Source organism: Apium graveolens, chromosome 7 (genome assembly GCF_009905375.1).
Source record: "Apium graveolens cultivar Ventura chromosome 7, ASM990537v1, whole genome shotgun sequence".
Taxonomy (NCBI): Eukaryota; Viridiplantae; Streptophyta; class Magnoliopsida; order Apiales; family Apiaceae; genus Apium; species Apium graveolens.
This window is the reverse complement of record NC_133653.1, coordinates 96,166,804-96,238,892: the sequence shown is the minus strand read 5'-3', so window position 1 is coordinate 96,238,892 and position 72,089 is coordinate 96,166,804.

The following is a 72,089-nucleotide window of genomic DNA, read 5'->3' as shown; positions in this document are numbered from 1 at the left end:
CATCTTTCTCGAGCAAGTTACACAACGGCTTAGATATCTTAGAGAAGTCCTTGATGAAATGCCGATAAAAACCCGTATGACCAAGAAAACTACTGATTCCTTTCACAGAAATAGGTGGCGGAAGATTTTCAATGACTCCCACCTTGGCATTATCCACCTCAAGACCTTGACTAGAGACTTTATGCCCAAGAATGATGCCTTGTTGCATCATAAAGTGACATTTTTCCCAATTGAGCACCAAATTAGTTTCCACACACCTTTTGAGCACTGAACGGAGATTATTCAAACATTCATCAAACGAATGTCCAAAGATGGAGAAGTCGTCAATGAACACTTCGATATTATTTCCAATCATATCAGAGAATATTGCCATCATGCATCTCTGAAAAGTGGCAGGTGCACCACATAAGCCAAAAGAAACTCTGCGAAAAGCAAACATGCCAAATGGACAACTGAAAGTAGTCTTTTCTTGATCTTCTGGTGCAATGCAAATCTGATTGTAACCCGAATAGCCATCCAGAAGATAATAATACTCATGACCAGCCAACCTGTCAAGCATCTGATCAATAAATGGAAGAGGGAAGTGATCCTTCCTTGTGGCTTTATTCAATTTTCTGTAGTCCATGCATACCCTCCATCCTATGACTATTCGAGTGGGGATGAGCTCGTTCTTCTCATTTGCTACCACAGCAATACCTCCTTTCTTAGGTACACATTATACAGGGCTCACCCAAGAACTATCAGAAATAGGATATATGATTCCTGCATCCAGCCACTTTAGAATTTCCTTTTTCACCACTTCTTTCATGATAGGATTTCGTCTTCGCTATTTCTCAACAGTTGGCTTGCTACCTTCCTCTAGCAAAATTTTATGCATACAATACGAAGGGATGATCCCTTTTATATTTGCTATAGTCCATCCGATGGCCGATTTGAATTCTCTCAAGATCCTCAAGAGCTTGTCCTCCTCACTACTTGAAAGGTCAGATGCAATAATAACAGGCAAAGTAGATGCATCACCTAAAAAACCATACCTCAAGTGTTCAGGCAATGGTTTAAGCTCCGAAGTATGTGCTTCCTCAATAGATGGTTTGAGCTTTCCCTTAGCATTCTTGAGATCAGTATTACCAAGAGATTCAAATGGTATGTCTAGCTTTCACTTCTAAGAAGAAGCATTTAGATATTCTAGTTGCTCATTGCCTTCCTCATCTTCACTGTCAAATTCCCCCAATAAGGCCTTTTCTAAGGCATCAGACCTTAGCACAAGATCAATTTCTGAAGTTACCGCAGAATCAATCAAATCCACCTTGAAGCACTCCTCATCTTCTGTAGAGAATTTCATCGTATTGAATACATTGAATGTTACATCCTGATCTTGCACCCGCATAGTAAGTTCGCCTTTTTGTACATCTATCAAGGTACGGCCTGTAGCCAAGAAAGGTCTTCCCAAGATTATGGGAATCTTCTTATCTTCCTCAAAATCCAGAATGACAAAGTCTGCAGGAAAGATGAGCTTATCCACCTTTACTAACACGTCATCCACGATGCCTCGTGGATATGCAATAGAACGATCAGCCAATTGTAGAGACATATAGGTGGGCTTTGGATCAGGCAAATTCAGCTTTTTGAAGATAGACAACGGCATCAGATTGATGCTTGCTCCCAAATTGTAAAGGCACTTGTCGAATGACAACTTGCCAATGGTGCAAGGAATGGTGAAGCTACCTGGATCTTTAAGCTTTGGAGGTAATTTTTATTGCAGCACATCACTACACTCTTCCATTAGAGCAACTGTATCAAGATAGTCCAGTTTCACCTTCCTTGAAAGAATACCTTTCATGAATTTCGCATAGCTAGGCATTTGCTCCAGAGCCTCAGCGAAAGGTATGTTGATGTGAAGTTTCTTGAACACCTCCAGAAACTTACCAAATTGCTTATCCAGCTTTTGTTTTTACAATCGCTTAGGAAAAGGTGGTGGAGGATAGAGCTGTTTCTCCCCTGTATTACCCTCAGGCAGAGTGTGTTCAACAGTAGTCTTCCTTGGTTCCGCCTCTTTCTCCTTTTGCTTCTCTTCTCCATATTCAACTTCAGCTTCTCCATCTTTTGCTTTTTCAGCTTCAGCAACTTTTCCAGACCTTAAGGTAATAACTTTGACTTGCTCTTTAGCTTCCTTCCTGCCTGGCACTTCAGTATCGCTGGGAAGTGTGCCAGGTTGACGATTGAGCATGGCATTGGCTATTTGACCGATTTGATTCTCCAAGATCTTGATAGAAACAGCCTGACTTTTGCACAATAGCTTTAGCTCCTCGAAATCAGCACTAGAAGGTGGAGCAACACCTCTTTATTGAGGATATGATTGCCTTTGAGCATATTGCTGAGGTTGCTGGAATCCAGGTGGATTAAAATGTTTACTTATAGCTTGCTGATATGGTTGCTGAACAACATTCTAATTGTTGCTCCAACTGAAATTGGGATGATTTCTGTTATTAGGATGATAAGTAGCTGGCGCAGGCTGCTGCGGTTACTGATAATTATCCACATACTGAAGAGATTCATTAACAAGAGAACACTGATCCGTAGCATGAGAGCCTGCACAAAGCTCAAAGATAATAGCTATCTGATTGACTATATAGTTGGCTAAAGAATCGACGTTCATAGACAGCGATTGGAGTTGCGCTGCAATAGCTGTAGCTGCATCAACTTCCCGAATGCCTGCTATCTTCCCAGGCATCATCCTTTGAGTTGGGTTTTGATGCTCGTTTGCAGCCATTGTTTTAATAAGATTATAGGCCTCATTATAGCTTTTGGCCCACAAGGCGCCTCCAGCTGCTGTATCGAGCATGGGCCGAGATTAGGCCCCCAAACCATTGTAGAACCCAGTGATCACCATCCAGTCAGGCATACCATGATGTGGACACTTTCTCAACATCTTCTTTTAGTGCTCCCAAGCTTCGCACATAGATTCTGTTGGTTGCTGCGCAAACTGAGTAAGAGCACTCCTTATAGCTGCAGTCTTGGCCATTGAATAGAACTTCACCAGAAACTTTTGCGCAGGATCTTCCCAAGTAGTGATGGACCCAGCTGGTAAAGAATGTAACCAGTCCTTAGCTTTATCCCTCAGAGAGAATGGGAAAAGCCTCAGCTTTATAGCCTTATCAGTAACACCATTATATTTGAAAGTACTAGAGATCTCGACAAAATCCCTGATATGCATGTTGGGATCTTCAGTCGCAGCACCTCCGACACCATCTGAATAGTGCCCGACTTGATTTTGAAAGTGTTAGCCTGAATAGCCGGATGAATGATGCTTGACTGAATGTCATCAATTTTAGGCTGAGAAAAGTCCATTAGAGCTGGATCTGCTGGAACTATACGATCTTCGATGATTACCGGTTCTTTCTTTTCACTCTCTTTATCCGAATCTTCAAAATCTATCTTCTCCGGAATATCAAGAACTAAATCTGTCTCCTCAGCCGTATCTAGAGTCCTCTTGCGAGTGCGAGAACTTGTTTGCATAAACACTCGCTAGAGTACCTGAAACACAACCGGAAATAATAAGTAACAAGTCTTAATCAATGAGTCCTAATGACCACTGATGGAAAGTACATAAACTAAACAAATTAACATCGAAGTCCCCGGTAGCGGCGCCAAAAACTTGTTAGGCACAAAGCATGCGCTAATAATTCATGCAAGTATATGCGTTCGCAAGTAATATAGAATAATTTCTAGTTCGTTCCCACAGAGACTCAGACTAATTATGTCTAATTAACACTTACTCACCAACGTATGATTACTTCTCAATGTCAAGACAATAACACTTAAGGTTGATTAGATAATTAATAACTACGATTAACTACGAGAATTGAACACTTAAATAACACTTAAATTAATAATATTAAACACACATGAGATCATAACTTCATTACTACTTCCTTCAATAGTCATTACTGTTACCCCTAGCATGTAACAGTGATGATATTAATCGAACAACACGAAACTGATAAAAGCCAACTTTCGTTGCAAAAATACCATTCTACCAAGCATCCACAATTAACATAACGATTTAAGCGCAAGTTATTCATTATGATTACACAAGGCAAGTAAAACGGTTAGAGTTATCCACTAATCATGCATACAATACATGAACCATGCTAGCATGACAAGTTCTAAATCTCAAGATTCACTTTCGCTTCACAAGAGATTAACAGGCTATCTTATATGTTCGTGATGCACATAAGACGAATAAGCACAACCTATACTAGATATCATACAACCCTCACATACCAAGGTATTAAACAATTAACTAAAGAAATCCATAGTAAATCCGCTACGACCCCATGATCACGATTATCCCATGATAGAACTCATCGTCACCATGGGTTCATCTGAAAACATGATAATAACACGACAATATAAACTAATAAAATACTTATTAAAACCAGAGTACGTCACAAGAGTATTAAGGTTCAAAGTAAATAAAACTAGCATCCACTGTTACAACGAATAAAAGAATCACAAGATAATGTATGCTTCCTCTTCTTCGTTGCGGTGTGCTAAAACGATCTTCTAATTCTTCTCTCCTTGCTCCTTGCGTGATTGATACTTGATCCTTGTTGCTTGTTATTATGAAACGTCTCTCAAGTAGGTTTATATAAGAGTCCATAAGAAACATCACCGTCAAAAACCCAGTAGAATACGAATTAAAATACAGAATTAATTTTCTTGACCCTAAGTGGCCGCCCCAGGTTCCAAGCGGGCACCTGCACCTCCAGGCGGTCGCCCCACATCCCAGGCGGACGCCTAGACAGTTTCTGGAAAAATCAACTTTTTGCTCCTGATTTTGCTGATTTCTTCGTACAACTCCCCGCAACTGATTCCAAGTACTTCCCTAGGCTTATTTTGATGAAATCCCCCTAAATTCGCAAGTTATACCCTGAAATGCAAAGACACTAGAAAAGCGCATCAAATACATAAAATACTTGATTTCAAGACATCAATTCAAGCCATTATAAGACGTTCTAAGCGGTATAAAATGCCACTTATCTGTTATTCTCTTAGTGACAAAATAACATGGATTTTTATAATTAGAGTAAATTATTGGATATCAATGCTAGTTGTGGCTAGGAGTCAAATGGCTAGTAGCCGGCTCATATTTATATGAGTAGTCTAGGGTTGAGCGAGATGGAGCGAAATGCACTCGTACAGAACATGAGAAAAAAAATAAAAGAAAACAAAAAAGAAAAAAAATATGTGTTATGCATAGTTGATCACGAGTGGGCTATTTAATACTCGAGTTATTAAGTTCTAGGGGAGTCTGTGCCTAGTGACCTAAGGCTTTTATTGTCTGGGATCCGCTAACCTAACGCTCGCTACATGGGTATTATTGCATAAATCATTTATGGACCTCGCTCATTGCACGATCAAATAAGCATGTTTATGTTTTTTATGTGTTATCAATAAAAGCTTGAATCCTTGTATAACTCTGATAAAATTGAAGTGTTGTCAGTCATTTTGTGTTTATCGTTTATTCTGTTTATAACCTTCTGATTGTCTTGACGAGAAGTGAGTAATGATTATTGATCTAGTTTCAAGAGTATATCTTTCAAGCAATTGCACACACGCACGTTTTTGGCTTGTGAGTCGATTTATGGGATTTGATTTAACTTTGTGAGAATAATTGCATTCTTTGAGATGTTGCTCATTGGTTGGTTAAGTTATTCTAAGGGGATAGTTGATTTCATGTTAGTTGCATTCATGCATTTTTGTTTTATTCTTTGAGTCTGTTTATGCTTGAGGACAAACATTGATTCAAGTTTGGGGGTGTTATAATTGGAAATTATATCCACTTAGAACGCTTCATAAAGACTCGAATTGGTGATTTGTACTCAAGTTATTTGTGTTTTTGATGTGTTTTTGTAGTGTTTTGCATTTCAGGGTATATTTGGAAGAAGGAATAGATTTTACATTATTTATATACTAAAAGGGTGTTAGGATGGAGCCTCGAGAGTTAGCACGAAAGAAACCAGCAATTGAAGTCAGGGAAACAAGAAAAATCGGAATTTCCAAAAGGTCAGGGCGACCGCGCTAGTCTAGGGAGCGGCCGCGCCCATTTGTCGAAAAGCGAGCACACCCGTGCTGGTATGCGGGGCGGCCGTGATGGGTCGGGATTGTAGAATCTTGATTACAATATAATAATGATTTTTAAGACTCCAGATCGTATCGGGATTATATATAAATCCTTTTGCAGATTTTTTTGAGAACAAGGAGAATAAGGAGAGAGCAGTAAGAAGACCTAATAGCACAATAAAATGAAGGAGAAGAAGATCTTGTTTTTACTTGTGATTCTTTGATTAAGTTATAACGTTGGATGCTTGTTTTATTATTCGTTTGAACCTTGCACTCTTGTTAACATACTTTTGATTATTATTCAGTTTATAAAGATCTAGTTTTTATACCAAGCTTTTATTGGAACCCATGGTGACGATGAGCTCAGTTATGAACTAATCGTTAGGGGTTCTAACGGAATTACTTATGGATTTCTATAGTTAATTTGTTTCAATATATTGGTGTGTGGTGATTGATTGATATCCTATTATTGGTTATGCTTATTCATCTTATGTGTGTAGCTAACATATAAGATAATGTGTTAATCTCTATTGAAGGGAAAGTGAACATAAAGGTTTAGAACATGCCATGCTAGCATAGGTCCATGTATAATTGTTATGCATGATTCGTAGCTAATTTTAACCATCTTACTTGCCCTATATAATCACGATAGATAATTTACGCATTAAACCATTATGTTTTCAAATTCTATAGACATATAGGGTCTAAGTATAATTGGTGTCTACTTAGCTTCTATCTTTTTTGTGGATGTCTAGTAGTAGGGTATTCATGCAACAAAAGTTGGCATTTACTAGTTTCGTATTATCTGATTAGTTGTCATCACCATTGCATGCTAAGGTTAAGAACAATGACTTTGAATAAAGTATTTAATGAAGTTAGAATCTCATATTTATCTCATATAGTTAATTTAATCACTTTTTATCTTAGTTAATTGCATGTTAGTTTAATCTTAGTTATAAACATCTCAACTTGTTATTGTCCTAGCATTGAGCGATAGCCATACCATTGTTGCATAGGTGCATAATCTTAAGTTAACTAAAAAGAGTCTCTGTGGGTAAGAATCTGATTAATATCTTATACTACTTGCGAACGCGTATACTTGCATGTAATTTTAGCGCATGTTTTTGCCCTAACAATAGCCTCTCACCAACTAATTGTGGGTCTTGGTGGTGAGCACAATTTCTAGAACCATGTCACTTGATGTTGGAACACTTGAGAATTTGATTCAAGTGTTTGATTAAAGGATGAAGAAATTTTAGAAATCAGACTTGAATCTCAGATTGGAGTATTGGCAGCTCCCCCTGAATAGAATAGGGAGCTTCAAGTGATATGTGGCACCCTCCAAACCCGGGTCAGAAGTTTGGGGTCCACAACACAAACACAATATATTAACCTGTATATGTAATATTAATTGCAATGACCCTACTCTATATAACCACGGATCGCAACAGGTTAAAGTATGAAAACAAGCCACACCCTTAAATTTTATTACAACGTACCGAATCACAACTAATTTAACTTACAACTGATAATGAACTTATTCTTACAATTTTTACTATCTCACTACCGCAATCAACTCCAGCTAGCTCGATCCAACTCAATCTGGGATCCTAGATCGTACATTAAACTGGGAAACCTCGCTATCAACCGTAACTTTCTTAACTGTAGAATACATAAAAAGATTCGCAAGAGTGAGCTAACTAGCTCAGCAAGTCACAATGACAATAATTGAGGTTAATCAATGATCAAACGAGATGATTCAGAGGAATCAAGTTTATTGCTGAACAATCATTAGAATTGGATATTCATTTTAAGTTTTAAACCAAGGTTAGGCTGCTGATCAGTCACGCACTAACCCCGAGCAAAGCACACAACACTGCTCTAATTACTGGATCCAAGGCACACATTGGCCTATAATTGACCACGAATCTGGTCTAACCACAAATCTGGTCCATATTTAGAAAATTATCCAATTTTAAAACAATTCAGTGTAATAAACAATGTAATTCAATAAGCAAGATCATAATCAACATTGATAAAGCACTTGTATAAAAGCGTAATGCGATTCATGAGTATCACAAGGGTATATCAAGGTATGTATGAGAAACGGTTTTCAGCCTGTAAAAGGGCCAGGTATTAGACAAATAATGATTTTTCAAGGTATAGTTCTTTGATGTTATAAAGGATGGTTGGGATATAAAAGTTTCTGTGTTTTCAAACAAATTTCTTCCAGTGTTTGGTGTTTGGTAGTTATACATTTGGGGAGCAGTATCATATTTGGGTGGTTTGGTATCTGAAAATCAATAAAGGATAGTTTACAAAGAGTAAGGCTTATTGCTCAAGATCAAGAGAAATCAAGGTTCAAGGTTAAATAGTTTAAAACACTTGCAATATAAAACAGGAGTTATTTTGAATAATAGCGACATATTATGAAACAGTTCGAAAATATTTGCAATATATTTTGAAGAAAATTCCAGAAGTACTTACCTTATCGGGCTTTACTACTGTTACTGATCAATTCTGAGCCTACTCTGTCACTCAGGCTTTAACGTCCAATCACTAGATCACATTAGATTCGACTTCGACACTCAGGTTTTTCTGTTGAAACTCTACTGAGCTCGTCGACTGACTATTAGGTCATCTTTAGTCCAACGTCCACTTTTGGTTTCCCGACTAGAACCTACAGGGGCGAAATACTCTATGTTAGACACTTAGTTATGCTTGACATATCCTCGCTAACCACCTACCCATACGATAGCATCTTCCGACTCGTAATCATTCATATTATAATAACACAAACAACAATTAGGGTTCACGTTCTCGAAATCGGTTCAGTGTTCGTTTTCAGAAAATCGGTATACTCGTCATTTTACGAAATTAGGGTTACTGAGTTTTGGACAGAACATTCACCACAATATACAATCAAGTTCGTATAAAGTATAAGTATATATATTCTCTCGACGTCCCGATAATTATCGGATACGCTCCCGCATTTCCATAGTTGATTTCCTGGAAATCGGGCAGCGTCTCCTTTGTTTATCGGACTACCCGTCGAAACATCAATCGACGTCAAATCCCAAACATAACCATCGTAACAATTATCCAATCACATTTCAATTCCATAAATCCCAACCACTGATTTAAACCAACTAATTATTATTCGCGTTTTTACATTTATTTCTTTTAAAATATTAGGACTCAGATATATATCATCATCGTCCACCGTCCCCTCGTCGAAATTCATCGCGGACGGTGGTAAATTCTGCGGGTACTCGATTAATTCGGATTTCCAACACGAACTCCACCGATAAACTTTTATAATTCTTGCACGAGATTTATTTTTATTTCACGAGAAGCACTCAACAAATTTTCCTGCAGAGAAGATTTAATAATTAAACAAACAAAAGAAACTCAACACAGTCGCACAACATCACAATACTGCCGGAAAAATATAGGAGCCGCCGGCAATAACCGGAAAATAAATGAACACGGACATACACACACTTCACATATGGACTGACACACACTTAAACACCTATACACATTCAAGTATATAGATACACGCACATATATACGCCGAAAAAATAAAACAGGGCGGTAAATACCATGGAAAAAAATGGATTCGTGAACACTGAGAGAGAAAGGCGTCAGAGCAGGAAGGAGAAATAAGGGGAAATAAGCAACAGAGGGGGAGAAGAGAGAACAGATTCAAGAAGGAGAGTGGAGAAGTTGTGAGTAATCAACAGGAACGAGAGGAAGGAGATAAACAGGGATGAGATTGCTGTTCTGTACATTTTTTTTCTCTTTTTATTATTATTATTTCTCCCATACCACAGTAACGCAATAAACTTTTGCCACGTGTCTGGGAGATAGCCAAACTCTTGCCACGCGTCATTTTTTCCTTTTCTGGAAGCCTTATTTGATCCCGTTTTTGCAATATAACGAACCATTGCGCGAATAAAAATAATCCCGAAAAATTCTAAATTAATTTTAAAATATCAAAAATAATTCAAAGTAATTAAAAATAAATTTTCCATAATTTTTAAAGTATATTTGAAACGTAACTCGTACCCGTATTTATCAATTAACGATCCGAGCTGCAGTTAAGACAAATTCAGAAAATTACGAAAATAGTCTTAAAATGTTACAAATATCCCGAAGTTTATAAAAACATGAATTTCGTAATTTTAAAATAATTTCTGAAATACAATTTATACCCGCTTTTAACAAATAAATGAATCAACGCGCGGGTGAAATAAATCCCGAAAATTTCCAAAATAATCTTAAAATTCTCAAAATATTCCAAACTTAAAAAAAATGAGTTTCATAATTTTTGAATAATTCTGGAATTAAATACAGATTTTATAAATAAATGTAATCAGAAAATCATACAGGGTTAAATAATTGATAAAATATTGATTTCTAAATTTTGTAAAATCCCAAAAATAATTATTGAAATTATAAAATCATAAAAATAATTTTAGAGATAATCCAAATATTTAGGGATTTAAAATTGTAATAAACATCACCTTTAAAAATAAAACAGAACAATATAACTCAGTTTTTAACTACACATTCCAATCTTTTACACCAATAAATCATAGACAAATAGTATATATCAACACACTGCTGCCAAAATCAAAACACATATTTTATTTAAGTAATACTTCCATAATTACATATTTAAATAATTTAAAAATACACGAGTCGCTATATCCTTCCCCCCTTAAAAAGATTTTGTCCTCAGAATCTGGTCTAACTAAAATAAGTGAGGATATTTGTCAAGCATATCTGACTCTAGTTTCCAAGTGGACTCTTCTACTCGAGGATTTCAAACGTATTCACTATAGATATACACTCATTTTCAAGGACTCGCCTTTAACGATCAAAAATTTGGATTGATCACTATATGTAAAACAAACTTGGACGAGAGCCCATTGGCTCCTAATCAATCACTTAATCCAAATCAGATACTTATCGCTTTAATATTGACACGTAGAACACATTATATGTACATGCTGGTGTGATGGCAACATCAATTCAAGAACAACTTTATCTATATATATCAATATCTCGAATGATTTACTAAATTTAGGACTTAACTTGTCCCCTTCTACTCAAACTTATCCAATCTCTTTTAAGACGACACTTTTACTAACACTACTGGTCTTATTTCTATATTCATACTCTCCCTCGATACAATTCCGCTTCTTTCTTTGTCTACTCTGAGCTGCTTCAATCAATATCGTTACGCCCTTGGTGTGCTGGATTAACTTAGAATTTGACAACTTCCTTTTTCCTACTTTATCTTAATAAATTAGGGACCTATACTCGCGTCCAAATAAGGCTTGGTAAAGTGGCATTCTAAAGCTGACATCGATAATAAATGATCATTCCAGTGTTTCTTTAAAACTCAACCTTTCAACATATATTATACTTCCTGAATGACTTCCTTACTTTGATTTTCCGTTTAAGGATGATAGGCGGTGCTCATTTTCAACTTTAGCTTCCAAACATTTAAACATCTCATATTCGTTTCTATCAGTTAAGGCTGAAAAGTAATCTCATATATTCACTTATTATCACCTTTAGGTATTTGAATTTTATATTCCACTCTTTCCAATTCGTTTATATCCAATCCTTTCTTTCTGCACAAGGCATCTGTTATCATATGGCTTTGTTTAGGTAGTTGTTAGTGGATTAATCAGAATCTTTTGTTAACCTCGGTCAAAATTTCATACTTGAAGACTCAACGTATAGTTGCTTTCCTTCTAATCTTTGGAGGAAAATCTTTGGGCATTCCACACAGACTTTCTTATTCTCCGAATAGCTGAAGATGTTATCATTAAATACCATTCATTTATCCGAGTACTCCTTATACACCACATTCCTTAATTCTTTATAGTCACCTGATGCATTTGTTATTTCGTATGATATCACCAGAGCTTGCAATGCTCTTAACTAATTTTAATCATAATCTTTGTTATATTCTCAGGTCGGATCTTCAGTTCATCCTCGAGACATAACACACTTCTTGAATTAAGTCTCATAAGTAATCAATTCTTTATAGGGTCTCACTTCTTCTTATTCGTTATTTTATTAAACTCCCGATAATCAGTACATACTCTCATAATTTCATTCCTTTTTCTCCCTTATCATCACTGGTACACTTCACGATTCACTTCTTGTAAAATCACTTCCTGGGTCTGCCTTATCCATTAGGCTTCCAATACTTCACCTTAATTCTTTGACATGTCCAACACTTCCTAATCCATTTTAAAATTTCCTTCTTATACCTGGTTATCACTATTTTTCTTTAAATCTCCGTATATCTTGGCATTTCTTCAATAAATTAAATACTTTATACCGTGAATTCCCGGTAAGATCTCATTTCTTAATTCTTTTACTTGTAGCATCTAAGTGCTGGAAGAAAACCTAGGAATATCGTGATCGTTCTTCTGGGTGCATAATCTTCCTCTTACTAACTGTTAACATCGCGATCCATTATCTTCCTTTGACATCTCCTTATCTTTTCTTAACAATTTTGACTGAAAGGTCATACTACCCATCCTTGTTTCTTTGGGATTATATATCTGACTTTCAACTCCAACTTCTAAATTTCCATAGATAATTCTTCTGGTACCGTTTCTATGTTCGTTCTCTCCTTTTTTTTATCGCTTGCCTCTACATTTGCTTTTCCTCGTGAGTACATACTTCAAACTTTTATGGTCCGTATAGATCTTACACTTTTCTCCATACATATCATGTTTCCCAATCTTTTAAAACAAATATTATTACTGTTAGTCCCAATTATGAGTAGGATACTTCTGCGCATATGGTTTCGGTTGTCTGGGTGCATATACAATAACTTTATTATGCTGCATCAACACACATCCTACTCCCTTATGAGAAGCATCACTATAAACTACCAAATCTCCTTGATACCTTCAAAGTGATAAAGCAGGTGATATAACCATTCTTTCATTTAACTCCGCAAAACTTTCTTCACACTTCTCCATTTCATATAAACTTCTTGCTTTTCCTGATTAGCTTCATCAAAGGTATTGCAACTTTCAAGAAATCTTGCACAAATTTTCAGTAATAATCGGTCCATGGTAAAACTTCTTACTTTTGTTGGTGCTTTTGGCCTTTCTTTATTCATAGTAACTTTAATTTCTACTGGATCTCATTTGGTCTCCTCCTCACTGATTACTTATGCTTTCTACCATCAAAACTTTCACCTTGCAAACTTTACATACAACTTCTTTCAGCTCCGACTCCTCAGTTGTCATTAAATGCTTCGCATGGTCCTCCGTTGACTTTAAGTAACACAAATACAACTCATTCAGATATTCCTTAAAGATTCTGTCCATCAAGTTTAAATATTATTAGTATATTGGTTAATTCAAATGACATCACTAGAACTTTATAGCAACAGTATTCTGGAAATTATCCTTGATATGTCCATAGGTTCAATCTCCAATTGGTAACGCCCAAATCTTAAATCAATTTTAGAAAATACTTTGCTTCTTCTGTTTGATCAAATAAATTAGGAGTTCAAGGTAATAGATACTTACTCTTGATAGTAAGCTTGTTGAGCTTTCTTTAGTCGTCGCATACTCTCATACTTCCATTTTCTTATTAACAATTAGTACCGATGCACCTGATGGGATACACTGGGTCTAATCGCTTCTTCTTCTAGCATCTCTTGCCTCTGCTTTGCTAACTTCCTCATTTTAACTGGTGCCATTTTGTGTAAGGCCTTGGTCACTAGCTTCGTCTCAGGTGCTAAGTCAATCGCGAGCTTCATTTCTTTATCTGGAGGTAATGTTGATAACTCATCTGGAAACATATCTTGAAACTCATTAATTACTATAAAACCTTCAAATTTTATTTACTATTTACTCCTGACTTCTATTCATAATCATCGTAGTGCTTACCTCTTGGTCACCGTAACTTCTTAGCTTAAATCATTGCTAACAAATTCTTTACCTTCCTTCGTCTTTTAAACCTCGTCACATTCTCATTTGGCGTCTTCAGAACTATCTTATCATCACAACGGTCTATCTGGGTATCACACTTGAATAGTTAATCCATTCCTTAGAATAATGTCAAATCCTCTTACCTTAAATGATATCAATTTTTCACACACTTATTGCCAGAAATCTCAGTTCCACCATTGATACTCACTTATTTAACAATTACACATTTTTGATTTGCTAATTCTTTAGTCATAATCTTATCAATCCAACAGGGTAGTTCATCTTATCAACAAAATACTTGAGAGATAAACAATCAAGTTGCTCTCATATCTTTTAATACTTTAACGCGTAAGGTATCCACAATAATCATTCACGTCACCACATCCGTATTCTAAATAACATATTTCACAGGAAAATCGCAAACTCTCTTTCTCGGAGACGTATTCTTTATTAGAGTAAATTCCCTTGACTCTTGGTGCAATCCTGACTGGATAGTGATTTTCAATCCTCGCCATATGCCCTTATTTTCTTTCCATACATGAGAGGTAGATGGAATTTTGCTTGCTTGGTTCATAATACATTGATTTTTGTTTGAAAAACTTTTGCAAAGAACAACGGTATAACGAAATAACTAGAAGGATTCACAATTCAATAAACTTGAAGTTGAAAAGAAATAAGAAGTAATGATTTGAATATGAATGAGACAACCATATTGGTACTTAAGATGGCCAGTCTTTCGTACCATATGGCATACAGCACATGATTAGGTGGCGTCCCACTCGACTCTTTATCATTCCTGACAAAGTATCTTACCATAATACCGTTCTTCCCAATCAGAGAGCAAAACTTGAGGGAAAAAATTAAATTTAAAGGAATGAAAAAAAATCCTCCTTTTTCTTATCATCGTAAAGAATTTTCAAAGAAAGAAGTTCATACATAATTAGGATTCAAAAAGAGGATATACACTGTAATGTTGCAGAAAAAAATAATACTATTGGTCACAATCCACATTTCACTTGTATTCATATTTTGAGCTTGTTCGATCATATCCCAATTGTGTCATATAACAACTTTAGAAAGTAAGTTGAAATGCCTTCGCTAATTAAGCATTATGGTAGATTCTTACTTGCTAAGTCTTGCGTCTGCAACATCGCACCTACGCGTATAATACTTTAACAATTCAATCATAATGACGTTCCTAACAAATAACCTCGAGTTTGCTCTTTTCAATTTAGAATAACCACGAATCATTCAACATAAAGATCCTTTTATTAATAATATTCTTCTTTTAGAAAAGTCTAGAAATCTTCCCAATCTTCTTCGATCATGCCCAGACTCCTTTTAAATCAATGAATTCTTTAAACTTTAATGGTCTCTGCAACTGGATGAATAATTGCTCTGTACGCGGACTCTGTTATTAATCTTGTCAAACAATATGTGCACCTTACTGTTAGGAATAATCAACTTCTTCCTACTCGCAGATTACTTTGTTCTCTGAATTAACAACACTAAGTCTGAAACAATCATCCTTCCAGGTGATCCGGGTCTCTTAGCTAACAAGAAACTCAAGTAGTAACTTGACAACCAATGTTTAAAACTTATTTTATTCAAAAAGGCTTTTAGAAATTTTGTAAGGGAAAATCTTTTTCGAAAACTTGTTTTAATTTTTTTTTTTTTTGAAAATCACAAATCTGGTTGTCCTTACTATATGAGTTGGTTGTTGCCCTTCCTTCTTATAACAAGGGACCAAATTAAAGAAACGATCACATAAAGATCCATTTACTTCAATCTATCCTCTCTCCTTTATTGGGTCCATTTGCCTTCTTTAATCGACAAAAATTTCAGTTGTCGTTACATGCTATCTTATTCGTAGCTTCACATCAAGCTTCCATACGGGTAATACTCCCGTTATCAACTATATAATCGTTAAATGGAACAGACTATCCAATAGTCAACAAGTCGGCTAATGTCACATCACCTTGTTAAAATATATATCACATCATCATAAAACCATTATCTAACTTCTAGAAATCTCTAGATCCATAATCTCCTCTAACTCTCTCTTTTCAATACTTATCTAATCCATTCCACAAGCCAGTCATAGGTGGCCTAATTACTAATGGCTTCTTTTAACCTGATAATAGCTATACTCCGGAACACTTGAATCTTCTTTCTAAACTTCTTCTCACCTTTATTTATATCTCAAGTACTCACCATTTACAGTAACCCTCGAATCCATCCTCGTAGGTACTATTGCTTCATAGGACAAGTTTTAAACTGAGGGTATAGAACAGGATGAAGGGTAACCTAAAGAGATACACTCACAGCCGAATGTCCAGTAAAACAAGAATAAACAGATGGAGGTTCTTAAATAGATAGTCTCGTATCAAGAGGTGGTAGATTAGCGTAGAATAGCTTGAAGAGGTGCAACTGTCATAACAGAAGGTAATACCATTAATACTGATGGAAGCACAAGGTGTAATTCAAATCTGAGAAAAGATGTCGATTCTCGAAAGGAGGGCTCCTAATGATCAGATGATACAGGGAAATCAGGATCTGCCATTGTCTGGAAATCACGTCGTAAGCTAAGAATCCTGAATCACAACACGAACCATGCCGGAGATGTACTATAGAGTCGCACTCATCCTCACGACGTCTTATCTTTCTATTTCCTATTCCTAATCCTAACCCTCTACCCAATCCCAAAAATCTAGGCTTATTTCAGTGACTTATAACCTGTAGCTCTGATACCAACCGGTGGCGCCCTCCAAACCCGGGTCAGAATTTTGAGGTCCACAACACAAACACAATATATCAACCTGTATATGAAATATTAATTGCAATGGCCCTACTCTATATAACCACGGATCGCAACAGGTTAAAGTATGAAAATAAGACACACCCTTAACTTTTATTACAACGTACCAAATCCCAACTAATTTAACTTACAACTGATAATGAACTTATTCTTACAATTTTTACTATCTCACTACCGCAATCAGCTCCTGCTAGCTCGATCCAACTCAATCAGGGATCCTAGCTCGTATATTGAACTGGGAACCTTGCTATCAACCGTAACCTTCTTAAATGTAGAATACATAAAAAGATTCGCAAGAGTGAGCTAACTAGATCAGCAAGTCACAATGACAATAATTGAGGTTAATCAATGATCAAACGAGATGATTCAGAGGAATCAAGTTTATTGCTAAACAATCATTAGAATTGGATATTCATTTTAATTTTTAAAACCAAGGTTAGGCTGCTGATTAGTCATGCACTAACCCCGAGAAAAGCACACAACACTGCTCTAATTACTGGATCCAAGGCACACATTGGCCTATAATTGACCACGAATCTGGTCCACATTTTGAAAACTATCCAATTCTAAAACAATTCAGTGTAATAAACAATGTAATTCAATAAGCAAGATCATAATCAACATTGATAAAGCACTTGTATAAAAGCGTAATGTGATTCATGATTATCACAAGGGTATATCAAGGTATGTATGAGAAACGGTTTTCAGCCTGTAAAAGGGTCCGTTATTAGACAAATAATGATTTTTCAAGGTATAGTTCTTTGATGTTATAAAGGATGGTTGGGGTATAAAAGTTTCTGTGTTTTCAAACAATTTTCTTCCAATGTTTGGTGTTCGGTAGTTATACATTTGGGGAGCAGTATCATATTTGGGTGGTTTGGTATCTAAAAATCAATAAAGGATGGTTTACAAAGAGTAAGGCTTATGGCTCAAGATCAAGAAAAATCTGGGTTCAAGGTTAAATAGCTTAAAACACTTGCAATATAAAACATGAGTTATTTTGAATAATAGCGACATATTATGAAACAGTTCGAAAATATTTGCGATATATTTTGAAGAAAAGTTCAGAAGTACTTGCCTTATTGGGCTTTACTACTATTAATGATCAATTCTGAGCTGACTCTGTCGCTCAAGCTTTAACGTCCAATCACTAGATCACATTAGATTCGACTTCGACACTCAGGTTTTTCTGTTGAAACTCTACTGAGCTCGTCGACTGACTACTAGGTCATCTTTAGTCAAACGTCCACTTTCGGTTTCCCGACTAGAACCTACAGGGGCGAAATACTCTATGTTAGACACTCAGTTATGCTTGACATATCCTCGCTAACCACCTACCCATACGATAGCATCTTCCGACTCGTAATTATTCATATTATAATAACACAAACAACAATTAGGGTTCACGTTCTCGAAATCGGTTCAGTGTTCGTTTTCAGAAAATACATATACTCATCATTTTACGAAATTAGGGTTACTGAGTTTTGGACAGAACATTCACCACAACATACAATCAAGTTCGTATAAGGTATACATATATATATATATATATATATTCACTCGACGTCTCGATAATTATCGGATACGCCCCCGCATTTCCATAGTTGATATCCCGAAAATCGGGCAGCGTCTCCTTTGTTTATTGGACTACCCGTCGAAACATCAATCGACGTCAAATCCCAAACATAACCATCACAACAATTATCCAATCACATTTCAATTCCACAAATCCCAACCACTGATTTAAACCAACTAATTATTATTCGCCTTTTTACATTTATTTTTTAAAAAAATATTAGGACTCAGATATATATCATCATCATCATCCACCGTCCGCTTGTCGAAATTCATCGCGGACGGCGGTAAAATCCGCGGGTACTCGATTTATTTGGATTTCCAACACGAACTCCACCAATAAACTTTTATAATTCCTGCACGAGGTTTATTTTTATTTCACGAGAAGCACTCAACAAATTTTCCTGCAGAGAAGATTTAATAATTAAACAAACAAAAGAAACTCAACACAGTCGCACAACATCACAATACTGCCGAAAATATATAGGAGCCACTGGCAATAACCGGAAAATAAACGAACACGGACAGACACACACTTCACATATGGACTGATACACACTTAAATACCTATACACATTCAAGTATATAGATACACGCATATATACGCCGGAAAAATAAGAACAGGGCGGTAATTACCACGGAAAAAAATGGATTCGCGAACACTGAGAGAGAAAGGCGACAGAGCAGGAAGGAGAAATAAGCAACAGAGGGGGAGAAGAGAGAACAGATTCAAGAAGGAGAGTGGAGAAGTTGAGAGTAATCAACAGGAACGAGAGGAAGGAGATAAACAGGGATGAGATTTCTATTCTGTACATATTTTTTTTCTCATTTTATTATTATTCTTTCTCCCATACCACAGTAACGCAATAAACTTTTGCCACGTGTCTGGGAGATAGCAAAACTCTTGCCACACGTCTTTTATTCCTTTTCTGGCAGCCTTATTTGATCCCGTTTTTGCAATTTAATGAACCATTGCGCGAATAAAAATAATCCCGAAAAATTCCAAATTAATTTTAAAATATCACAAATAATTCAAAGTTATTAAAAATAAATTTTTCATAATTTTAAAAGTATATATGAAATGTAACTCGTACCCGTATTTATCAATTAACGATCCAAGCTGCACTTAAAACAAATTCAGAAAATTATGAAAATAGTCTTAAAATGTTACAAATATCCTGAAGTTTATAAAAACATGAATTTCGTAATTTTAAAATAATTTATGAAATGCAATTTATACCCGCTTTTAACAAATAAACGAATCAACGCGCGGGTGAAATAAATCCCAAAAATTTCCAAAATAATCTTAAAATTCTCAAAATATTCCAAACTTAAATAAATATGAGTTTCATAATTTTTGAAGAATTCTGGAATTAAATACAGATTTGAAAAATAAATGTAATCATAAAATCATACAGGGTTAAATAACTGAAAAAATATTGATTTCTAAATTTTATAAAATCCCAAAAATAATTATTGAAATTATAAAATCATAAAACTAATTTTAGAGATAATAAAAATATTTACAAATTTAAAATTTTAATAAAAATCACCTTTAAAAATAAAACAGAACAATATAACTCAGTTTTTAACTACACATTCCAATCTTTTACACCAATAAATCACAGACAAATTGTATATATCAACACACTGCTGCCAAAACCAAAACACATATTTTATTTAATTCATACTTCCATAATTACATATTTAAATAATTTAAAAATACACGAGTCGTTATATGATGTGCTCTCCTTGTGTGTGTCATCCTTATGTCTCCTTTTATACACTTGAATTTGTTCAAGTGTTAATGCATACTCATTACATGGTGCACTAGGGAGATTGCTCTTTTCAATAGAGACACCTTGTTGAAAGGATGCCCTTAGAGCCTGTTTTTGTCCCTGTTTTACAACTACACCCTTTTAAGAGAATGCAAAGGTGGTTTGAGTGGTCAGCTCAGTTTGTTAGCCTTCTTTGTTTTCTTGACCAAGAGTGACTCTTATTCAATTTGTTCCTCACCACTCTCATTTCTAATTGACAGGTTTGCCTGCTTTCTCTTCTTTTTACTCACTTCACCCTTTTGAGAGGATAAAATGGTTGGTTTCCTAGCTTCTAATGGTACAGAAGAAAGGGTCTCAGCATTGGAAGGTCCCTGTTGATGTTCCCGTGTTTGTTCTTCCACAGGTTCAGGAACCATTACTGCACTAGATGTTGATGTAATTTGAGACCTCATATCAGGCATTGGGTAAGGGTTGGTCTTAAATCTCTTCAACATAAAAGGAGTGCTTCTAAGACCTACATGTACCGTGTTCTTTGTAGTAAATGATCCAAAAAGAATTTTGGACACTTGCTTAGAATTTCCTATTAATGAACTATTAATACCATTAAGTAAATGAATGTCCTTAACCTTATGATTTAAAGTGGACATTATAAACCTAGGAAATAATATTTTATTACCTCTTGTAGCTAGTAGCATTGTGAGCTTGGTGCTTAGTTCTTCAAGGATTAACAAGCCCACATTCAAGTGTCTGTTGTAGGCTATAGAGTGCACCAACTTCGGTACAACACTTGATATGTTATCGTAGCTTATCTTTATGCAGGTGAAGGCCCTTATGATTGAGTCAAATAAGAAAGACCACTCTCTCCTCAGATATTTCTAGTTGAGACTGGCCAGATTGATCTTCTCACTATAGTAGAAAATATCCATGAACTCATACAGTTCCTGTTGAGTAGGAACCTCCACCATATTTTCAGTAGGGATGCCCAAAGCTGCATTCACATCTTGCTCATTGAACTTGATCTGTTGGCCTTCAATAGAGCAGTTCACCACTATAGATGTACCTGTAAGTCATATGTCATAGCCTATTTGTATATTCGAGGATTCAACTCAACTCAAATAAGAATGTAATAAGTAAATAGTGGATCGACCGTCAGAGAGATCTCGCAAAGTAATATCTGTCAAAGGATTCAGAAACATGGTTCATCTACAGACTTGAGGAGTTAATTCACTGGAAGAAGTTCAAGAAGTTGATCATGCCTCAGTGATATAAATCAAGATCATGGATTTAATCAAGTGACAGAGATCTCGCCAGGGTATCAATTAATTACAAGGATTTAATCCGAAGAAAATCAAAGTGTCAAAGTCAAGACATGAAGAAACGTCACGGAAGTTAGTCACTCATGAACCAGACAGTACATCGAGTGTCAACGTTGAAGTGGCGGAATTGATTCATAATTCTCAGTGATTTTCAGAAGATATTCAGAAGAATGGATGCTGCTCAGGGTTAGTATTAATTCTCTATTAATTAATTAAGTCATATAATTTAATTAAGTAAATAAATTATATCTGCAAAGATTAATTTATTGATTAATTAAATTAATTGATTAATTAATTCTGAATTAATTTTAGGAATTTTCAGAATTTAAATTGGATTAAAATTCATTTAAATTCAGCAAGTCAAACTGATTGTACTAGTATGACAATCGGTATGACAATCAATAGTCATACCGAAAGTCATGCTAGTACAAACAATAGTCTCACCGAAAGTTACACTGGGAGGAGGATTGTCTTGCTAGTTCATTCTGATTGTCATGCTAGTTCATTCTGATTGTCATGCTAGTTCATTCAGATTGTCTTGCTAGTTCAATCCATTGTCCTACCGATTGTCTTGCTGAGCTCAGGATTGTCTTGCCAGTTCAATTCTATTCTATTGATTAAAAAGAAGCAGACAAGCAGCAGTTCATTTTTTATCCATCCAATACACAAGTCAAAAACAAGAACACAGCAGCCGCAGCAAATATTTCATTTTTCATCTGCTTACTTCAAGATTAAATTTCTAGTTTGTAAAGTTAAATCCAATCAACTAGAAATCATTCTCTTGTTCTTGTGTAACAATCTAGCGGATCAAAATCCCTAGAACTTAATCTCAAATCGCGTTTAACATTTGATTCTAATTATTGCAAAAATAGAAAAAGTTCATGTCGAATTTATTCTAGATTTGTGATAATTGATTTGAGATTAATACCTTGTAATCGATACAGTTGTTGTAACACCTTTCAAGTTTAATAATATTTTTATTTAACTTGAATTTTGTTTCACATTTTTTATTCCGCATTTATTCAATTATTTGGTAACGTTTGTATTCAACCCCCCCTTCTACAAACAAATTGGGACCTAACAATTGGTATCAGAGCCTTCTGATTAACGAACAAATCAAGATCCTAGACTTTTGTGATTTTTCAACTCCTTGAATTTTTATTTATTCAAAAATTCATAATGACTTTACATAAAGTTGGAACCGTTAAAATTCCACAATTTGATAAAGAGAATTATATCATGTGGAAGAAGAAGATGCTATTATTTTTACAAGTTGCAAATCCCAAATATTCAAACTTGTTAAAGAAGGGTATAAAAACTCCGATGGTTATTGAACCGGAGGTAATAATAGATGGTGTGGTGACTACTGAAGCTAGAACCTATCCAAAAGAGCCTGAAGATTTTACTCCTGCTGAGAAGGAAGAAGCCTCCTTGGATGCCAGCCTTCAATTAATATTAATTGATTCCCTTGATCCCTTGATGAACAGACATGTGATGAACTGTAAAAATTCCAAACACATGTGGGAAACTATTGAGGTGATTAATGAAGGCACAGAGGAAGTTAGGGAGAACAAGTTGGAAATCCTAACCTCTGAATATGAACATTTCAAATCAAATCCAGGAGAAGGAATTACTGAAGTGTTTGAGAGGTACAATGCGTTGATCAACAACCTGAACATCAATGGAAAGTATTATTCAATCAGGGAGGTCAACAAAAAGTTCCTTTTAACACTGCCAGCTCATCTTGAACATAGAATCACTGCCATTAGAGAAGCTAGAGATCTGAGTGAGATTTCTTTGGACAGGCTCTATGGAGTGTTAAAAACCTATGAGTTGGAGCAGATTCAACAGAAGGAAGTCTACGGGAAGGATAGAATGGTCAGCACATCTACTGCACTTGTAGCTGAAGGTCAACAACAACAACAATCTCAACAGTTAGAAAGAATGGTACAGTTTTCCAAGGGTGAGGAAAATGAGTTAGTAGCAGAATATGATCCTCCTACTACAAATCAATCAAGTGATGATTTTTATTCCTTGGAAGAGCTGGAGCAATTGGAAGACGAGTCAATGGCCCAAATTGTCAAGAGATTCTCCCATGTCAGATTCAAGAGGAATCCCAAGCTTAAGTACAAGTCCAACTACAACAAATTCCAGAAAGGTGGATCTTCATCCTGTAACACCAGCAGTGGTGGATACAAAACAGGGATGGTTGATCGGAGCACCATTAGATGCTATAACTGCAATGAGTTGGGACACTTTGCCACAGAATGTAGGAAGCCAAAGCAAGTAAGAAAGAACTCTGAAAGGGCTTATCTGGAAAAGGGAAGAAGCTGGGATGATACTGACAGTGAAGATGAAGATGAAGGAAATCTTGCTCTTATGGCTATTGATGGAAAAGCTTCATCGTCAAGAATAGAGGTAAAACTTTCTGATGCTGAAATGGTTTATCATCTAAGAGGTAACTTAGATTGTGCACGTCGTGATAATGAACTATTAAGTTTACAGATCACAGACCTTGAGAAAGAGGTCAATGAATTAAGACTTGTGCACATTAATCAAGACAAATTAAAAGAACAGGTATATTTTCTAGAGAATAGAGTTGACTGTTATAGAAAACTCGAAACTATTCTCAAAGACAAGATCACCGGTCTTGAGACTAAGGTTAGAGCCTACTTCAATTCTTGTTCGAAGGCTAAAGAGTTCTACAGTAAGCAAGCTGTTAATCAAACATCTGGAATAGGTTATGATTACAATGCTGCTATTGGAGAATTAGGCATAAACTCCCCTCCTCATGTCTGTGCTAAAGGGAGGGAAGTACCACATGTGCTTAAGGGTGTTGATGAACCCCTCTATAAAGCAACAATTGCTGAACCATTTGATGCGACCTCTTCTGTTATTCAAGAAGAAATACGTGCTGAGGATCATGCTAATGAGAAGATTGTTTCCAAGTCAAGTGAGTCGAAAGTTCCAGTCAAAGTTGTGAAAGCAACTGAGACTAACTCAGACACACATGAGTTGGATAACAATAATGCCATGTCTACCATGCATAAATTGCCTGCTGTTAATCACTCTCATAAAGCATGTGGTGTTTCTAATTGTATGTCTTGTGCTTTTAATATGATGTATGCTTATTTTAATGGTAAGCATGTGTCTAATGATAAGACTACTCCTCGTCAGCATGTGAATAACAAGAAGCATGATAGGTCTAAGACTGCTAGTCCTTCTAAGGCTAGAAAGGAGACATTTGTGCCTAAGCTTAAACAGAAATTTGTTAACGCTGTTTACAAGGTCAAATGTTCAGTTATTGAGAAAGTTGAGACCATTAAAATTAAAAATGTTGTTTTGCCTGACAAAGGACAGTTCTACAAGTATGCCGGGCCCAACCAAGTTTGGGTTCCGAAGAAGGTCTAATCCATTTGTAGTGCAGGGCATTAAACAGGTGTAACCGGTAGTGTGGATTCTTGACAGTGGATCATCAAGACATATGACCGGAGATAGAGCCCTGCTATCAAATATGGATTGAGAAAGCTGGCCCCCTGGTTACCTTTGGAGATAACAGCAAAGGTTTATCTGAGGGATATGGCTGTTTGCAAGCTGGGAATGTTATCATTGAAATTTTATATATTGTGCTAGGTTATTATCAGGAAGCAGTATCTAACATATAGCACCAGTGACGAGACTTGAGAATATTACGACATATCAGGCACTTGCTGCACATTACACTTGGAATTGTACTCTAGTAAGATGTGTACAAGTGTACTCCTGGTTGGTGAGTTAAAAGAGGAAGTCAGTGCACCACAGTTCATGGACTTTGCAGCTGCAGATCTATTGGACTATGCAATCTCTTCTTCACAATCTCACTTCAGGTTGGTATGAACTAGTATACTGCTCAAGCAATCGTCAAGGACATGGTATGGCACTCTAACTGCAGTTACAATTTTATATGAATAAGTAGAGTCGTCATATTTATAACTCTCTTATCACTAGGCACAATCATATTGTTTTATATGTGCAGTGGTATATTGATTATGCAACATAACAATTAGTATCTAAAGTACTTGACAAGTATCGGTCAATGATATGTTGTTAACATTATGTTGCAGATATTTGTAAGCTTTTGACATGAATGAGAATTACTTAGACTTTACCCTAAGTGATCAATGTTTTATCAAAAACTCATTCATTTTGAAAAACAAAAATTAAACTTCTTTCTACATTAGTGATTTCTTATTTCATGTAAAATCTTTTGAAATCACTATTGTAAATCATTTTCTCTCTATTACCATATATTCTGTGTTACAGGTTCAGTCTCCAATGACTTTCTTTCATTAACAGTCATGAGGTTGAAAACCCACAACGTCTATCCCAGACTGTAAAGACAAACACAAAAACAGAACCAACCAACACTCTCTTACCACTAAATGTAGTATGAATGAGCGTGAGGGAGATAGTGCCTAGTGCACCACATAAGGAAGGTTCTGTAGTCAACCCAGTAGCTCTGTCTCCTACATAGATGAGTAGTATTTAAACCGAGACAACTGCTAGCCCCCATACATCTTCTCAAAAAGATGTAATGGCTGAAAAGGCACAAAAACAGTTACTAGATTCATTCTCTCAACAGGGTGAGTCTATTGAATTTTGCCTGTCGGCCAAGGTATCCGATGTAGTGTCACCACTTCAAACATAATCAATTCTTGATGCACAAGGAGAGGTTACACACACAAAGGATGAGTTGACGGAAATAAGAGTTTCGACCATTTTCAGGTCAGATTCGATTGTTCAAGGTTCGTTAGTGGACCAATTGCCTTTACAGGTGTTAGGAGAAGATACTGATCCAAAAGCCATATGTCAGTGGTCAGTATCTACCTCCCCAGGCTTAAATCCCCTGGATGCATCTGCGGATAGTGGATCTGACATAGGTGCAGATCGGCAACTTGTTGACAATGATTCAGATATTACCTGACGAGTCACAAGGAAGTGTCTTCACAGACATTAGAACGGAACTTTGATCTTTATGCTAAAATCGTTGGATCATTGTTTACCTTCCCAGAATTCAAATCTGGAACCCTAAAAGGGAAACTAGCAACTTGTAGATTATGACTCAGATTTATCTGACGAGTTTAACAAGGATGGGGATTTGTGAACTCCCATTGCACCACCTGTGACCTCCTTAAGGATGGCTAAGGTGATTTTCCTTGCAGGTATAGCTGGATTATGGAGCTATGAGAGAAGAGTGATACACTTGTGAGAATGAGTGTAAACACGAGTGGAGAGAAGAGTGAAACACATGTGAGGTACACTAAACAGAATCACACACTCACAGTGAGGTAGAAAGAGAAACTACTTGTTATTTCTTTTCCAACCAAGTGAAATATGAGAACTCCTTCAGACGACGGCATACATTCCTTCTTTAAGGGGGAGATAAAAGCTTAAGAAATAGTTTGGAGGATTCCTCAACTAAGGGGGAGAAATAGCAGGGAGGAAGAAGCAGTTAGGGGAGTACCAAAAATGTACACTACACCACACCATTGTTGTTTCTAACTATGGATCCTATTGTACGGGAGAGGTGGTAAACACAAGGTGATTTCCTAGTAAGGGAAGAAGCAGTTAGAGGAGTACCATTGGTTTTTATCTGCGGATCCTATTGTACGGGAGAGGTGGTAAAACGAAGGTGATCTTCTTTAATCAGTTGATTCTCATAGGGGGAGAAGCAAGAGATATGGGCTTCTCAACAGGAAATGTGGTTGTACAAATGAAGATGGAACTACTTGAAGATATGTTCAGTCTAGAGGAACATCTACTTGGAATCTGGAAAATGTTAAATCTAGTCCAGAACTTTTCTACTATTTACTTTGCATTTCTATTTATATCTTTTTCTTATTTGTTAGTTGAGTTATCCTCTAGGTATTTGTGTGTTATTGTCTAACAAACAAATAGGGGGAGATTGTAAGTCATATGTCATAGCCTATTTGTATATTCGAGGATTCAACTCAACTCAAATAAGAATGTAATAAGTAAATAGTGGATCGACCGTCAGAGAGATCTCGCAAAGTAATATCTGTCAAAGGATTCAGAAACATGGTTCATCTACAGACTTGAGGAGTTAATTCACTGGAAGAAGTTCAAGAAGTTGATCATGCCTCAGTGATATAAATCAAGATCGTGGATTTAATCAAGTGACAGAGATCTCGCCAGGGTATCAATTAATTACAAGGATTTAATCTGAAGAAAATCAAAGCGTCAAAGTCAAGACATGAAGAAACGTCACGGAAGTTAGTCACTCATGAACCAGACAGTACATCGAGTGTCAACGTTGAAGTGGCGGAATTGATTCATAATTCTCGGTGATTTTCAGAAGATATTCAGAAGAATGGATGCTGCTCAGGGTTAGTATTAATTCTCTATTAATTAATTAAGTCATATAATTTAATTAAGTAAATAAATTATATCTGCAAAGATTAATTTATTGATTAATTAAATTAATTGATTAATTAATTCTGAATTAATTTTAGGAATTTTCAGAATTTAAATTGGATTAAAATTCATTTAAATTCAGCAAGTCAAACTGATTGTACTAGTATGACAATCGGTATGACAATCAATAGTCATACCGAAAGTCATGCTAGTACAAACAATAGTCTCACCGAAAGTTACACTGGGAGGAGGATTGTCTTGCTAGTTCATTCTGATTGTCATGCTAGTTCATTCTGATTGTCATGCTAGTTCATTCAGATTGTCTTGCTAGTTCAATCCATTGTCCTACCGATTGTCTTGCTGAGCTCAGGATTGTCTTGCCAGTTCAATTCTATTCTATTGATTAAAAAGAAGCAGACAAGCAGCAGTTCATTTTTTATCCATCCAATACACAAGTCAAAAACAAGAACACAGCAGCCGCAGCAAATATTTCATTTTTCATCTGCTTACTTCAAGATTAAATTTCTAGTTTGTAAAGTTAAATCCAATCAACTAGAAATCATTCTCTTGTTCTTGTGTAACAATCTAGCGGATCAAAATCCCTAGAACTTAATCTCAAATCGCGTTTAGCATTTGATTCTAATTATTGCAAAAATAGAAAAAGTTCATGTCGAATTTATTCTAGATTTGTGATAATTGATTTGAGATTAATACCTTGTAATCGATACAGTTGTTGTAACACCTTTCAAGTTTAATAATATTTTTATTTAACTTGAATTTTGTTTCACATTTTTTATTCCGCATTTATTCGATTATTTGGTAACGTTTGTATTCAACCCCCCCTTCTACAAACAAATTGGGACCTAACAGTACCATTATCATGCATAACTGTCCTCACTACAGCTGTTGTCTAAAACTCATACAGAACATCTAAGTAGAGGATTAGATTAGTAGTCAAAGCTCCTACAAGATAGGACTTAGATAAAAAATTTCACAAACCCCTTGAAAATGTCAGGAGCTTGGTTAGCATCTATGAAAGCAAGGTAGTTAGTTCCATTCTTGGGGATTGCAACTCTATCCTTGTTTAGTGCCAGTGTAGTTGATTAAGGGTGAATAGGTAAGAAAAATTAGAGAGAAAGAACTTGAAACGTGAGAGAAATCGGTGTAGAATTGGAAAAATTAGGTCACTTAGAGTTATCGAAGGCGTAAAGAGATGTATGTCGAGATTTCTGGGTATTTATAGTAAAAGGTAAATGCCTTATCAAGAACTAAAAATGGACGTTTAGGATTTGCTTATCGAGAAGCCATATTAAGAGAGATACATATTGATATGTCATTTTCATGACTCTTATCGAGAACTAGAAAATGACTTGTCAAAATGTCAAATAAATACCCAGTTTGTCATGAATGGACTGGATAATTTCCAATTTTTATTTGAATAAATCAAACTAAAATTAGAATGAATTTGTCAAAAGTATTTTAACAAAATAATTTATTAAATTAAATTATCTCAGTTCTGAGTTATTGATAAGTCTAAAATTATACATGTATAGAACTCTGTGAGTTAACACTTATATAGAACTCTACAATGACTTATCGATAAGTCACAATAAAGCTTGTCGAGAAGTCCTTCGAGAAGTCAGAAAAATAACTTATCGAGAACTTACTCGAGAAGTCTTAAAATGGCTTGTCGAGAAGTCAATTAGACTTATCGAGAAGTCAGTTCTCTAAATACTTTTGTTCTTTTTGACTCTATCTTGTGCTAATTTCACATATTAAAAATATAAATTAACACTTACACAGTTTCCTTAGAATTAAAAAATTCCAAGCTAAATTTTGAATTTGAAAAATAAATATACAGAGATCTATGAAATATTTATAATTCATATTCCCGTTTATTTCCAATTCAATCAAATTAATTTTGATTTACTATAAATTAATCTGCTGCAACAATTTAGTCGTGTTCTTTCCTTGAGGATGAAGAATTTAACATTCCAATTTCACCTACCAGTATAGTGAAAGTTGCTTCATCCAAAGGTTTAGTGAAAATGTTAGCTAATTGTTTTTCTGTTGGAACAAAAATAAGCTCAATGGTACCATTTGCAGCATGTTCCCTGATAAAATTGTACCTTACATCAATGTGCTTTGTTCTATAATGATTAACTGGATTTGCCACAATCGATATAGCACTAGTATTGTCACACATAATTGGAATTTTGTGTAACATTAGGCCATAATCCATTAGCTGATTTCTAATCCAAAGCACTTGAGCACAACAACTTCCAGCAGCTATGTATGTAGCCTTGGCTATGGAAGTTGACACAGATTATTGTTTCTTGCTATACCAGGATACAAGTCTTTATTCAAGAAACTGACAGCTTCCACTAGTGCTCTTTTTGTCAACCCTGCATCCAGTAAAATCTGCTCTTGTGTATCCAACAGCTTCAAAACATGTTCCCTTAGGATACCATAATCCCAAGTTTGGAGTCCCCTTCAAATATCTGAAAATTCTCTTCACATCCATCAAATGTGATTCCTTTGGATTGGCTTGAAATCTTGCACACAAACATGTTGCAAACATAATATCTAGTCTACTAGCAGTTAAATATAGCAAAGATCCAATCATTGCCCTATAACGTGAAATGTCTACACTTTTTCCTTTCTTATCTTCATCCAACTTAGTAGCTGTAGACGTAGGTGTAGATGCAGGTGAACAACCAACCATACCAAACTTTTTTAATAAATCCTTGACATACTTAGTTTGGCTGATGAAGATCCCATCACTTCTTTGACTGACTTGAAGTCCAAAAAAGTAACTTAGTTCTCCCATCATACTCATTTCATATTCACTTTGCATAAGTTTGGAAAATCTTTGACATAGATTTTCATTAGTAGAACCAAAAATGATCTCATCCACATAGATTTGAACTAGGATCGTGTCATCATCATATTGCTTGTAGAAGAGAGTCTTGTCAATTGAACCTTCAGTGAATTCATGTTTAAGCAAAAATTCTGACAGTGTGTGTGACTGCCTCAATCCCGGGGTCAGGAGTTGACGTCATCAACAACAACCATAAGATAAACAATCCAATAATATGATATAACTACGACCCCTTTACCAAGATCTTTGCCAGGTTCAAGTATGATTTAGGTTACAACTAACACAAACCAACTTACAACAATCATCCTGACGCAGCTGACTTAACACAGCAACTCAACAAACCATCCCTGGTCCAACACAACCATCTCAGAGGAGTCTGACACGAAAGGAACTCGAACTCTGCCCGACTATCATAGAAGAATCTCCTAGGCATCTGCAATATATATATAAAACATTTGGCAAGGGTGAACAATCGCTTTCTCAGGAGTACCGCTATATGAATAACAAGCAAAACAACATATGGTAAAATAGTTATTGGAACAGAAATTATAATTTGCAGCACATCAAGTAAAAACATACGTAAACTAGATATTCAAAACTAGCATGCTCTGTAAAATAATATCATCAGTAGTGTGCTGTGTATAAATACCAGAATTTAATTTTAGCATGTTATCTTCATTTCCAAATCTACTGTATAAATCACTTGTTCCATTACTGAACCGCAAAACCCAAATCAGATACTTAGTGGATATGTGAAGATAGTTGATCAGGCTATCAACACCGGACAGCTCCCACTGCCATCCTATATACCTGTTCCGGAACTCAGAGACTAGCTAGGTCTCTGACCTGCTGGACTAATCGGTTATATAGTGCGCGCAACCGAATTAGCTGTTTACGCCACCTCAATAGGCCTACTCTGGCCCCAATGTATCCCATATCTGACCGTTTTATCTAGTTTTCAAAACACTTGTACCTATCTCATTTTCAAAATCATTTATTTAACCAGCACACATATAAAATCCAGTTTGCAAATCATTTCATTCGAGATAAGTACCTTTCGAAGTTACTTCTCCCCAAAACAATTTTAAAACAGTGATTTATAACCACAGGGGATATGTAACTTAAAACGTTTATGTTCCATTACGAGAATAAAATATTTAGCTATTCATATGTACTGAACCATAAAAGAATGGTCAGGGGTACTTGCCTTGCAGAGCTTTACAACTGTTACTGATCGACTCTGAGCCGACTCGGACGCTCTGGCTTTATCACTTTACTATTTGACTATCCTGGATCTGACCTCAACACCCAGGTCCTTCGCTTAGGAACCTCGCTGCACTTGTCGACTGATCACTAGGTTATCCTTAGTTCGATATCAACTCTTGAGTCCTTCGACTAGAACCTACAGAGTCGAAATACCCTATGTTAGACGTCTAGGTATGGTTGACATATCCTCAATAACACATCTACCCTTCGATATCAAATCCCGACTCGTAATTATACATATTAATACGACACACATAGCAATCAGGGTTCACGTACTCAAAACTTAGCTCGATATTCATTTTCAGAAATCACATATACTTGTCGCTTTAAGAAACAGGGTTGTCCGTTATAACTCATAAAATATATTCTTACAACACACAGATACCTTCCGCAAAGAAATAAGGTTATTAACCAATTATTACAATATACAGATAGGCACGTACATCATTTCTTTACAGGTATATAACTATATACACTCGTCGGATATCCCCCGATAATTTACATGATAGGCTCCCAAAATTTGGACAGCGTCTCCTTTGTTTATCGGACTACCCGTCGAACAAAAATCGACGTCAATACACAACAACCACCATAATTCACAATTATATTTAACCAATATCACAACCAAATAATCAATTCGATTATGCATCTCGATCCTCGATACAATCTCTATATTTTAATAAAATATTTTCATTCTGGGAATAACTTTACGAACTAAATTTGCTAATTTTATAAAGATAGGACTCAGATTAAAATCATCACTGTCCACCGTCGGCTCGCCAACGGTGGCAAAATTCGTCGGTACCCGATAAATTTCGGGCTTTCACACGAAATTTCATCGATTTTAATTCCGAATAATTATAAAATAATAATTCGAGTTATCAACACAATTTCATTCAAATATTTCAAAATTAGTTCGAATATATCGAATTATTCAAGCAACACAAACACAGCAGTGACAGAAGAGCAAAACAGCCACGCGTATACATGCAACATCACCACCATCTCGCCGGAAACTGGCGAAAGGCGGCAAAATAACGAATAAACATAGTAACGGAAAGCATCACAGTAACACCACGATCCAGGCAACACACATATATATACATATACTTGACATATACATACATATACTCAAGCCTTAATCAAGAAACCGAGCAAAACCACTATACCGGAGTAACGCCGAAAAAATAACGGCGGTGGATAACTCAGGGAAACTGAAAATAAACGGGGAAAAGGAGGATAAGCGAGAGAATCGCACGAAGAAGGGAAGAAATCACCTGCACCGAGACCCCCCACCTGTTTTGGTTATTCCCCTCTTTTAATTAATAATTTTTTTTTCTCTGTAATTCCAGTAGCAACACGTGTATAACAATTTACAGAATTTTGAAACGTGGCTTTTGAGATAACTACGAGGGTTTTAAGTCCCGATTTTTTACGACGGTCAAAATTATTGAACCGAGGTGCACATAAAATAATATCCAAAAATTTACCAAAATAGTCTTAAAATATCATAAATATCCCCAAGTTTGTAAAAACATAAATTTTGTAATTTTAGAATAATTTCTCAAATGCAATTTATACCCGCTTTTATCAATTAAACGAATCGACGCTCGGGTGAAATAAATCCCTAAAATTACCAAAATAATTTTAAAATTCTCGAAATATTCCAAACTTAAATAAATATGAGTTTCATAATTTTGGAAGAATTGGGGAATTAAATACAGATTTTACAAATAAATGCAATCAGAAAATCATACAAGGTTAAATAATTGATGAAATATTGATTTCTAAATTTTTTATAAAATCCCAAAAATAAATATTGAGATTATAAAGTCATAAAAACAATTTAGAGACAATCCACATATTTACACAAATAAACTTGTATTAAATCCATTTTAAAAGTGAAAACAATTCAATACAAGTCCATAATTAATTACACGAACCACCCTGGACACCATAATTCACACAGATAGATAAAAGTAAAACAACATATAGCTGACAGAAGCTATACACATATATTATTCATTTAATAATTCCATAATTACACTTTAACTAAATATAAAAATATACGAGTCGTTACATCTTTCCCCCCTTAAAAATATTCTATCCTCAGAATCTGACTTAACTAATTAAGTGAGGATATTTGTCAAGCAATTCCGAATCTAACTTCCAGGTAGACTCTTCGACTCAAGGATTTAGTCAAGGCATACTCACTATAGACATAAATTTATTACTAAGGACTCGCTCTTAACGTTCTAAGATTTGGATCGATTATTCCACGTAGAACAAATTTGGATGAGAGCCCATTGGCTCCTAATCAATGGTTTGATTCAAATCAGAAACATATCCCTTTAACATTGACACATATAACATATTATATATATATATATATTACGACTGCGGAGGTGATACCAAATTATAGACAACTTTACCTTTATTTCTTTATACCTCGAATGGTTCAATACAATTAGGACTCTACTGGTCCCTTTTATTCAAACTTAACCAATTTCTTCCAAGGTAAAACTTTTGCCTATACCACGATCCTCATTCTATATATTCATATTCTTTCGATGTAAATCCGCTTTCTCTCTTTGTCTATCCTGAGCTATTTCAACTCTTTTCTGAGTCAACACCACCACACTTTGGATGTACTGAATTAGTTCAGGACTTAACACTATCTCTATTCCCATTTTATCTCAATAGAGTGAGGACCCACGCTTATGTCCACACAACACTTCGCAAAGTAGCATTCTCTTACTAACATGATAACTATTATTATAGAAAACTCAATCCATGGTAGGTGATTACCGCGGTTCCCTTTTCAAACCCATTATATATACTCTCTACATATCTTATATTGTCCGAATCACCTTCTCACTTTGACCCTTCATCTAAGGATGATAAGAAGTACTCGTTTTAAACTTAGTTCCAAACATTCGAACACCTCTTACTTATTCTCATCCGTCAAGATTAGAAAGTAATCTCATATATTCACTTCTTATCACCTTTAGGTATTCGAACTCCAACTTTTACTCTTTCTAGTTCTTCTATTAATTCCTCAGTAATCTTAATCCTATTCATTTCTTCTCTTCTATTCAAGATATTGGTCCATAAATGGACCTTGCTTGGTTGGTAGTTACTCAAACAACCGGGCTCCTGACCAGAACTTCATACTTTTAAGGTTTATTATACAATTGCTACTGTTCAATCCTTCGCGGTATTTCTCTAGGTTTTCAACTTGGCCTTCCTTGGCCCTTAGATGGGCGAGGATGTTATCAATAAATATAATTTTCTTGTCCAATTACTCCTTATACACCATATTCCTTAAATCCTTATAGATAACTGATGCACTTATTACCTCACATAATATCACCAGAACTTGCAATGCTCATAACTCATCCTAATCGCAATCTTTGACATGTCCTCAAGCTGGATCTTAAGTCAATCCTCGAGAAATAATACATTCCTTGAATTAAATCACATAAGTAATTAATTCCTAATAGGGGTTATTTATTCTTACTCGTCATTTTATTAAATTCCCGATAATCATTACACAACCTCATAATTATATCCTTCTTCTCTACAGCATCACTGGTATGCTCACTTTCCTCCTTCTCATAACTTTTACAATTATCAACTAATTATTTCATTTCACTTGCCTCGAGATACTCCAGGGCATTTATTTATTACTCAAACTTTTCAACTTCTAATAATCAACACATAATCTTCATACATCCATTCTTCTTTCCTATAAACCACATTGGAACCCAACACAAAATACACCTTATCTCATTATTCTTTCATCTCCCAATTCTGAAGTTTCCTTAGCTAATTAATTGATTCCTACTGGTTCATAAGATCCGGGGCTTTTGACACCAGCCCGACTCTGTACAGTAACCACTGAGAAATTATCTCTTATGTTCCAAGGTAATCCTGATAAGTCATTCAATAAAACCTTTGGGATTTCACTTGTTGTCTCGATTCTTAGGTACTTTCTTATTATTATCCTTTACATGCACTAGTCACGTCTTATATTGCCTCTGCATCCAGAAACCTACCTTACTATTGGCTTCTGTATACTTTACACTTCGCTTCTTTCGACACCACTCCTTTCCATAATACAGGACAACCAACTCAATCCTAAAATCACATCAAACCCCTCTAGCTCGGAGGGTGTCAGATCAACTGCAACTACGTCCAACTTCTAAACACTTGATTTCTTGTTTCTTTTGAAAGTTCTATCTCTAGCTGAGCTGGATGTTGGCCCTTGAGATGTAGTATCTTGAATAATCATTCTACGACTCCTTGCAAAATGCCACTCTGTCCATAATTGTGATACATCACTTCTGGATTTTCTGGATTACATTCCAATACATAATGACCCTTATGTCCACGCTTGAAACATTGCACATCCATTTTGCACGCACCACTGCGTCTCCTGTCATAGGACTTGCAATTCACTGCTCACTTGACTGACTGGGATGGAATAAAAGCAATTGAAGTAGCATTAGATCTATCCTGAAATAAACTCTACCTCCGAAATCTCTTACCCCTATTCCGGCCAAACCAATTCTCAAATCCCTGAGTGGATTCTCCTTGGTTTGCTTTATCCTTAACACCTTCCGACTTCCTTTTCTTATCACTTTTGTCCTTAACAGTCAACCTCTGGTCACCTTCCATTACTAGGGCGACCTGAACCATAGAGGAGTATGTCTTGAGTTGCAACGCCACAACTCCTCTGCGAATTTCAGGCTTCAACCCTTGTTGGACCTCCTTGCCTTCCGACTCTTTGTACTTACATACTCAGGAACTAATCGGGCCAATTCTATAAACTTGGCCTCCAATTCTAACACACTTCTTTCACCTTGTTTCAGTTCCAGAAACTCAATTTTCATTTGACTCCGCACACAATCTGGGAAATACTTTTCCAAAAATGACTCAGTAAACTTAGCCCATGGAACATGGCCTTCTCTTTCTAACGCTCTGGTTGACTCCCACCAATAATTCACTTCATTTTTCAAGAAATAGCTTGTATAATCAGTCTTAAGGTTATCACTTACTTGAACGAGGTTGAAAACTTCCTCTATTTCGTAAAACCATGCTCCAGAAACTACTGGATTAGATTCACCTTGAGACTCAGAAGGTTTAACACTCTAGAAAGATTTAAAACTAGCACTTCAATTCACTTCTTGCTGTTGCTGCTGCAACCGTAGATACCGCTGCTGAACCTGTTGGATTAACTGTAACTGTTGTTGCTGGTGCTGGTGCAACAAGTCTAGAATTTCATTTATTATTGGACCCTCCGCAAAACTATGACTATTTTCTTTAGACTGGGTAGCTTTCTTAGGTGGCATCTTCTTGGGATATATAAATGAGTTTTTATTCAAAATATAACAAAATATTTGACAGAAGGGATCACCGTTTAAACGGTGCACCTATATCAAGAAAATGCTGCCCAATCACAGTACCCAAGTCCTTAGATCGGGGTCCACTTATAAAGAAATCTAGATTAACAGCACTAGCAATCACAACAACAATGACGGTAGCAGAATCAACAACAGTTCAGGAAAACTAGAATACTGAACACCATAACATAGATCATTAATACAACAACAACTGACTAACTTTCCGCCACTACTTAACTACCACATCAACTTTAATATACTACAAGACTTGGCTGGCTATATCACTCACCTTTTCTCCAGGGATGATTTCTTATCAACCCTCAAGTAATTCATAAATCACTGAATTACTCTTCCTTCCCAATGAGACTTCTTATCTCCTACCATTAACCTATCTTTCACAGGTTAACTTTTCTAAAACCGCACCCTCCAATATCGAATCATGAATCCTTCCTACTATTATCGTTTCTGAGGTAACTAGCAATCCGATGTAAATCTTCTATTTCCTCCGGATAGTCAACTCTCCACTACTTTCAATGACCAGGACTGTCGAATTACAAATGCTACTAACAATCCACTGCCTTGGGACTTCAAATGGAATTTCAAAGTCAAAGAATAATATGGGGAGGACAAGAGAAGAAAACATAGGTATGACTGAGAGCAACCATACAAGTACATAAGATGGCCAGTCTTAGTACCGCATAGCTCACAACACATACTTCGGTGGCACCTCACCAGACCCTTTTTCCACATAGACAAATGGTCCATTCATATGCATTATTTGCCCCAATCAACCGATAAAATTTCCGAGAAAGGAAACAATGTTAAAAAAAGATAATTCAAAAATAGGAAAGAAAGAATCTGATTTGTAATAAGATCAACAGAACCCTAATGATAGGGATAAATAAATTATGTTTGTATAATTAAATACTGCATTAATTGCACAAACTGTGGGCTGCCAGGCCCAATAAAAAGATATATGATACTCAGACCAGAAAGGTTAAGCCTGATGGACCAGATCAGGTCTGATGGAATAAAAAAGGTCCAAAAGCCCTGATTATTAATTAATTTCGTAATTAATTAATAAGGGAGAAATCAGATGTTGAAAAGAGTCCCGATGAGGATATAAATCCTTAGAGATTAGCCTCAAGGGGACCTAAAAAGATAAGGAATCAGCTTCCTACTTCCTAGGACTCCTAAGTCTATCCTAATTCAGAGGCTTATCCACCAAGTCTCCTATACCAAGTCCAATTCAAGGACTCCCACATCTATATAAGGGGTCTCACCCCCACCAATCAGAACTACATTTTTTGACTTGATCCTTGGCAATCAGCAAGGTACGTAGGCATCTTGTTAAGGCAGATTGAGTCACGAAACACAAGAGCAGTCAAATCGAGCCTTGGAGCTCACGTTCCTTAGTATTAAATACAGCAATTATATATAGTAGTTTTAATCCATAACATTTGGCGCCGTCTGTGGGAAAAACGCAACAACCATGGCGAGAACACGGAGAACAACCAGCACTCTGGAGGAGGGAACACCATCAGGGACAACCCAGGTGATTTCATCAACCGTGGAGGTTCCTCCCCATTCAACTTATGCATCTACTCAGGGGGAAGCCCAGACAGGGGCAACTCATCCTCAGCCACAAGGGACAACTCCCCCGATTATTCAAGGTACGAATCCTCAAGTTCAACAAATACATATACCTGTGAATTCTCGACCCGTCGGGTATGAATATTCAACTATTGTTACTACTAACCCCCCTTATGGGATGCCCCTTCACCCTGAGGTTGGAGGAAGTGGATATGCTGGGCGAAGCGAAGCACGAGGGCGGTCGCCCCCCTATATACGAGGTTTGGATCCTATCCCTGAGGATCGGGAATTTTCTGGTCCATACACTGAGAGAGACTCCGAATCTTTGGATGATGAAGTGGCCCCGAGAAGGAGGCGTCCTGGAAAAGAGCCAATGGCCGATGGAAGGCAACGCCCCCAAAGCACCCCAGGGGCGAATCCCCAAGAAGTGCAGGAAAAGATCAGGGCTCATGAGGCTGAAATCCAAAGGCTGAGACGTGATTTGGAGGCTCACCAAGCCACCAGATCCCACATACCTCCTAGGGGGAGAAATCTTCCTCCTATCATAGACCTGGATGGTCCGGTAAGAAGAAGGGCTGCTGTCCCAAGAACTGATCCAAGCAATCTCCTTCCCCTTGGAGATCCTGATGATCCAACTCCACCCTTCACAGAAGAGATAATGAATGCCCATGTCTCAAGAAAATTCAAGATGCCCACCATCAAAGCCTATGATGGCACGGGAGACCCCGCTAATCATGTTAGGACATTCTCTAATGCACTGCTGCTGCAACCCGTGAATGATGCTATAAAATGTCGGGCCTTCCCTCAAACCCTGTCGGGTATGGCTCAAAGATGGTACAGTCGCCTACCCCCAAATTCTATTGGATCATTCAGAGAACTAAGTCAGGCTTTTATTAAGCAATTCATCAGTGGAAGGGTCCATGAGAAAAGTTCAGCATCTCTTATGAGTCTTGTGCAAGGAGCTAAGGAATCCTTAAGAGATTACCTGAATCGTTTTACAAAGGAGGCTTTAAAAGTCCCAGATCTTGATGATAAGGTAGCCATGATAGCATTGCAACAAGGAACTAGGGACGAGTTTTTTAAGATGTCTTTGGCCAAACGACCCCCTGAGAGCATGTTGCAGCTCCAAGAGAGGGCAGGGAAGTATATCAAGGTTGAAGAAAGTATGAGGAAGACCGTAGTAAGTAATGAGCCCACTGGAGGCAAGAAACGAAAAACTGATTTGGAGTATATCGCTAAGGACAAATATCCTAGAACCGAACAAAACCCTGATTCAACCCCCAAGAAGGGAGGACCTGGGCAAAAGTTCACTGAATACGCTAAGCTGAACGCTCCCAGAAGTCAGATTTTGATGGAGATTGAGAAAGACAGAGATATTCGCTGGCCTAAGCCCTTGAAGGCTGATCCCGCCAAGCTAGATAGGGGCAAGTATTGCAGGTTTCACAAAGATGTTGGCCATGACACCGATGAGTGTAGGCAATTGAAAGATGAAATTGAGTTTTTGATTCGAAAAGGAAGATTGAATAAGTATACTGGAGATGGAGGGGACAGAAATAATAATGGAAGGAAGAACTTTGAAGATCGTAGGAGGGACCAAGATGATCAGGGGCGGAATCCCCAACCTAGAGGACCAGTTATAAACACCATTTATGGAGGGCCGAGACCTCAAGGGCCTGCGATAAACACGATCTTTGGAGGTCCAACTGCTGCTGGATTGTCCAAAAATTCCAGAAAGGCAATACTAGAGAGGTTATGCATATTGTTGGAGAAGCCCCGAAGAGGGCCAGGACAGAAGTAACGTTGGCTTTTGATGATTCCGACCTAGAGGGTGTGAAGTTTCCCCATGACGACCCGCTGGTCATAACACCAATAATAGGAAATAGCCCGGTTAAGAGGGTCCTTGTGGATAATGGTGCTTCTGTGGATATCTTGCTCCACGACACCTTTCTAAGGATGGGGTATAACGACTCCCAGTTAACACCAACCGACATGCCGATATATGGATTTGCTGGAGTAGAATGTCCTGTGGAAGGGATAATCAAGTTGCCAACCACCATAGGTACGGAGCCAAGGCAAGCAACGCAGATGCTGGATTTCGTAGTGGTAAAGGCTAGTTCAACTTATAATGCTATCATGGGGAGAACAGGGATACATGCCTTCAAGGCAGTCCCCTCTTCCTACCATTCAGTCATGAAGTTTCCCACCCGAAACGGGATTGGAGAAGAGAGAGGAGATCAAAAAATGGCTAGAAGCTGTTATGTGGCCTCTTTGAGGGCAGACGGAGTCGGGGGGCAGGTTCTTCCTATTGAAGATATGGATGTTCGAGAAAATGATGAGAATAGAGGAAGGCCAGCAGAAGAATTGGTTTCGGTTCCTTTAGATCCCAAGAATCCTGAGAGGATGACTTTCATTGGAGCCACATTAGAGGAGCCCCTTAGAGGGAAGTTAGTGAAATTTTTGCAAGAAAATAGTGATGTGTTTGCATGGTCAGCAGCTGATATGCCAGGCATAGACCCGGAGTTAATTACTCACAAGCTAAACGTGGATCCAAGTCGGAAGACAGTGAAACAAAAGAAAAGAAATTTTGCCCCGGAAAGACAAGAGGCTATAAAGCAGGAAGTGGAAAAGCTCTTAGAGGCTGGTTTCATTGAGGAGATTCAATTTCCGGAGTGGTTAGCAAACCCTGTAATGGTGAAGAAGGCTAATGGAAAGTGGAGGATGTGTATAGACTTCACCGATCTGAATGATGCATGCCCCAAAGACTGTTTTCCGCTGCCTAGAATTGATACTTTGATTGATGCCACCGCTGGACATGAGATGCTGAGTTTCATGGATGGGTTTAGCGGATACAACCAGATCAAAATGCATAAGGATGACATTCCAAAGGTATCATTTATCACTGACTTTGGTGTTTATTGTTATCTTGTTATGGCGTTTGGTCTCAAGAATGCAGGAGCCACCTATCAAAGGTTGGTGAATAAAATTTTTAAGGATCTTATTGGGAAGACTATGGAAGTCTATGTTGATGACATGCTAGTCAAGAGTCTAGTAAAGACTGATCATATAACCCATTTGAGGGAAGCTTTTGAGGTCCTGAGGTACCACAAGATGATGTTGAATCCCACGAAGTGTGCTTTCGGAGTAGGATCTGGAAAATTCTTGGGATTGATGGTCTCAAAGAGGGGAATTGAGGCTAACCCCGATAAAATAAAGGCAATCCTGGACATGGAACCCCCAAAAACTGTCAAGGATGTTCAAAAACTCACAGGAAGGGTTGCTGCGCTAGGACGATTCATCTCCAAGTCAGGAGACAAGTGCTTGTCATTCTTCAAGTCATTAAAGAACATTAAAGACTTTGTATGGAGTGAGGAAAATCAGAAGGCATTTGAAGAGTTAAAGAAGTATATGGGCCAGGCCCCGTTGTTGGCCAAGCCAGTTCTGAGTGAAGTTTTATTCTTGTACTTGGCTGTTTCAGAAAGCGCCTTGAGCACGGGGTTGGTTAAGGAGGAACTGAAAGTTCAGAAACCCGTATACTATGTCAGCAAAATTTTGCATGGTGCTGAGTTGAATTATTCAGCCATTGAGAAATTCGCTTTAGCCTTGGTAATGGCTTCAAGAAAGCTGCGTCCTTATTTTCAAGCTCACCAAATTGAAGTGCTAACAAATCAGCCACTGAGAAATATCATTCACAGTCCCAAGGCAAGAGGGAGACTGATTAAGTGGGCAATAGAGTTGGGAGAGTTCGATCTCAAGTATAAGCCACGTACGGCCATAAAAGCCCAGGCACTAGCTGACTTCATGGTGGAATGTACCATACCCAACCAAGAAGTCGGGGGGCAGGAAGATACCATACCTCAAGACAAGGGAGTCGACAATGGGGACAAGGAGAAAGAATATTGGGTTCTCTATTTTGATGGAGCATCAAAAACAAATTCCAGTGGAGCAGGGTTGGTTTTGCAAAGCCCTGATGGATTCTTAATTGAGTATGCCATGAAGCTAGACTTCCCGACCACAAACAATGAGGCAGAGTATGAAGCCCTGATTGCTGGCCTTGGTCTAGCTGGGACACTTAGAGTCAAAAACTTAAAGGTCCGTGGAGACTCGAAGCTGATCATATCCCAGGTAAAGGGAGAATTTGAGGCAAGAGATGATACGATGGCTAAGTATGCTCGCCTAGTAAGGGCTGTGATGACCCAATTTAATGAATGCCATGTTGAACACATTCCAAGGGAAGAAAATGCTAAAGCAGATGCGCTATCAAAGTTTGCTTCATCTGAGATTGAAGAGAGTTCAGGGAGTGTGTACTTCCGTGTTTTGAAGACACGAAGCATAGATGTTAAGCTTGTGGCTCCCGTAGGCTTGGGGACGTCATGGATTGATCCCATCAAGGCTCACATTCAGACCGGTTGGTTGCCAAATGATGCAACTGAAGCACGGAAGTTAACTGTTCGGGCACTAAGGTACTCTTTGATAGATGGGATTCTTTACAAAAGATCTTTCGTGGTTCCCTACTTGAGGTGTCTCAGGCCCGATGAGGCACGCTTGGCTCTTGAAGAAGTACATGAAGGTATTTGTGGACAACACTTGGGGGGCAAGCCCTTGGCTCATAAGATAACCCGTTTAGGCTTCTATTGGCCAGAAATGATGGCTGATGCCAAAGAATATGTAAAGAAGTGTGATCGCTGTCAGAAACATGCACCAGTGGCCAGACAACCCCCCGAGATGCTGACCTCCATCAACTCACCTATTCCCTTTGCTATGTGGGGGATGGATATTCTAGGGCCTTTTCCCATGGCCACAGCACAAAGGAAGTTTCTGATTGTAGCCATTGATTATTTCACTAAGTGGATTGAAGCCAAGCCCTTGGCCAAAATCACAACTAAACAGGTTGCACAATTCCTGTGGGAAAACATTATGTGCCGATATGGAATTCCCCGTATCCTCGTCACTGACAATGGAACACAATTCAACAACGAGGAATTCAAGAAGTATTGCGGAGAAAATGAAATTGAGTTACGGTTCACCTCTGTGGCTCACCCGCAAGCCAATGGGCAAGCGGAGGTAGCAAATCGGATAATCCTGGATGGACTAAAGAAGAGAATCAAAAAGTCAAGAAATAATTGGGTGGATGAGATACTTCCCATATTATGGGCCTATAGAACTACCTGTAGAGTCACGACAAATGCAACTCCTTTCATGTTGGCATATGGGGCAGAAGCAGTAGTTCCCGTGGAGATATCACATTCCTCTCCAAGGATTCAGGCTTTTGATGAAAAAGAAAATGAGGAAGGGCAGAAGTTAGCCCTGGATTTAATCGATGAAGTGCGAGATAAAGCACACGCAAAGATAGTAGAATATCAGAAAAAGGCTTCATTCTACTATAACCTAAGGGTTAAAGAGAGGTTTTTCAAACAAGGTGACCTAGTCTTGAGAAAAATAGAGGCTTCTGGTGTCGGACAGAAAGGAAAGCTTGCCCCAAATTGGGAAGGGCCGTATAGAGTCAAGAGCGTTCAGGGTAGAGGAACCTACAAGCTGGAGACTATGGATGGTTTTGAAGTCCCGAGAACCTGGCACGCACAAAACCTGAAGGTTTACTACGTGTAAGATGGTCGAAGTACGATTCTCACTTGTCATTATGACAAGTAGGTTTAAAAGCACCTTGGAGCTTTGTTTGCATAGTATTTTTCTTTTTTAGCTATTATAGATCAGGGTCGAACCCATATTATGTAAGGTTTTGGAAAACCAGACTTGAAATTGAAGAGTTCAAAATTATTTCAACCTATGGATGTTTGAGTTGTGATAATACTTGTGTGGCCCATTAAGCCAAGTTTGAATATTAAAGTATCAGAAAAATGAAGGAGAGAATGCAAATAAGGAAAGTAGCATAGCCCCGCAGGGTAATAAGTTTTAATACAAACAAAAGTCCAGACATAAATTAAGGATAAAATTACAAAATAGAAAAACTACTCCTCCATGCGGGAGCCTTCATTCTCTTTCTCCTTATCAGCGCCTTCAGCGTCCTTCGCAGGAGAAGCGGGAGGAGAAGCAGTGTTAGGATCCAAGATGCGATCATCTGGCTGAGGAGAGTCGAAGAGGGCGTCTATGCTGTCCTCTGACTCAGCCTGCTCAGGACTTATAAAGTCCTTAGGGTCGACTAAGCCCGGGTACTTCTCAGAAACAGCCTTCACGGCCGCATCCCATCCCTGAGTGAACTGTAGGGAGTAAAGACCCTCATCATGAATCTCCATGAGATTCCTAAACTTGTCAGAATCCATGTAGTCATCAATGAGCTTATCCTTATCGCTCCTAAGTTTCACCAGCTCGGAATGAGCCTTAGCCAGCTCCTCTTTCTTCGTGTCCAGCTTCTTCTCCAGGACCTTGGCTCTCTCCTCCCACTTCTTCATCTCCTTCTCAAAAACATCAGAGTTACCCTTCCAAGATCTAGCCTGATGGAGGGCCGCCTGGAAGTAGGTATTACTCTGCAAAGAAATATGTATGAGTTAGCACAAGTTCGTTGGAATACAAGAAAGTTGGGATTCAAAGAAGGAGAGAAAGAAAATTACCGCAGCTTGGGCTTGAGAACCCAGAAGCTCAATAGTCTCAATATCACTCCCCGTAACAATGTCAGTAAAGTCATGGGGAGTGACGGAGTGATAAGACCAATCTTTAGCGTGTTTGGTGGATCCAACCACCGTATCGCTCCTCCTGAAGCCCCAGTTAGGCCTGAAGGAATGTGCCTTAAGTGGAGGATCCACATCGTCCCCCAGCTCGACCACCGGGACGTGGGGCTTAAGAAAAGAAGGACCGTCAGGTTTGCTCCTAGGGTCCCTGTTTAGCTTGGCCCTTTTCTGACGGCCTGACTCCCCCTCCTTAGGCCTGTTAACATTATTGATGGCCTCGCAAGCTGAAAGGAAAAGTAGAAGGAACATTAAAATCCAGAAAAAAAAAGAAAAAGTGCGATTAAAGAGAAGGAAAAATAATTACGCAGGTATAAATTTACCCTTATCACTGGCCTGGGAGAGACCAACTTTCTTCAAGGAAAACTCCTCTAAAAGGGTCCAGGTATCCGTTTTCCCATCATCTGAAATTAAGGCCTGGTAGGCCACCTCCTCCTCATCAGTCAATCTGATACTACCAGGACTACCATCTGATACCTTGCAAAATGGCCTACGGAAGAGTGTGGCCCAATCACCCCCAGCCCAGGTCAGCCTCACAAACTCATCCCTCCATTTAGGGTTGTTCTCGACTATAGAGTTACTATCAAAGATATGGGGAACTTTGGGTCGTTGGCGAATTAAAACCCATCCCGGTTGACTCATGGAGCTATTATAGAATTGGAAAACTTTCCTAAAGACAGCTACGGAAAGAGGGAAGTTATTCCTGAGACAAAGGACCATAAAACAGATAATATTCCTCCAGGCGTTGGGAGGGAGTTGACAAGGGTTGATTTGTACATCGGCTAATAAACGAGGAATAAATTCGTGGAATGGGAACCTAAGACCTGCGGTCAGGGCTCCTCGATAAATGAACAGGGTATCCCCCTCCCAATTACAAGTCCTATCCCCAGGGGCGGCTGGAGTGATCCTAAGGTGGGGTGGAAGTCTGTACAGGGTGTTCATAGATTCTATTCTACCATCTAACTCATGAAAAGTGTTACCATGATTATACGAATCTAACTCAGATAGAGAAGGATATTCATCACCTCTCGAGTTAATCATGTCAATGAGAGAAGTATATGGAGATTGAATTTGAATGTTTGTACCTCTCTTAGAGACATTCATCTTCTGCAAACGAGCCAAGTCGCGGTCCGCCATTGATGTGCTTCGTTTAAAAGCTTGAAACCCAGAAATGCTTGAAAAACGGTGGAAGCTACGGTGGCTGTGAGCTCGCCGGAAATTGCCTACTCAAAGGGAGAACTCTAGAGAAGTTTATGGGAGAAAATGAGAAATGAGAAATGAGAAGTGAAGTGAGGATTCTCACTTCACACTACACTTATATAGGCGAAAAGCTCGGAATACGAGGCGTTTCTAGGCCCATTCAGACAGGCCCAACCTAAAAGCCCATCTACTAGAAATATCAGGAATAATCTAGAGGCTCATAAGGAAAGTGAATGGTCAAAAATCGACCAGAATTTTAAACTGGACCAATCAGAGTCCTGATCGACGCAAAAACAGGAATCCTGATCGATATCTCATTCGAACAGGAGGGTAGAAATCCCCTAAGATCGATCAGAGTCCTGATCGACGCAAAAAGGATCCTGATCGATAACTCATTCGAACAGGAGGGTAGAAATCCCCTAAGATCGATCAGAGTCCTGATCGACGCAAAAAGGATCCTGATCGATAACTCATTCGAACAGAAGGGAAGAAATCCCATAAGTTCGATCAGAGTCCTGATCGATCCGGAAAAGATCCTGACCGATTCCTCAGTCGAGCAAGAAGGAAGAAAAATGCTAAGATCGATCAGAGTCCTGATCGACATAGAAGAAAGTTCTGATCGATATGCTATTCGATCAGACTGGTCAAAAGTCACTTAATTCGATCAGAGTCCTGATCGAAATCGATCAGGAATTTCGTCGACCAGAGTATAAGATCCTGAGCTAATTCGATCAGGAATCCTGATCGAAATCGATCAGGAATTTCGTCGACCAGAGTGTAAGATCCTGAGCTAAATCGATCAGGAATCCTGATCGATTTGGTTGCATCCTGATCGATTTGGATGCATCCTGATCGATTTTGGCTGCATCCTGGTCGATTTTGCATGCATTCTGATCCATTTTAAGCCAGAAATTTAGGGATAAATCACAGAAATTAGGGAAAAAATCCAGAAAAATAAGGAAATTCCTTAAATAATTTCTGAAAAATGTTAATATTATCAGAAATAAGGAATAAATCCAGAAAATTAAAGGATAGATCCCAGACATTAAGGGAAAAATCCAGAAAATTAGGATAAATCCCAGAAATTAAGGGAAAAATCCAGAAAATTAGGATAAATCCCAGAAATTAAGGGAAAAATCCAGAAAAATTAGGATAAATCCCAGAAATTAAGGGAAAATCCAGAAAAATTAGGATAAATCCCAGAAATTAAGGGAAAAATCCAGAAATTAAGGGAAAAATCCCGGAAATAAGGGAAAAATTCCTGGAAATTAAGATAATTCCTGAATAAAAGGAAAAATTCGTTGTGAATGTGTAGGTCGCTCCACACTTTACGGAAAAACGAAACCCTGTAAGGGAACAAATAGACTTAACTTCTGCGAAACCTAATCAATGTTTCCCAAAAGTTGGGGGGCAAATGATAGGGATAAATAAATTATGTTTGTATAATTAAATACTGCATTAATTGCACAAACTGTGGGCTGCCAGGCCCAATAAAAAGATATATGATACTCAGACCAGAAAGGTTAAGCCTGATGGACCAGATCAGGTCTGATGGAATAAAAAAGGCCCAAAAGCCCTGATTATTAATTAATTTCGTAATTAATTAATAAGGGAGAAATCAGATGTTGAAAAGAGTCCCGATGAGGATATAAATCCTTAGAGATTAGCCTCAAGGGGACCTAAAAAGATAAGGAATCAGCTTCCTACTTCCTAGGACTCCTAAGTCTATCCTAATTCAGAGGCTTATCCACCAAGTCTCCTATACCAAGTCCAATTCAAGGACTCCCACATCTATATAAGGGGTCTCACCCCCACCAATCAGAACTACGTTTTTTGACTTGATCCTTGGCAATCAGCAAGGTACGTAGGCATCTTGTTAAGGCAGATTGAGTCACGAAACACAAGAGCAGTCAAATCGAGCCTTGGAGCTCACGTTCCTTAGTATTAAATACAGCAATTATATATAGTAGTTTTAATCCATAACACCTAAGTAGCTTACTTCGGGTTCACAACTTTCTCACAGGAAATTAAGCAACTTATGGAATAGGAAACAATTACTCTGGAAACAAAATACATTTCAAGAAAGAAATAGAAGGGTTCAAAGATACCAACTCCGTTCTGATCCACATTCACTATAAACTTGGTCGTCATAGCAGGCCCTGATTATTATCACACTATCCGAACTCACCAAGGTCACACCATCGGGCCAATAACATTCCTTGACATAGAAAAAGTAATATTTAGAAATAACGTTGGTGTCTTCTCAGCTGACACAACAAGAGCCCGCTCAATGCTGAATTCTCGCAATCAAACTTATTTTCTCGAGAGAAAAACTAGAAATCTCTATCAAACATTACTAACAATACTTATGCGAAGGAAACGTGCTCAAGGTTAGGGCAGTTCCAGTCAATCCTCAACAAACGTCAGGGTTACGCTTTCGAAACCCTTGATTAAACTAATAGACTCGCTCCTCTGATTGAGTTGCTGACTCACATCTACACATAACCCTTCTTGCACTTTTTTGACCCCACTCTTAACCTAAACCATGGACTCAAACCTGTAGCTCTGATACCAACTGTGACGGCCTGAACCCCGGGGTCAGGAGTTGACGTCATCAACAACAACCATAAGATAAACAATCCAATATTATGATATAACTACGACCCCTTTGCCAAGATCTTTGCCAGGTTCAAGTATGATTTAGGTTACACCTAACACAAACCAACTTACAACAATCATCCTGACGCAGCTGGCTTAACACAGCAACTCAATAGACCATCCCTGGTCCAACAAAACCATCTCAGAGGAGTCTGACACGAAAGGAACTGGAACTCTGCCCGACTATCACAGAAGAATCTCCTAGGAATCTGCAATACATATATAAAACATTCTGCAAGGGTGAGCAATCGCTTGCTCAGCAGTACCGCTATATGAATAACAAGCAAAACAACTTATGGTAAAATAGTTATCGAAACAGAAATTATAATTTACAGCACATCAAGTAAAAATATACGTAAACTGGATATTCAAAACTAGCATTATCTGTAAAATAATATCATCAGTAGTGTGCTGTGTATAAATACCGGAGTTTAATTTTAGCATGTTATCTTCATTTCCAAATCCATTATATAAATCACTTGTTCCATTACGGAACCGCAAAACCCAAATCAGATACTTAGTGGATATGTGAAGATAGTTGATCAGCCTATCAATACCGTACAGCTCCCACTGCCATCCTATATACCTGTTCCGGAACTCAGAGACTAGCTAGGTCTCTGACCTGCTGGACTAATAGGTTATATAGTGCGCGCAACCGAATTAGCCTCTTACGCCACCTCAATAGGCCTACTCTGGCCCTAATGTATCCCATATCTGACCGTTTTATCCAGTTTTCAAAACACTTGTACCTATCTCATTTTCAAAATCATTTATTTAACCAGCACACATATAAAATCCAGTTTGCAAATCATTTCGTTCGAGATAGGTACCTTTTGAAGTTACTTCTCCCCAAAACAATTTGAAAACAGTGATTTATAACTACAGGGGATACGTAACTTAAAACGTTTATGTTCCATTACGAGAATAAAATATTTAGCTATTCATATGTACTGAACCATAAAAGAATGGTCAGGGGTACTTGCCTTGCAGAGCTTTAAAACTGTTATTGATCGACTCAGAGCCGACTCGGATGCTTAGGCTTTATCGCTTTACTATTTGACTATCCTGGATCTGACCTCAACACTCAGGTCCTTCGCTTAGGAACCTCGCTGCACTTGTCGACTGATCACTAGGTTATCTCTAGTTCGATATCAACTCTTGAGTCCTTCGACTAGAACCTACTGAGTCGAAATACCCTACGTTAGACGTCTAGGTATGCTTGACATATCCTCAATAACACATCTACCCTTCGATATCAAATCCCGACTCGTAATTATACATATTAATACGACACACGTAGCAATCAGGGTTCACGTACTCAAAACTTAGCTTGATATTCATTTTCAGAAATCACATATACTTGTCGCTTTAAGAAACAGGGTGGTCCGTTATAACTCATAAACTATATTCTTACAACACACAGATACCTTCCGCAAAGAAATAAGGTTATTAACCAATTATTACAATATACAGATAGGCACGTACATCATTTCTTTACAGGTATATAACTATATACACTCGTCGGATATCCCCCGATAATTAACAGGATAGGCTCCCAAAATTTGGGCAGCGTCTCCTTTGTTTATCGGACTACCCGTCGAACAAAAATCGACGTCAATACACAACAACCACCATATTTCACAATTATATTCCAACCAATATCACAAGCAAATAATCAATTCGATTATGCATCTCGATCCTCGATACAATCTCTATATTTTAATAAAATATTTTCGTTCTGGGAATAACTTTACGAACTAAATTTGCTAATTTTATAAAGATAGGACTCAGATTAAAATCATCACTGTCCACCGTCGGCTCGCCGAGGCTTATCGCCGACGGTGGCAAAATTCGTCGGTACCCGATAAATTTCGGGTTACCACACGAAATTTCATCGATTTTAATTCCGAATAATAATAAATTAATAATTCGAGTTATCAACACAATTTCATTCAAATATTTTAAAAATTAGTTCGAATATATCGAATTATTCAAGCAACACAAACACAGCAGTGACAGAAGAGCAAAACAGCCACGCGTATACATGCAACATCACCGCCATCTCGCCGGAAACCGGAGAAAGGAGGCAAAACAGCGAACAAACATAGTAACGGAAAGCATCACAGTAACACCATGATCCAGGCATCTCACATATATATACATATACTTGACACATACATACATATACTCAAGCCTTAATCAAGAAACCGAGCAAAACCACTATACCAGAGTAACGCCGAAAAAATAACGGCGGTGGATAACTCAGGGAAACTGAAAATAAATGGGGAAAGGAGGATAAGCGAGAGAATCGCACGAAGAAGGGAAGAAATCACCTGCACCGAGACCCCCCCTCCTGTTTTGGTTATTCCCCTCTTTTAATTAATAATTTTTTTTTCTTTGCAATTCCAGTAGCAACACGTGTATAACAATTTACAGAATTTTGACACGTGGCTTTTGAGATAACTACGAGGGTTTTAAGTCCCGATTTATTTCGACGGCCAAAATTATCGAACCGAGGTGCACATAAAATAATATCCAAAATTTACGAAAATAGTCTTAAAATATCATAAATATCCCGAAGTTTGTAAAAACATAAATTTCGTAATTTTAGAATAATTTCTAAAATGCAATTTATACCCGCTTTTATCAATTAAACGATTCGACGCGCGGGTGAAATAAATCCCTAAAATTACCAAAATAATTTTAAAATTCTCGGAATATTCCAAACTTAAATAAATATGAGTTTCATAATTTTGGAAGAATTAGGGAATTAAGTACAGATTTTACAAATAATTTCAATCAGAAAATCATACAAGGTTAAATAATTGATGAAATATTGATTTCTAAATTTTTTATAAAATCCCAAAAATAAATATTGAGATTATAAAGTCATAAAAACAAATTTAAAGACAATCCACATATTTACACAAATAAACTTGTATTAAATCCACTTTAAAAGTGAAAATAATTCAATACAAGTCTATAATTAATTACACGAACCACCCTGGACGACACCATAATTCACACACATAGATAAAAGTAAAATAACATATAGGTGACAGAAGGTATACACATATATTATTCATTTAATAATTCCATAATTACACTTTAACTAAATATAAAAATATACGAGTCGTTACAGTGTGTCATACCAAGCTCTAGGTGCTTGCTTTAGTTCATAGAGAGTATAACGACTCGTAGATTTTTATTATCTAAATATGTAATTATTGATTATTTAAATAAATAAAATATTTATATGGGTTCTGTCAGTGGGTTATTGCTTTGTTATTATATATATGTGAATACTAGTGTATGGGATTGAATTGCGTGGTTAATTATTGGATTGTATCATTTTATTTCACTTTTAAAAGTGATTTAATTGTAGTTTTATTTTCCATAAATATTTGGATTGTCTCTAAAATTATTTTTATGGTTTTATAGTTACAATGATTATTTTTGGGATTTTATAAAATTTAGAAATCAATATTTCACCGATTATTTAACCATGTATGATTTTCTGATTGCATTTAGTTGTAAAATCCGTACTTAATTCCGGAATTCTTCAAAAATTATGAAACTCATATTTATTTAAGTTTGTAATATTCAGAGAATTTTAAAATTATTTTGGCAATTTTCGGGATTAATTTTACCCGCGCGTTGATTCATTTAATTGCTAAAAGCGGGTATAAATTGTGTTTCAGAAATTGCTTTAAAATTTTGAAATTTACGTTTTTATTAACTTCGGGATATTTATAACATTTTAAAACTATTTTCGTGATTTTATGAATTTGTTTTAAGTGCAGATCGGTTCGTTAATTGTGAATTGCGGGTATGAGTTGCGTTTCAAAAGTGATTTTCAAAACTTTTATTATATCAACTCTGGAATATTTTGAAAATGTTGGTACAAATTTTTTAAATTTTTGATACATTTTCACGCACAGCTGGGTCGTTATTTTTATCAGAAAATGAACCAAGGAATTATTAGAAGCGAACCCGAGACACGTGTATTGCACCTGGGTTATCAAATTAACGAGTGTCCTGATAAATGCTATGTGGAAGCAGCAGAATAGATTAGGATTAATAAAAAAAACTCAAAAACCCCCGCCCATATTCCCTTTTCTTTACTGCTTCGATTCCTTGTTGTTTCCCTTCGTTTTTATTCTGGTAAGTGCTAGATTACTTCATCTTTCCGGCTGGGTTTGGATGATTCATTATATTTTAGTTTGCTTGAATCGGTAGTTTGGAATTGGATTTGGATTGTTGTTGCGATTGGTTGTTGTTGTTGAATTGACGTCGAATTGTTTCGACGGGATAGTCCGATAAATAAAGGAAGTGCTGCCCGATTTCCAGGAAATCAAATTATAGAAATACGGGAGCGTATCCGGTAGTTATCGGGACATCGAGCGAATATATATATATATGTTTTATTCAAAACTTGATTGTATATCGAGGTGAAGTATTTTTCCAAAGCCAGTAACCCTAATTTCGTAAAATAACGAGTATACGTATTTTCTGGAAATGAACACCGAACCGATTTTCGAGAACGTGAACCCCAATTGTCGCATATGTTATTATAATATGTATAATTACGAGTCGGGATTTGATATCGAATGGATAGGTTGTTAGCAAGGATATGTCAAGCATATATGGTCGTCTAATGTAGGGTATTTCGATTCTGTAGATTCTAGTCGAAGGACTCAAGAATTGGTATCGAACTAAAGATAACCTAGTGATCAGTCGACAAGCGCAACAAGGTTTCAAGCGAAGGAACTGAGCGTTGAAGTTGGATCCAGGATAGTCTGCTAACTAGATCATAAGCCGAACGTCCGAGTCAATCCAAAATCAGTCAGTGATAGTTGAAAAGCTCTGCAAGGCAAGTACCCCTGACCATTCTTTTATGGTTCAGTATGTATGAATAGCTATTGTTTTATTCCCGTAATAGAACAAAAATGTTTTAAGTTACGTATCCCCTGTATTTGAAAATGTTGTTTAACTATATTTTTGGGGAAAAGTAACTTCTGAAAGTACCTATCTCTAAAATGTGATTAAAAATGGAAAAGAGGTTTTGAATAGTGTGCTGTGACATTATTGATTTTTAACAGAAGATAGGTAAAAAGTGATTTTGAAACTGGATAAAATGAATAAGATATTGGATAATGTTGCCTAAGTGGTTAATTCGGTTGCGCTCAATTCATAACCGATTAGTCCAGCATAGTTAATCAGATACCTAGGTAGTCTCTACGGATTCGGTTGATTTGTGTGAAAGCCCGATCAGCTTTCCTAGACATTTTGTGTGATAGCCCGACCAACTATCCTAGATAATTTGTATGGAGGCCTGATCAGCCGTCCCTAGATAACATACAATACATATCTGATTGTAATTTTGTGGTTCTAGTAACGGAACAAGTGATTGAGGTTCCAGTAACGGAACAAGTGATTGAGGTTCCAGTAACTGAACAAATGGTTTTGGGTCCCCGTAACGGGACACATGGTTTTATGGTTCCTGTAATGTAACGGAAAGTTTGGAAATGAAAATAACATGCTGAAAATTTAACTTTGGTATTTATGCACAGCACACGACTGTTGACATTGTTTTACAGAGCATGCTAGTTTTTATATCCAGTTTATACATGTTGTACTTATTTTCTAACGAACTATAAATTCTGTTCCTATAACTGTTTTATTGTAAATTGTTTTACATGTTATTCATATAGTGGTACTGCTGAGCAATTGATTGCTCGCCCTTGCAGAATATTTTATATATGTATTTCAGATGCCTAGGAGATTCTCATGTGGTAGTCGGGGCAGAGTTCCAGTTCCTTCCGTGTCAGGCTCCTCTGAGGTAGTTGTGTTGGACCAAAGATGGTCTATTGAGTTGCTGTATTAAGTTAGTTACGTCAGGATGGTTTGCTGTAAGTCAGTTTTGTAATAGTTATAACCTAAATCATACTTAAACCTGGAAAAGGTCTTGGTAAAGGGGTCGTAGTTATGTATAATTATTGATTTGAATTATGTTATGTTCATTATTATTGTTGTTAGTGACGTCAACTCCTGACCCCGGGGTTGAGACCGTCACAATTGGGATCAGAGCTACAGGTTTGAGTGCCTGATTTAGGTTAGGAGTAGAGTTAAAAGAGTGAAGGAAGGTTTATATAAAGGTATAAGTCATCAACTCAATCAGAGAAGTGAGTCTAAGAGTTCAGTCGAGGGTTTCGAGGGTAAACCCTGACGTCTATTGAGAATTGGTTGGAACTGTCCTAGCTTAGAGTATGTCTCCTTCGTACACGGATTATTGATAAGGTGCGATAGAGATTTCTAGCTTTCCTCTCGAGAAAATGAGTCTGATTGAGAGAATTCAGCTTCTGAGCGGACCCTTGATGTGTCAGCTAAAGAGAAGCCAACGTTATTTCTAAATATCGCATTTTCTATGTCAAGGAATGTTACTGGACCGAGTGTGTGACCTCGGTGAGTTCGGATAGTATGATAATAGTCGGTGGTTACTATGACAGCCAAGTTTCGTGAACTATGGGGATTAGTACTGTTGTATAATCCTGAATCTTTCATGCCTTTCTTGAAACATATTGTGTTTCCAAAGTAATTGTTTACCTTTTTATAAGATGCGTGTTTTCCTGTAAGAAAGTCAAAGCCTGAAGTAGGCAACTTAGGATTCTGTTGATCCCATTATAAATCAAATTTTCTCCCTCCCTATTTGTGAATTTCCTTTTAAACATTGCTTCTTTCCTCGGTGATTCTATCAGTTGACTAGGGCAAACAATGCATATGAGTTGACTATTTGTCTGTGTGACAAAGGTTCTGGTGGGACGCCACCAATATATGTGTTGTGAGCTATGCGGTACTAAGATTGGCCATCTTATGTACTTGTATGGTTGCTCTCAGTGATACCTATATCTTCTTCTCTTGTCCTCCATATATCATAAATTCCTTGACTTTGAATTTCATTTGAAGTCCCGAGGCAGTGAATTATCAGTAGCTTTTAAAATTAGACAGTCCTGGTTATTGAAAGTAAATAAGATTTGATTGTCTGGAGGAAATAGAAGTTTTACATTGGGTTGCTAGCTATCTCAGAAATGAAAATAGTAGAGAGGATTCATGATTCGATATTGAAGGTTGCAGCTTTAGAAAAGTTAACTCCGTGGAAGATGGGTCAATTGTAAGAGATAAGAAGTCGCCTTGGGAGGATGGTTGATTGAAACTCAGACTAGTACGTTAGCCAAGTCTGTGATTCTTAATATTAACTTGACTTACCAGTTTACCCTTTTTGGGTGGTGCCTAGTATAGCCCGTCTAGCTTTGCGGTATATGGAATTTGTTAATGTTGTATTTTTAATGGTGCTGGAAGGGTGCTCAGTTGTTTTTATATTGAGAGGGCATGCTATAATGTTTAGTACCTTTATATTCCAGTTTTCTGCACTGTTGTTGATTCTACTACTGTTACCATTGCTATTGTTGCTAGTGTTGCTAATCTAGATATCTTTTATAAATGGATCCCAAGAATTAAGACATGGGTGCTTTGATTGGGCAGCATTTTCCTGACACAGGTGCACCATTTTAACGGTGATATTTTTGTTATAAATTCTCGTTATTAAATAAATTCCCTATTATATTTCAGGAAAATGCCACCCAAGAAAGATACCCAATCTAAAGAAAATAGTAGAAGTTTGGCAGAGGGTCCAGTTATAAACGAAATTCTAGACTTGTTGCGCCAGCAGCAGCAACAACAATTGCAGTTTATTTAACAGATTCAGCAACAACAACATCAACAAGGAGAGCTAAACCAAACTACTAGTTTTAAATCCTTTCAGTCTGTTAAGCCCCCAGAGTTCAAGGGCGAAGTGGATCCTGTTGTTGCCAGAAATTGGCTTAAGGAAATGGAAAAGGCATTTACCCTCACGCAAGTAGGTGATGATCTTAAGACCGATTATGCGAGCTACTTTCTTAAGAATGAAGCAAATTATTGGTAGGAATGCACTCGTGCGTTAGAAGGAGAAGGCCCTGTTCCATGGGCCAGATTTACTGAGTTATTTTTGGACAAGTATTTCCCTGACTGTGTGCGGAGTCAAATGGAGATTGAGTTTCTAGAATTGAAGCAAGGTGAAAGAAGTGTGTTGGATTAGTTCCTGAGTATGTACGTACGGAGATTCAGAAAGCAAGGAGGTTTCAACAAGGGTTGAAGTTTGACATTCGCAGAGGAGTAGTGGCATTGCAACTCAAGACACACTCCTCTATGGTTCAGGCCGCCCTGGTAATAGAAAGTGACCAGAAGTTGGCTGTTAAGGAAGAGAGTGATAAGAAAAGGAAGTCTGAAGGTGTTATGGACAAGGCAGACCAAGGCGAATCCAGTCAAGAATTTCAGAATTGGTTTGGCCAAAACATGAGTAAAAGATTCATGAGATAGAGTTTCTCCCAGACTAGATCTGATACGGTCTCAGTTGCTTCTACTCCAGCTCAGTCAGTCCAGTCAACAGTGGATTGCAAGTCCTATGACAGGAGATATAGTGGTTCGTGCAAAAAGAATGTATAATGTTTCAAGTGTGGTCATAAGGGTCATTATGCATCGGAATGCAATCCAGAAAATCCAGGAGTTACGTGTTACAATTATGGAAAAGTTGGGAATATTGCAAGGAGTTGCAGAACGGTTACTCAAGGTACTATATCCCAAGGGCCAACATCCAATACAACTAGAGGCAGAACTTTCAAAGTGACCAAGAGATCGAGCGCCTAGGACTCAAACGTAGTTGCAGGTGTATTTTCTCTCAACTTCATAACTATTAAAGTTTTAATTGGTTTAGAAGCATCTAAGCTGTCTATACCAAAGAAATGTGTGAGTAAAATGAATTTGATATTAGAAGACTTAACCGAGCCCTTGACCATAAGAGTGGTCAATCAAGATGGACTTTCGGTGAGTCACCTCCGTCTTAAATGTCCGTTAAAACCTACGGGTATTCTTTTTCAACCGATTTGACACCCTTCGAGCTAGAAGAGTTCGATGTGATTTTAGGAATGGGTTGGTGGTCCTGTAGTAAGGCAAGGAGTGGTTGTTAGAAGAAGCGAATTGTAAAGTGTACAGAAGCCAATAGTAAGGTAAGTTTCTAGGTGCAGAAGCAATATAAGAAGTTCTTCTAATCATGCGAGAACGAAGTAATAAGCTAAGGATATAAGGTAGATCCACCATGTGTAAATATATGAAGAAGAAAATACTTAAGCTGGAGGAAGTTTGAGTAATAAATAAATGCCCTGGAGTCTCTGGATGCGAGTAGAACGAAATAATTAGTTCGATAATTGTAAAAGTTATTGGAAAGGGAAGTGAGCATACCAGATATAGTCCATTGGGGTGCACCAGGGATGTTGTTGGAGAAGAGGGATGAAATTATGAGGTGGAGTACTGATTATCGGGAGTTTAACAAAATGACGAATAAAAATAAGTAACCCCTATTAAGAATTGATTACTTATTTGACCTAATTTAAGGAGTGTGTTATTTCTCGGGGATTGACTTAAGATCCAACCTGAGGACATATTAAGGATTGTGATTAAAATGAGTTATGAGCATTGCAAATTTTGGTGATATTACGTGGAATAACAAGTGTATCAGATGTTTATAAGGATTTAAGGAACATGGTGTATAAGGAGTACTTGGATAAGCAAATTATATTTATTGATAACATCTTCGGCTATTCAAAGATTAAGAAAGTCTGTGTAGAACGCTCAAGGATTTCATCACGAAGATTAGAAGGGAAATAACTATATTCTAAGTGTTCAAGTATGAATTTTAGCTGAGATAAACAAAGGATTCCGATCGTTCCATTAAAAATCACCTAAGCAAAACAGATATAGTAATAGATGCCCTGTGCCTAAGGAAAGGATTGAATATGATTAAAATCACTGAGGAGTTAATAAAAGAATTGGAAAGAGTGGAATGTGAAGTTCAAATACCTGAAGGTGAGAAGAAGTGAAGATTTGAGATTACTTTCCGGCCTTAACTGATGAAAAGGAGTAAGAGGTGTTCGAATGTTTGGAAATTAGGTTGAAAATGAGTACCTCCTATCATCCTTAAATGAAGGGTCAAAGTGAGAGGATGATTCAAAAGATATAAAATATGTTGAGAGTATATATTTTGGGTTTAAAAGGAAACTGAGGTAATCACCTACCATTGGTTAAGTTTTCTATGCTATTAGTTATCATGCTAGTAAGGGAATGCTACCTTGTGAAGCCTTGTATGGACATAGGTGTGGGTCCCCCTCTATTGAGAGGAAGTGGGTGTAAAAGTGTTGTTAAGTCCTAAGTTAATTCAGTACATCAGGGGTGTAGTGGTGTTGATTCGGAAAAGAGTTGAAGCAACTCGGATTAGACAAGAAAGAAGGTGGATCTGCATCGAAAGAGTATGGACATAGAAATAGGATCGTGGGTATTGACAAAAGTTTCATCTTGGAAGAGATTGGTTAGGTTTGATTAGAAGGGGCGAGTTGAGTCCTAAATATATGGAACCGTTCGACGTATCGAGGAAGATAGATAAAGTTGCTCATGAGTTAGTATTGCAGCCGCAGTTGCAACAAATTTATAGTGTGTTCTGCGTGTCATTGTTAAAGTGATATGTTTCTGATTTAAATCGAGTCGTTGATTAGGAGCCAATGGGCTCTCATCCAAACTTAAATCTACATGGAGTGATCGACCCAAATCCTAGATCGTTATGAGCGAGTCCTTAAAAACGAGTTTATATCTATAGTAAGTATGCTTTGTAAATCCGCGAGTAGAAGAGTCTACTTGGAAGTTAGAGTCGGATATGCTTGACAAATATCCTCACTTGTTTAGTTAGATTAGATTCTGAGGACAGAATCTTTTTAAGGGGGAAGGATATAACGACTCGTAGTTTTTTATTATTTAAATGTGTAATTATTGAGTAGTTAAATAAATAAAATATATATGGGTTCTGTCAGCGGGTTATTGCTTTGTTATTATATATATATATATGATTACTAGTGTATGGGATTGAATTGCGTGGTTAATTATTGGGTAGTATAATTTCGTTTCACTTTTAAAAGTGATTTTATTACAGTTTTATTTTCCATAAATATTTGGATTGTCTCTAAAATTATTTTTATGGTTTTATAATTACAATAATTATTTTTGGGATTTTATAAAATTTAGAAATCAATATTTCACCGATTATTTAGCCATGTATGATTTCCTGATTGCATTTATTTATAAAATCCGTACTTAATTCCAGAATTCTTCAAAAATTATGAAACTCATATTTATTTAAGTTTGGAATATTCTGAGAATTTAAAATTATTTTGGCAATTTTTGGGATTAATTTTACCCGCGCATTGATTCATTTAATTGCTAAAAGCGGGTATAAATCGTTTAATTATTCAGAAATTGTTTTAAAATTATGAAATTTACGTTTTTATTAACTTCAGGATATTTATAATATTTTAAAACTATTTTCGTGATTTTTTGAATTCATTTTAAGTTAGAGATCGGTTCGTTAATTATGAATTGCGGGTGTTATGGATAAAAAACTAATATATATATAATTGCTGTACTTATTACTAGGGAACGTGAGCTTCGAGGCTCGATTTGAATGCTCTTGTGTTTCGTGACTCAATCTGCCTTAACAAGATGCTTACGTACCTTGCTGATTGCCAATGATCAAGTCAAAAAACGTAGTTCTTGGTGATACTTGCCCTCGGGGCTATGGCGGCGAGGGCACACCAAGGACGTAGTGACTTTCATGTCCTCCAAGGACTAAGTCTAAAACGTCCTTCTTATTGGTGGGGTGAGGCCCCTTATATAGATGTTGGGAGTCCTTGAATTGGACTTGGGTTAGGAGACTTGGTGGGCAAGTCTCAGAATTAGAATGGAATTTGGAGTCCTAAGTGGTAGGAAACTGATTCCTTATCCTTTTAGGTCCCTTGGAGGTTAATCTACTAGGATTTATGTCCTTATTGGGACTCGTCTTAATAGCTGATTTATCCCTTATTAATTAATTACGAAATTAATTAATAATCAGGGTTTTGGGCCCTTTCTAACTGGGCTTCATTGTTGGACCTTATCTGGTTTAGTTAACTTTAATACCAATTATATTCCTGGGCTATTTTTGGGCCCTTATTCAAAGGTCTTGGGCCTCTTCTAATGGGCTTAACTGTCAGCTCAATGTTAATACAATTAATGCGATATTAATTACGCAATTAGGGTTTATTTTATTCCCTATCATTTGCCCCCCAACTCCTGGGAAATCGTAAAAGATTTCGCAGAAGTTAAGTTCATTCGTTCCCTTACAGGGTATCGTTTTGGCGTAAAGTGTGGAGCGACCTACACATTTACAATGATTTGCCTTGTACATGGCTTCAGGGTTGTTTTTTAGAACTTCCCTATCATTTTCTTACCTTTTTCCCTTTCTTTAAGAATTTTCTGGTATTTTTCAGGAATTTTCCCTTAATTTCTGGAATTTTTCCTGAATTCAGAGATTTTTCCTGAATTCAGAGATTTTTCCTTAATTTTCGGGAATTTTCCCTTAATTCTTGGATTTTTCCTTAATTTCCAGGAATTTTCCCTTAATTTTCTGGAATTTTCCCTGAATTCTGAGATTTTTCCTTAATTTTTAGGAATTTTCCCTTAATTCTGAGATTTTTCCTTAATTTTCAGGAATTTTTCCTTAATTCTGGGATTTTTCCTTGATTTTATGGATTTTTCCCTAATTTTCTGGATTTTCCCCTTAATTATGGGATTTTTCCTTAATTTCCAGGAATTTTCCCTTAATTTTCTGGAATTTTCCCTTAATTCTCAGAATTTTCCTTAATTTTCTGCAATTTTTCACAAACTTTTTTTTTTAATTCTCAGCCTTTTTTCGACCAGGATCCTAGTCGAAAATTCGACCTGGATCCTAGTCGAATTTTGGGCCAGCCACTCAATCCTGGTCGAAGGATTTCGACTAGGATCCACGACCTGGATTTCGACCAGGATCCTAGTCGAACCTTCGACCTGGATCCTGGTCGAAAATTTGTCCTTATTTTGATTCCTGGTCGTAAGGTTTCGACTAGGATCCTGGTCGAAATCCAGGTCGTGAATCTTAGTCGAACCTTCGACCTGGATCTAGGTCGAAAATTCTGTCCTTTTCCTCGAAAAATATCGTGCTTGATTTGGGAATTCGACCTCAATCATGCTCTTATTTTCCTGGATTTCGACCTCAATCCTAGTTTTTTTTACCCGTAATTTTCAGGTGTCTGTTCGAAAGAATTCGAATAGAATTCACGACCTCAAATTCGACCTCAATCCTGGTCTTTATTGGGCTTCTTCTTTATTCAACTTGGAATGGGCCCTGTTTGGGCCTTCTCTTTTTCCAAATCCTAATTGGATTTGGGCTTTGATTTGGGCTTGTATCCTTCCAAATCTTAATTGGACTTGGGCCTCTATTTTTCGAAATCCTAATTGGATTTGGGCCTTTTATCGGGCCTCTTCCTAATTATAATTGGACTTTAATATATTTAAATACCTCCTTTAGAATTCTCTAGAATTCTTGGGAATATTCTTGAATTTTTCTTCCCTGTTCATTTATTTCCTTTAGAATTTCTTGGAGTATTCTGGAACGTTCCACTTCGGGGCTTTCTTCTTTGGGCTTTTAAACTTACTGGGCTTTTTTTCCCTTAAGACTATTGATTTGTGTTAAGCCTCAGCTAGGCTTTTCTGATCATTTTCTAGTAAACGTTCTATTCTTCATGAAACTTGTTTTCGTGGATGTCCTAGTCTTCACGAAATTTGTTCTCATGGACTCTTTAGCCTTCGCGGAACTTGTTCTCATGGACTCTTTAGTCTTCGCGGAACTTGTTCTCATGGACGTTCTAGTCTTCATGAAACTTGTTCTCGTCCGGTGCCTAATTTTTCAAGAATTCTCAAGGAATTTCATTGGAGTTCCACCAGAAAACCTTTAGGAGGGTTTGGATCAACCCTACATGGGTTCCCGTCGGCTATGAGGCCTTCATGTGGCCTGGTCGGCCAATTCTGCTCTTTTTGGATGTTTGGCCCTTTTTCTAGTGAGCATTATGTACTTGTTCTCATGAACGTTCTACTCTTCATGAAACTTATTTTCCTCTGTGAAGGTTCTAGTCGGCCTAATCCTTCCTTGTGGAGGACTAGGCGTCACTGACTCTTGGTAGCCGTGAGCGTCTTACTCTTCGTGAAACTTATTTCCCTCCGTAAGGGTTCTAGTCTTTACGAAACTTGTTTCTGTGGAAGTTCTTGTCTTCATTATGAGCACCCCTTGGCTCTAGTTCATGGTTTTCTTGAAACCTTCTCTTAGGGGCCATCCCTATTAGTTCCAGACATCTGTAGATGTTCCTTTAAGGACATCCTAGTTGGCCTAACCCTCCATGTGGAGGAGTCAGCTTCAAGGACTCTTGGTCGGCCATAGAGATCAAGCGCTTGAGGCCCTGGTCGGCCGTAACCTTAATGTCTAGAGCTTCTTGGCCCTTCGGGATCCTATTTCATGGAAGTTCTTGAACTTCAATATTCTCAATATCAATTCGTGGATTTGACTTCTCTCTTTTTTATTCGAGGGAGTGCCTTGCCGGGTGGGGACCTCATCCAAGGACCCTTTAGACGGTCAAAGATCTTCATGGATGGCTACTCGGCCTCCTCTGGTTGGTCAAAGGGAAACATTTTTGCTTTCTTGGACAACATGTCTTGATGGACCTAGAACATAAACTATCACGTTCGTGTTCTTGATGGGTCCTCATAATTCAAAGTAACCTTGTTAAAGTTGGCCTAACCCCTCTTATCTTTCCATTGATTAAGTTTGTTCCAATTAGGCGAACAGCTTCCTGAGGCGGGGATGTACGGGGTTCATGCCTTGTATTTGGTACATCTATTCTTTTTAGAACTTTCAGTACTTCACAAATTAAAGGAGGAGCTTGGCCGGCTTAAGGCATCCCTTGGAGGCCGGTCTGCCGGAGCCCTTTCTAAGGGATCTCCAGTTGGTCAAAGCCTTTCTCTTGAGGCTGATCAGCCTTCTTTGGTAGGCTGGAGTTTGTAATGTGGACTCCAATTGAACATATACATTTCGTGAAGTTAGATTTCTAATATCTTTTTCTTATTAGGACAACGCCTACTTCGTAGCTTCTTTCACTAGGAGTGCAAAATGAAGGAGTGAGCACATGGCCTTGGAGGCATTGATGAAGAAACTTGAGAGAAAGTTTCAGGACTGGGATTCTAGAGCTCTCTTAGCGTTTATCGACGGCGGAAGACTTATTCAAGATGATGGACACCCATGATGATGCGTTAATATGTCCATTGGCTCTGTTCATAGCTTTTACCCGGATATGGTAAATTTGCGGGGCTTTCCTAGCCTTTGGGTTGTTTCTGAGGTTGCCATTATTGGCCAATCATCTGATTTTGGACTATAGATTGTCCTTCAGTGTTTAGGCCTTACATGGCTTTGTTTGCCGAGTGTGGCTTTTATCTATTTGCGGTCCTTCATGGACTTGAACATCTTTAGTATGTAACCTAATTGTTCATCATGACTTGATTTCTGATCCTTCAGGATCTCCTGCATTTGTAGTTTGATTTCATATTCGTCTTTTATTTTCGGTACTTTGGTCCTTCAGGAATTTTATTCATTGGATGCTCGTACACTGGTCGACCTTATTCCTCCATTTACTACTAAGTACCAGGAACATGTCTTTCATGTCCTGAACATATTAAACCTCCAGCTTCGAAATGCGCCAGGTATGAGGCACTTTGTCACTGCTCAGGGTTTCCGACTTGTAGGATCCTCGTCCTCATGTTTTTTGACCTTATACGGGTGTTTACCAGTTAGGGATTAGCATTTCTTTCTCTTCAACTCTTGAAGCCTCAATCTTTCTTAAGATCAATCCTCTTTGGTAAAAGAACCTTTCTTTAACCCTTTTATTAAAATAGAGGGAGGCTCTTCGTTGATGCTCTGTATATCAAATTGTTTCCCATTATCCGTGACAAGGATGTGTGGGATTCCATATCGGCACATGATATTTTTCCACAAGAATTGCGCAACCTGTTCGGTTGTGATTTTGGCCAAAGGCTTGGCTTCAATCCACTTAGTAAAATGATGAATGACTACAATCAAGAACTTCCTTTGTGACATGGCCATGGGGAAAGGCCCAAGTATATCCATTCCCCACATAGCAAAGGGGATGGGTGAGTTGATGGAGGTCAGCATCTCGGGGGGTTATCTAACGACAGGTGCATGCTTCTGACAGCGGTCACACTTCTTCACACACTCTTTGGCATCAGCCATTATTTCTGGCCAATAGAAGCCTAAACGGGTTATCTTGTGAGCTAGTGCTCTGCCCCCCAAGTGTTGTCCACATATACCTTCATGCACTTCTTCAAGAGCCAAGCGTGCCTCATCGGGCCTGAGACATCTTAAGTAAGGAACTACATAAGATCTTTTATATAAAATCCCATCTATCAAGGAGTATCTTAGTGCTCGAACAGCCAACTTCTGTGCTTCAGTAGCATTATTTGGCAACCAATCGGTTTGAATATGGGTCTTAATGGGATCTATCCATGATATCCCCAGACCTATAGGAGCTACAAGCTTAACATCAATGCTCCGTGTCTTTAGAACGCGGAAGTATACACTTCCTGAACTTTTCTTTATCTCAGATGAAGCAAACTTTGATAATGCATCTGCCTTATCATTTTCCTCCCTTGGAATGTGCTCAACATGGCATTCATCGAATTGAGTCATCACAGCCCTTACTAGGCGGACATACTTAGCCATCATATCATCCCTTGCCTCAAACTCTCCCTTCACTTGGGATATGAATAACTTCGAGTCTCCACAGACCTTCAAGTTCTTGACTCTCATTGTCCCTGCTAGGCCGAGGCCAGCTATCAGAGCTTCATATTCTGCCTCGTTGTTTGTGGCCAGGAAATCTAACTTCATTGCATACTCAATTAAGAATCCATCAGGGCTTTGTAAAACCAAACATGCTCCACTTAAATTTGTTTTTGATGCTCCATCAAAATAGAGGACCCAATATTCCTTCTCCTTATCATCCTTTTCTTTGTCCCCCTTATCAACCTCCTTGTCTTGAGGTATATTATCTTCCTGCCCCCCGACTTATTGGTTGGGTATGGTACATTCCACCACGAAGTCAGCCAATGCCTGGGCTTTTATTGCCGTTCTTGAATTATACTTGATGTCGAATTCTCCCAGCTCCATTGCCCACTTGATCAACCTCCCACTAGCTTTGAGACTGTGAATGATACTTCTCAGGGGTTGGTTTGTTAGCACCTCAATCTTATAAACCTGGAAGTAAGGACGCAACTTTCTTGAAGCCATTACCAAGGCTAAAGCAAACTTCTCAATAGTTGAATAATTCAACTCTGCTCCATGCAGAATTTTGCTGACATAGTATACGGGTTTCTGGATTTCCAGTTCCTCCTTAACCAATACAGCGCTCAAGGAACTCTCTGAAACGGCCAAGTACAAGTACAAGACTTAGTCAAAGCTGGCTTGGCCAACAACGGGGCCTGGGCCATATATTTCTTTAATTCCTCGAATGCCTTATGGCTTTCCTCACTCCATACAAAATCCTTAACCTTTTTTAAGGACTTGAAGAACGACAAACACTTGTCTCCAAACTTGGAGATGAATCGTCCCAACGCAGCAACCCTTCCAATGAGCTTTTGAATATCTTTGATAGTTTTTGGTGGCTCCATGTCTAGGATTGCCTTTATTTTATCGGGATTGGCCTCGATACCTCTCTTGGAGACCATCAATCCCAAAAACTTTCCAGACCCTACTCCGAAAGCACACTTTGTAGGATTTAACATCATCTTATGATATCTCAGGACCTCAAAAGCTTCCTTCAAATGGGTTATATAGCCAGTCTTCACTAGACTCTTGACTAACATGTCATCAACATAAACTTCCATAGTCTTGCCAATAAGATTCTTAAAAATTTTATTTACCAACCTTTGATAGGTGGCTCCTGCATTCTTGAGACCAAATGCCCTAACAAGATAACAATAAACACCAAAGTCAGTGATGAATGATACCTTTGGGATGTTGTCCTTGTGCATCTTGATATGATTGTATCCACTAAATCCATCCATGAAGCTCAGAATCTCATGCCCATCAGTGGCATCTATCAAAGTATCTATCCTTGTCAACAGGAAATAGTCCTTAGGGCATGCGTCGTTCAGATCAGTGAAGTCCACACACATCCTCCATTTTCTATTGGCCTTCTTCACCATTACAGGGTTTTCTAACCATTCAGGAAATTGTATCTCCTCGATGAAACCAGCCTCTAAGAGCTTCTCTACTTCCTATTTTATAGCTTCTTGCCTCTCTGGAGCAAAACTTTTTTTCTTTTGCTTCACTGTCTTCCGATTTGGATCCAAATTCAGCTTGTAAGTAATCAGTTTCGGGTCTATGCCTGGCATATCAGATGTTGTCCAAGCAAACACATCATTATTTTCTTGCAAAAATTTCATCAACTTCCCTCTAAGGGGCTCCTTTAGTGTGGCTCCAACGAAAGTCACCTTCTCAGGATCCTCGGGAGCTAAAGGAATCGAAACCAAGTCTTCTGCTAGCGTCCCTCTTTTCTCATCATTCTCTTGAATATCCAGATCTTCAATAGGCAGAACCTGCCCCTAACTCCATCTGCCCTCAGTGAGGCCACATAGCAACTTCTAGCCATTTGTTTGATCACTTATAGCCATTTTTTGATCTCCTCTCTCTTCTCCAATCCCATCCCAGGTGGGAAACTTCATAACTAAATGGTAGGAAGAAGGGACTGCCTTGAAGGCATGTATCCCTGTTCTTCCCATGATAGTGTTGTAAGTCGAACTAGCCTTCACTACCATAAAGTCCAACATTTGTGTTGCTTGCCTTGGTTCCTGACCTATGGTTGTTGGCAACTTAATTCTCCCTTCCACGGGGCACTCTACTCCAGCAAAACCATATATCGGCATATCGGTCGGGGTTAATTTTGAATCATTATAACCCATCCTTAAAAAGGGGTCATGGAGAAAGATATCCACTGAAGCACCATTATCTACGAGGACCCTCTTCACCGGGCTGTTTCCTATTATTGATGTTATGACCAGCGGGTCGTCATGAGGAAATTTCATACCCTCTAGATCAGAATCATCAAAAGTCATTGTTACTCCTGTCTTGGCCCTCTTCGGGGCTTCTCCAACAATATGCATAACCTCTCTAGTATATGCTTTCCTGGAGTTCTTGGATAACCCAGCAGCAGTTGGTCCACCAAAACTTGTGTTTATCACAGGCCCTCGGGGTCGTGGTCCTCCAAAGAATATATTTATCACTGGTCCCCTAGGCTGGGGATTCCGCCCCTGATCGTCTTGGTCCATCCTACGATCTTCAAAGTTCTTTCTTCCATTGTTATTCCTATCCCCTCCATCTCCAGTATACTTGTTCAACCTCTCTTTTCTAATAAGGAACTCAATTTCATCTTTCAGTTGCCTACACTCATCGGTGTCATGATCAACATCCTTGTGAAATCTACAATACTTGCTCTTATCTAACTTGGCAGGGTCGGCCTTCAAGGGCTTAGGCCAGCGAATATCTCGATCTATCTCGATTTCCATTAAAATTTGGCTCCTTGGAGCATTCAGCTTAGCATACTCAGTGTTATGGATAAGAAATCAAGGTTATTACTTGCTGTGTTTAATACTAAGATTCGGGAGCTCAAGGCCTTTAATGGCTGCTCTCGTGTTTCGTGACTCAATCTGCCTTTACGAGATGCCTACGTATCTCTGTGAATTAGAGAATCAAGCCAAAAAACGTAGTTCTGATTTGTGGGGTGAGGCCCCTTATATAGATGTGGGAGTCCTTGAATTGGACTTGGTATAGGAGACTTGGTGGACAAGCCTCTGAATTAGGATAGACTTAGGAGTCCTAGGAAGTAGGAAGCTGATTCCTTATCCTTTTAGGTCCCCTTGAGGCTAATCTATAAGGATTTATATCCTTACCGGGACTCTTCTCAATAGCTGATTTTTCCCTTATTAATTAATTACGAAATTAATTAATAATTAGGGCTTTTGGGCCTTTTTTATTCCATCAGGCCTGATCTGGTCCATCAGGCTTAACCTTTCTGGTCTGAGTTTCATATATCTTTTTATTGGGCCTAGCAGCCCACAGCTTATACAATTAATGCAGTATTTAATTATACAATCATAATTTATTTATCCCTATCACTCAGTAAATTTTTGTCCAGGTCCTCCTCTCTTGGGAGTTGAGTCAGGATTTTCCTCAGTTCTAGGATACTTGTCCTTAGCAATATATTCCAGATCAGTCTTCCGCTTCTTGCTCCTACGGGCTCGTTGCTCACGACTGTCTTCCTCATACTCTCTTCCACCTTGATATACTTCCCTGCCCTATCCTGGAGCTGCAACATGCTTTCGGGGGCGTTTGGCCAAGGACATCTTGAAAAACTCATCCCTAGTTCCCTGTTGCAGTGCTATCATGGCTACCTTGTCATCAAGGTCTGGGACTTTTAAAGCTTCCTTCGTGAAACGATTCAGGTAGTCTGTTAAGGGTTCCTTTGCCCCCTGCACAATGTTCATGAGGGATGCCGAACTTTTCTCATGCACTCTCCCACTGATGAATTGCATAATATAAGCCTGACTTAATTCTCTGAAGGACCCAATAGAGTTCGGGGGAAAACGAATATACCATCTTTGAGCCATACCCGATAGGGTTTGAGGAAAGGCCCGACACTTAATAGCATCATTCACGGGCTGCAGCAACAGTGCATTAGAGAATGTCATGACATGATTAGCGGGATCTCCCGTGCCATCATAAGCTTTGATAGTGGGCATCTTGAACTTCCTTGAGATATGAGCATTCATTATCTCTTCAATGAATGGCGGAGTAGGATCATCAGGATCTCCAAGGGGAAGAAGATTGCTTGGATCAGCCCTTGGGACAACAATCCTTCTCTGTATTGGACCATCCAGGTCTATGCTAGGAGGAGGATTCCTCCCTCTTGGGGGTAATTGGGGTCTGGTGTTCTGGTGTGACTCCAAGTCGCGCTTCAGCTTTTGAATCTCAGCCTCATGAGCCCTGATCCTTTCCTGCACTTCTTGGGAATTCGTCCCTTGAGTGCTCCTAGGATGTTGGCGACCATCAGCCATCGGCTCTTTGTCAGCATGCCTCCTTCTTGGGGCCACTCCATCATCTTGTATATAGGGGGGTCATCGCCCTCGTGCTTCACTCCGCCCAGCATGTCCGCTTCCTCCAACCTCGGGGTAAAGGGGCATCCCATATGGGGGGTTAGTAGTCATAATAGTTGAATACTCATACCCAATGGGTCGAGAATTCACAGGTGCATGTAGTTGTTGAACTTGGGGATTCATACCTTGAATAGCCGAGGGAATCGTCCCTTGTGGCTGAGGTTCAGTTGCCCCGATCTGGGCTTCTCCTAACGTGGTTACATAGTTTGAATGCGGAGGTACCTCCACAGTTGAAGAAATCACTTGGGTTGTCCCCGTTGGTGTTCCTCCTTCAAGGGCTCTAACTATTCTCCGTGTTTTCTCCATGGTTGTTGTTGTGTTTTCTCATAGACGGCGCCAAATGTTATGGATAAAAAACTAATATATATAATTGCTGTACTTATTACTAAGGAACATGAGCTTCGAGGCTCGATTTGACTGCTCTTGTGTTTCGTGACTCAATCTGCCTTGGCCGCGAGGGAACACCAAGGACGTTTTAGACTTAGTCCTTGGAGGACATGAAAGTCACTACGTCCTTGGTGTGCCCTCGCCGCCATAGCCCCGAGGACAAGTATCACCAAGAACTACGTTTTTTGACTTGATCCTTGGCAATCAGCAAGGTACGTAGGCATCTTGTTAAGGCAGATTGAGTCACGAAATACAAGAGCAGTCAAATCGAGCCTCGAAGCTCACGTTCCTTAGTAATAAGTACATCAATTATATATATTAGTTTTTTATCCATAATAGCGGGTATGAGTTGTGTTTCAAAAGTGATTTTTTGAAACTTTTATTTTATCAACTCTGGAATATTTTGAAAATTTTGGTACAAAATTTATAAATTTTTGATACATTTTCACGCGCAGTTAGGTCATTATTTTTATCAGAAAACGAACCAAGGAATTATTAGAAGCGAATCCGGGACACGTGTATTGCACCTGGGTTATCAAATTAACACATGTCCTGATAAATGTTATGTGGCAGCAGTAGAATAGATTAGGATTAATAAAAAAAACTCAAAAACCCCCGCCCCTAATCCCTTTTCTTTACTGCTTCGATTCCTTGTTGTTTCCCTTCATTTTTATTCAGGTAAGTGCTGGATTACTTCATCTTTCCGGCAGAGTTTGGATGATTCATTAGTATTTCAGTTTGCTTGAGATGTT